This window comes from Micromys minutus, assembly GCF_963924665.1.
Source record: "Micromys minutus genome assembly, chromosome: 8".
NCBI lineage: Eukaryota > Metazoa > Chordata > Mammalia > Rodentia > Muridae > Micromys > Micromys minutus.
Window position 1 is genome coordinate 58204555 of NC_137977.1, and position 72089 is coordinate 58276643.

Here is a 72089-nt window from a genome sequence, read left to right on the forward strand (position 1 = left end):
AAGGAGCCCCAGGAGCTCAGACTGAATGCTAGGTCTCTAGTCTGCGGTGCTGTTTTGGGAAGTTGTGGGAACTTTAGTAGGTGGGAACTAGCTAGTGGCAAGAGGTCCCTGAAGACAGATTCTTAAGCATACAGTCCCTGGCCCTTCCTGTCTACCAGCAGCTAAACAGCCAGTCCCCACAACCACCAGTGTGGCTGGGCCCTCTCCCATCAGTTAATTAAGAACATGCTTCACGAGCTGGCCCACAGGCCTATCTTATGGAGGAATGTTCTCAGCTGAAGCTTCCTCAGTTAAAAGAATGACTGTAACATGTACCACATTGACACAAATCCAGCCCACACAGCAGGGTTGTATTAGCTTTCTGGACCAGATGACAAAAATCACTGACAACTTGAAAGAGAAAAGACTTGTGGTTTCGGAGTGTGTTCATGGTCAGCTGGCTTCACCTTCCAAGGCTGTGGTGAGGCAGAAAGTCAGCCCATTGTGGGTGGGGCCATCCCTGGGCTGCTGGTCCTGAGTTCTATAAGAAAGCAGGCTGAGCAAGCCATGAGGACCAAGCCAGTAAGCAGCATCCTCCAGGGCCTCAGCATCAGCTCCTGCTCCATGTCCATGTTCTGAGTTCCTGTCCTGACTTACTTCAGTGATGAAACAGTGAATTTGGTAAGGCAAATACCCCCTTTCCTCCCCAACTTGCTTTTTGGCCCTGGTGTTTCACCATAGCAATAGAAACCCTAAGACAAGTGTTTAGCCAGTCCCCACAACCACCAGTGTTTTCATTCCCGTTCTAATTTAGCTCAGTTTTTTTTTTTTAAATCCAGTTATTTTGAGATGCATTGGTTGAGTGTCTGAACAACCTCTTATGTTTGCTACTGCTACTTTAGTTAGTGTGCTCAGGGAACAACTTACATGGTCTCAAATCCACAAAATGTATCCACTTTAAACTCCCAGTGCATGCTGTTGCCACTGGGAAAGTATATGCATCTTAAAATGCTTTTTTTAAAGCATTTTGAGAATATTTTAATAGTTTTTTAAACCATGGATAGATTTTAAAAGCATTAGTAACCAAATATGTGTGCAACTTTGAATACTGGCAAATTCATTCTTTAAAAAAATTCATTTTTAGGAAATACCTCCCCCATGCTAATGAGTTCAAAGCTCTTTCCCACGTTCTCTTCTATTAGATTCAGTGTATCTGGTTTTATGTAGAGGTCCTTGATCCACTTGGACTTGAGCTTTGTGCAAGGTGACAAATATGGGTCTATTTTCATTTTTCCACATTACGGTTGCTAGTTAGACCAGTGCCATTTGTTAAAGATGCTTTCTTTTTTCCATTGTGTTTTTGGCTTCTTTGTCGAAGATCAAGTGTCCATAGGTGTGTGTGTGGCTCAGACCTCCCTGCACATATGTAGCAGATGTGCAGCTTGGTCTTCACGTGGGTCCTGAACAGTTGGTATGAGGGCTACCCCACAAGCTGTTGCCTGTCTATGTTGCCTAGCTGCACTGCCTTGTCTGGCCTCAGTGGGAGATGCATCTAGCCTCACAGACTTGATGTGTCAGGGTGTGGGGATACCTAGGAGGACCTCCACTCGCTCAGAGGAGAAGGGGAAGAGGATGGAGGAAGGATTGTGGGGGGAGGGTATAACTTATCTTGGAATAAGTCAGCATCGGAAATGTCCAAAGGCAGGAAATACTGAAGTTTCCAAACTCCAGTACCTTAGGCACCTCCTGTATGGCATCTTCAATTATCTTGCCTCTCAGAATATTAAATTTCTTTGGAGGGCAGAGAGATCATAATCTTGTTACCAGCCCAACTTGGTCTTTACTGTAGTATTAGGGAAAACCTACTGTTGACCCTCAGATATTCCATCTTGGTCTAATAAAACTATAAACCAAGGGAAAACATGCATTTTTCAGTTGTGAAGGGATCTAGCTATGTAGCCTGGCTTCAAACCAATGATCCTGAATGCTGGGATTACAAGCTCACATCACTGAGCCAACCTACTTTTTAGTGGTTGGCACTTTGGAGCGTGGCACCTTCGTGCAGGCCATTATACTGTTCTCCCTCCCCTGCTCTCCTAGCTCCTTTCCTCCCTCAGCCAATTCCCCCTCCTGCTCTCCTGTTACATGTACTCAATTTCTCACTTCCTTGACATCCTTTCCCTCCTCCTCCCTCTGTAGTTTCATGACCTACAAATGAACGCCTATTCCTGAATTTATGTAACTTTAAATGTAGTTTCTACACAAGAGAAAACACGGTGGTTGTTCTCTAAGGCACTTAACATTCTGATTTCCAGCTGTGCCCATTTCCTTGCAAACTTCATGATTTCAATTTCTTTACAGCTGCACAGAATCCAGCTGTGTGTCCGTGGCCATTTCTTTACCCATCATCTGTTGATCAGCACTGGTTCCATTTCCTGGCTGTTGTGAATCCCACAAGCATGATGCTCACGTACATCTGGAATGCTGATTTACTGTCCTACAGGTACATACCCCAGTACTGTGTCTGAGTCACATGGTAATTCTACTTTGGGGAACTGATTTCCCCACACAAGTTTACACTCCTACCAGCAGTAATTTGGGTTCTGACTCACTCCAACCTTACCAAGCATTTGTTACCATTGGCTTTTATTGACAGTACCCACTCTGGAAACTAAAGCAATTTATTTTTCCCTGATGGCTGAGGATCTTAAACACCTTTCTGAGTAACTGTAAGCCATTTATAACTCTTTTGAAATAGTCTATTAACTAGCTTATGTATTGATCCAATAATTTTGACTTTTTGGTGGGTTTAGTAGTTCTTTATATATATCTTTGCTACCAATTCCCTGTCTGATGTATAGTTTACAGACTTTTTCTCATTCTGTAGGTGATCTCTTCACTCTCGTGAATATTTTGTCATGCAAAAACCACAATTTCATAGAATCCCATTTGTCAGCTCTTAGTACTATTCTCTGCTGCTGGAGTTCTGCTCAGAAAATCCTTCTATGCCTGCCTCTTAAGGGATTTCTTTAGCCATTTCCAAGGTTTAAATCTTGAGTCTACAATCCATTTTAAATTCATTTTCAAGGGGAGAGATGTGGATCCAATTCCATTCTCCTATGAAAATGCAATTTTCTTAGCACAATTTGTCAAGAAGGTTGGTTTTACAACATATTGTTTTTGACATCTTTGCTAAAAACCACATAGCCAAAAACTATTCTGGGTCTTCAATCCCACTTCACAGGTCTCCACAATGTGCCAGTGTGTGTGGCTGTGTCACTACAGATCTGTAATAGATTAAATAATCAGTAGCTCTGCCACGGCTCTTTCAAGGATTGCTTCCACAGTCTGGAGCATTTTAGGACTGTTTTTTCATAACTCTATGAAGAACGTAAATAAAATCTTGAAGGAGACTGAAATGAACCTGCAGATGACTTTGGATAATATGGCCACTTTCTTTCATATTATATTTACCTCTTCCTTCCAACCTCTCCCATGCCCCCTGTCCTACTTGTATAATTGTATATATAATGTATAATTGTTTATGCTTAATTGTTCATACTATATAATTTATATAAGTGTATTATATAAACTAATTTTATATATAATCTGCTTATATAATATGTATAAAGTCTGTTGAGTCTGTTTAGTCTTGTGTGTGTGTGTCCAAGGTTACCCCTTGGTACTAGATAACCCATTAGGGGCCTTGTCCCGAGGAAGACTAATTCTTCCTTGCTCAGCAGTTAGTTATTGCCCAGAGCTCTCCATGAGACTGGCCTCACACTGGCATGCCAATTAGTGTCTTTGCTGACATCTTGCTGCCATATTGCGCTGAGATGTCATGGGTAGGACTTGCCTGTCACATCTAGAAAACAACTGATGTAGCAGACAATTGTTCCTCTGGCTCTTACAATCTTTGTTCCCTCTTCCTCCATGTCTTATGTATAAGGGCTGTGGATCAATTGGGCTTGTCCATTCTCTGAATTTTGACCAGTTGAGGATTTCTGCAATGGTCTTCTGCAAAAGCAGCTTCTCTGATACAGGGCGGAAGCTACACTTAACCATGGGTGCAACTATTCAGAAAACATAGGAATAGGAATTATACTGGTTTAGCAAAGTGGTAGAATACTCTAAAATATTGCACACTTCAGGCTAGCAAACAAGAACAAGTCTCTTGGTCTACAGCTCACATGGAGATGAGAGAACAGATGTTGTCATACAGCCAGCCATTGCTGTCCGCACACTTAGCTGACAGACAACCTTCTTTCCTAGAGCCTGAGAGGGCACAAGCTTTCCTCAGTCCTGTCTCCACTCCATGCCTCTCTTTTAAGCACCCCGGAGCTCCCACTCCTCCGTGCTCCCACTGTAACCAAGTCACCACCAGCCCGCCCCATCTTCAGAGACAAGACTGAGGACTGTTATCCCTGGGTTGTCTCTAGAATGTCATAATTTCCCATCTCAAAAGTCACTAAGAAACTGTTGATGTCAGGTGAAAGTTCTTTAAGCAATCAGAAACTTTTTCCAGATCCAAGACATCCATGAGCTTAAGAAAGCGAACAAGCACATAATGATTTAGTTGGCTTTCTCTTTTAATCAAAAACATACTTTGTTACAGAGTTCTCAAGAAAGATTCAACTATTTTTAAGCCACAGACTTCAACCAGGCAAAAGTCTATAGAGAGAAAGTGGGCCTTTAGCTGACCAGGTTTTCCTAAGAACACAAGCTAAGATTGGGCCCAGAGCAGGAGACAGAGCTGGGAGTATCACCACCAAATCTGTCCCCAACACCCAGTCCCCTCTTCCACACTGGATCTGTAGCACACTGGTTTTCATAACCTATAGGGAGTCATGCTTTTAAGTCATGTTAGATGCATTGAACAAACAAAAAAAAAAAAAAAAAAAAAAAAAAACCCTCCCATTTGGAGAGGTTTGCCAACTCTATATTAAGCCTTTAACTAATCCAAACCCGTGAGTCAGTCCTTCGACCAATGACAAGCAGCCTTAGCCAGAGCAGCTGGCTTCATCCCTTCTTCACAGCTGCCACAGATGTGGCCTCTACCAGGACCCACCCCCCACCCCCAGCCCACCCCACCCTCTAGAAAGGTTCCCAGGTCCTTAAAAATAACAAGGTCGGTTATTATACGTTTCCAAGCAGGCTGGAAGAAAATTCTCTGAAAGGCATGATCCAGCCAAAAGTTGTCTAATCAAAATGGCTATAAAAGAGGCAAAAATAAAGTGAACAGTCATTCACTGTTTTTCATAGCATCAATTAAAATATTGATAGAATTCTGAAGAACTTCCTGTTTGGAGCGTAGAAGAATTAAGCCACTAAAGACCCAAAGGAAGGACCTCTAATATTACTAGGCATCAACAACAGGATTTCAATCCATTTTAGGGAAGAATTGCCAGCACTTAGGAGGACAGTATCATACACATACCAACTTCAAAGTCAGAATGTCATGACAAAGGCCTTTGCAGAGGCTCTGAACACAGACAATAACACAGTGAAATGAAAGTGCCCCTTCCCCCGTGTTCTGTATTGTACTTACTGCAGCCCCTAAGGTGGTACTAGGCCTTTGGTTAAAGTAAGTCATAAGGACGTATGTAACTACTTGTCCACAGAAGAACGAGCACTGAAAGGTCAAGCCGAGTCTCACCGATCACAAAGAAAAAAGTAAGATTCCCCCTCAAACAGCAGAAAAAAAGGTAAAGAGTGAATCTCAAACTGCTGCAGGGTGGGCAAGGTCACTTAGAGGCCAGAGCTGGCAGAATAGTCCAATCCCTCATTTCACAGACGAGGCAGCTGAGGCCCAGAAAAGGGAATGACTTGCCAAGGACACATGACATCATGAACTACAAGTGCAACGGTCTGAGTGAGTCCAGAGCCAGCTTTAGACTGAATAACATCAACTCTGGAGCTACTGAGGAAAGCATCTTAAACTGCTGAAAAGCATTTACAGCAACAGAGAAATGATTGTCTTCACCGAAATTCTCCCCAGTCTTTCCTACATTAAAAAAGAGAGAAAGGATTTAAAAGCTTCATTCATTTATTTAATCTGAGGCTAAAATCCCTGAAAACATCACTCATTGCATCGGCTATTCCTTGGGACATGGTATCAGACCCTCAATTCTCGTAAAGGCACCTACAGGTCAGAAGTATCTACAGAGGAAGAAGGCCAGAGAGCAGGGTCAGGACACAAAACAAGCAAAGATGTTTTTTAAAGAGTGTGTGGTTTGCTGGTGCCTCTAGCAAACAGTACAGCTTTCTGAGTGGATTCGGTGGAAAGTAAATCTTCAAACACCAGGGAGAGGGGAGAAGCTACAGGCTACGAATATCACTCAATTCTCTCCACATCAACGGCATAAAACTCATCAAGAATCAGGAATCATGGCAGCAATCAGAACAATGCCAAGTAACAGTGTGCAGAGGTCTTTTCAGCCCAACAGAAGTGTCCTGGGAAGCACCAATAACCTCACTTGTCTGGTTCCCTCACCTACGAAGTCAGGACAGTCAACCACAAAACACTAAGGAGAGGCTCCCTAACCACTCAGGAAGTGTTAGCTGTCAAAAAGGAGGATGGGAGAGCCCAACACTGAAACATCTAAACCACAGTGGTCTTGGGCATTTAGGAATGGCTAGGCAGTACTGTCTATCTCGGAAACCCAGAGGTCCACAGAACAGTAAAGAGAAATACGAAATGGTATACCAGTACATTCTGATTTGTGTAAATAGCTCCTGCCAATAAATGGCTCATTTCTCAAAAGTTTTACTGCTTAATAAGGCAAGGTGATGAAAACTTTCATTCCCCAGGGCCTCCAGATGAACAGCCTCACTTCTCTGAGAAAAAGGCCCCGCCAAGAATGGATGATGCTAGGAATAAGGCCACTGGCTTTTTACACATTGCGTACTGCATCGTGAGAGAAGAAACTTATTTATTAGAAGAAAACCAGAAAGGCCAGAGCAGGAGTCTCACAGCCTTTTCTCTATGGCCATGCAAAGAAGGATTTAAGGGACTGTTGGCTCCATAGCTAGTCCCCCCCCCCGCCCCTCCCTGTGAGTAGTTCCCTGCTCCATTCATGGCAGTGACCTAATTCACACTTTACTACTCCACCATTAAATAAAACAGCGATGAAGATAGGAACCTACAGGAACTACCAAAAACATCTCTGGCCAGCTATAAAAGAAACTACTCCTTCCAAGGGGTCTCAGCTAATGGGATAACAAATTAAAATTTAAGAAAATCTCTAGAGTGACTATGAGCCAGTTACTAGCAGACTGGGAGCAAACACATTTCACGGCAACGGATACTTCCCAGCATTCCAGGAAGATTTTCTTCTCCAGACTGTACAACTTCTGAGTTATTTCACTTTCAAACTTGCTAATACAAGCCACATCACTCCCCACAAGACTGGATTTTTAACTGTGAAATACAGCACAGCTACACGTGTTTGCTGCTGGGCTCTGCAGGTATGTTCCCTTGGCCGGTTCACCCTGTCTGAGCCTGCACTGTCTATAGGAGCAATGGCCGGGCAGTACAAAAGGCTGTGAGAGAGAAGTCCACGGCAGGGGTTTATCATTTCTGTACAGCACGGGTGGGAAAGGAAAACAATGAGGGTAGACTCTATCCCAGAAAATAATCTACTTCCAAGCAAATAAAGGCAATACCATGAAGGATCTCTTTAATCATGCACAGAAAGGCACAAGACAAAAGTAGAATGGGGTTCAAACTGGGCGGGCCTACTTCACTTCTCACCCAGCAGCCACTGAAATTTAATCTTGGGAGACTTTTAAGCTATGACTTAGAAAAAGCCCACCCAGAACCATACCCACATCATAATCAGACTCTAAGAACTACAGAAACTATTTTATCCCAAAATGTTTAACTTTAGGGAAGATTTTTTAAAGTCTTATTCAAAGATAGCAATGTATAAGGAACAAAAACAGTTCATCTGAGCTGTCAGGAGTTCTAGGCTCCTTAAAAGCACAGATCAGGCAAACTACAAACATCACCAATAGCCAGGAATCATTTCTATGGCTCTTAGTAAGAAATCCAAGACAGGTGGCTTGGCTCTGAGAGGACCCTTCTTAGCAAGTATTTCCCACAGACTTTATGAAACTTCCCTTATGGACAAAGAGAAGCATCAAGTTACAGCACTGCGTGATCAGACACCCTGGGTCTTTGAACACGTTACACTGAAACGTACTCTTCTATTCTCCATTCAGAGTGAAATGGATCTAAAGACAAACATCTCTAGAGAAGGTATCTTTTATAATTCTGTCAATACAACATTTTTTTTAAAAAAAAATCACCGAACTTACACAATAAAATTAGGTCTGTAACAAAAGTATTTATAAGTACATAAGAGTAGAAACTGGTGAAACTCTTTACAAAACAAGATGTGTATGTTGGACTGAGATGTACAGTAGTCAGCAGCACTCTGGTTTCTAGGAGCCTCCGGAACCTTCTGAAGCAGGCCGCAGGACGCATTCCTTTCTGTTGGCACAAAGAGAACTGCTATGCACAAGCGTTTCCAGAGCCCAAATGCCTACTGCAATTTCAAATTCACAGAAAACTCTCAAGAGTGAAAACATCTCAGTGATGATCTTGATTTTATTCACACTATTTATCCAAGCCTATTTTCTTGCTATAGTAAAGTAAAAGTTCAAAAATAACCAACTCTACACATGATCTGTAAGTACATGGGCAGTTCCGGTAGAGTGTGAAGGAAACCAGAGCTGCACAACACAACTGGCCGTTGCCTGTCATTTAGTAGAAGGCGTCCTGCCACTGAGATTGGACTCAAAAGTGCAAAAAGAAAGTGTTTTAAAAACCAAACCTAGAATTCAACTTCGTATATGGACTGTTTATTTACTCTAATAACTAGGTAAAAAGTATACACGTGTCTGTGGTACAGTCAGTATGTCCCAACTCTACTTCAATCTACAAAGTCACCACCAAGTGATCAGTGACGACAAACAAAGGGCTTAGGACAACCAAAAGGTATAAAAAAGTTTGCAGTCTTGCCCCAAGATACAAAAACTGAATTTTAAACAATGTCAAAACATACATGATTTAAACAGTATATGAAAAAAAGTCACACATCAAATCAAGTACAAAAATATCCAAACTCCCTGTTACCAACTGCACTGTCCCGTTATTCTGCACAGTATTTAACATAGAATTTAGCAGTTTCCAAAATAGTCATTATTTTAGTTGAAGCACTGCCACCTTGCAGAACAGTGAAGCATCAGGCAGAGCAACACTGCTTTTAGTGTTTTTATAAATACAAAACCTTCTCCCTATGAATTAAGGGAAAAAAAAAAAAATCCTCCCCTAGGCTTTTTTTTTTTAATAACCAACCTTGTGCCTAGAAATATAGAAGAATTCATTTACTGTTTAACAGGGCAAAGTATACATCTTGATAATGATCATCCATTAGGGATAAAAAAATTGTAATTTTTAAATGGCATTTCTTTGATAATTTTAAGTAATTGTCAATATGCACACAGATTAGTGTTTTGTCTTGGGGAAAAAAACCCTGAAGTCTGCAAGACAGTATGAATTTAAATTCACCTTCACTGTTTAACTTGCAAACACCATTCTGAATAAAAGGTTGAGAAATGTTTTTAAAACAGAGTGAAGTTGCTCTTGGTAAACTGGCTCCCGACGTGCCACGTGAGCACAGTGTGTTCAACAGTAACTTGCCATTAAGTCACAGCTGACTTAACTTTGAGAACTTCTCAGCCTCAAAATCAGCAACACTGACTTTACTCTGCAGAGTAACACACGAGTGTCCTGCATGTAAGGAGCTCTCACACACTGGGAAGACTCCTTCACACAGAACCAGTGAAGATTTAGTAAGAATTGGATCTTCCTGATCTTCAAGCTCTGAGCCATGCCTGAAAGTTCTAAAGTAGAAAAAAAGTTTTAATTCAGTTTCTGTCTGCTAAGAGCAAGGCAGCAAACACATCTTTCAACCCTTTATGAAAAGACAGAGCAGAACAAAAATGCAATAGATCTTCAGATTATAAACATGAGTATATTTCATAGTCCACCATCCTGGAAAGGTCAGGGCATCCGTGGTGTGAGATCTCAGTCTAAAGGCTGTGGGTCCGCAATGGGCATGGTGTGCAGGACTTCGTCTAGGAGCTGAAGAGCTCGGTGGAGGTGGATCTCAATCCAGCACGGGGTTTCTTTGATGCTCTGTCTCGGGTAATCTGGGCCCCAGCCCTTCACAAAGCTCATCCTGAGTATGCACAAGCGCCGGAGGTCATCTACACCAATGCCAGCAGCAGCAGACAGACCTAACAGAAGCACAGTGTGGAGGTGTCAGGAAGAAGGGTCCTCTCTTCCCATCCTCCCCACAGCCTGCCTGCCTTTACTTATTTTCCTCTCGGCATACAACTTCTCTGTCAAAGTGTCAACAGTAACTGCAGACCTAAACCTTATAATAATAATCAAAACCTTATAAAGTTAACTGGTGAGTTAAAATTTGGTTAAGACAGTTTATATTCCTTATATGTATTTTAACTACCAGAAAGCAAGTATATTTCCACATACCACCAGTAATTCCCCCATTATCCTCTTCAGAAGTAGGGTATAGGAATGAAAATCAACTTCTCTGTAAAAAATGAGCATGTCCACAGTTCTAAGAACCCCAGCATCTAAACTGCCACATTAGATTAAGACAAGATTAATAGTCAGAGGGTCATGTACTTGGCCTCTTATACATCTCAGTTGACTTGTGTCTGTTTCTCAGTTTTGAGATAATATGGAAAGAAAGCATGGATAAAATTAAGAAATTTAATATTACTCTGAATTTTTAAGAAAAGATGTCTACAACATTAAAACTAGCAAATGGTTTAGATCCCCAATCTTGTTTAATTGAGTTAGTGATGTTTTGTGTAAGCTCTTGAACGTAGGTCACAACAGACTCTGCCTCATTTTCTAGTCAGAACACACAATACAATCAGTCCACATTTATCATTACTGCCAGCAAACTAAGGGGAAGATTTGCGTGTGCTGTGAGAAACCTGCAGGGTCACTGCAGTTTTCTGAGCCAGTGTGATTTGCTTACCACACTGCAGAAGTTAAGAACAGGGGTTGAATGAATCACTAGTTATGCCTTCAGACGTGAAAGATGGGTGCCACGTGTTTCCATCATAAAAGTCTATAGTCAGGAGTTTAACTCTGCAGTAAAAAATTCCCCATCAGTGTGAAACCTGGCACAGTTCAGTTTTACCCTAAAATTAAAAGTCTACACGTTGTAAACTGCCACCCTCACTTAGCTCTGTGTTCCAAATACTGTTTCTAAATCAAGGTGTCCAGTTTCGAACCTGCAATAGCTGTTCTCACCAGCACAAAGCCAAGCACTCACTGACTTAATCCCTGGCTGGTGAGACAGCAAGTGTAATAGGAGAGACTGAGGTATGACAACCCCCTTTACGCCCTGATGCAAATAGGCTCCTATCCCAGGAAAAGTGGGACTATAACAGAAAGGTTTACAAATTCAAATGTTATAACCCAGTAAAAAATTTAATTTCTATCACTGCTTAAAACAATTAATCAACAACATAAATAAAGATCAAGAGTCACCATTGTGCTTTGAACAGAAAAAGTCAAAGGCATACGTACTGATTGCTGGGGCTATTCCACCTACAGACCCAGGACCAGGGATGTTTCCTGCCACAGCTGCTGCCTGTGCAGCAGCTGCGGCTTGCGCAGTGGCCGCCTGTTGCTGCATCTGCCGGTGACACTGCCGCAAATCAAAGACCTTTTAAAAACAAAAGTGTAAGTTTACTATGAGTGCACCACCAAAGATTCCATCCATCAAAAGCCAACAAGCAATATATCAACAACCCAGAGTTCCATTCGCCTCTCACAAGAAAAGATCTAACTGGAAGCTTTTAGATTTCCAAAGTACCCATGTTTGCTCCTCAGCACCTACAGGACAGTGTGTAACTATGTATCTGCAGTTCCAGGGGATCTGATGCCCTCTTCTAGCCTCCAGGGGCTTTAGACACTCAGGTGGAGCACAGACATACATGAAGACAAACAAATAATTTTTCAAAGTAAGTTTTTAAAATTTTACAGTTTGGTATCAGCAAGTACATTTCAGTGTCTGGAACAGATCCATGTGAGCCAGCTGTCCCTTGTTTTGTGAAGAGCTACCTATCTGCCAAAAGAGTACATCCTTTCATAGTCAAACTATTACGCTGTCTTTTAAGCTACAAGGGATGGCTTTGATATATAGCCAACATCTTTGACAATGCTTAAAATTGTAAAAGTATAGCAAACTGCATTATCACTATATAAGAAAACATCTATAGTTATTACATTTAAAATTTTTACTGTGTGGGGGGGAGTGTGTGTGTGTGTGTGTGTGTATATACAGATGCCCAATAGCTGAAAGAGGGCAAGGGTGTCAAATTCCGTGGAGCCAGAATTGCAGGTACCTCAGAACCCAACTTGGGCCCTCTGGAAGATTTTAAAGCACTATAAACTGAGATCCTAAAGCTTGTGAAGAAAGTACTTTGCCAACTGAGCCATTTCTCTAATCTTTACCCTAGAACTTAGTTTTAATGAAGTCCAAATTACAAACTGTTTTTTTTATAAATCAAGCCTTTTATTTTTATCTAAAGTTATCAACAATCACCTAGGTTTAATTCTAATAGCTTATATTAAATTCATGTTTTGTGGTGTTTTACATTGCCTATATGCAATCACTTTTTAAAAACTCATCACTAATCAAGTATAATACATGTAATTGTTCTTTGGGAGTTGGCCTGTAACTCACTATGTAGATTAGAGTGACCTAGGACCCACAGAGATCTTCCTGCCTCTGCCTCCCAAGTACTAGACTACAAGTATGTACTACCATGCCTGGTCCATATGTAATCTTATATGCAAAAACAAAACAAAAACTCTCAACATTCTTCCCCACCTACCACAAATCATTAAAGTTAACCAAATAACCTTCACATATGGGCACAGTACAATTATGTTGTAAATGATCACATAAACAGCTGAACCAATAGTGCACCAGGTGTGTGTGTGCAGCTGTGGACTAAAACTGCATACAGGATCTACTAAGTCACTAACTAAAGGTAGAGATTACACTATGGGGCTGAGAAAATGGTGCAGGGCTAAGAGCACTTGTTCCTGCAGAGGACCCAAGTTTGAGTCCTAGAACCTACATGGTAGCTACAGCCATCTATAATCCCACTTCCAAAAGACCGCCAGCCACTTCTGACCTCTGCAAGTACTATGTACACATGAGACATACATACACACATGCTGGCAAAACACTCATACGTAGAAAAATAAAGAAATATAGCTTTAAAAAAAATCACAAAATACAGATGCTGGGAATAAATTAAACTTAATGGGTTCATAACACTTTTCAAACTAAACAAATTTCTTGTTTTTCTTTCCCCCAATATGTGTATGTTCAAAAACAAATCAGGTTCAATATTCAAGAAATGCTAATAAAAACTGCAATAAGATTCCATTAGTATTGATGAAAAATAGATAAACTGAAATACTAATGGGATTATGTGATTTTTGTAAAACAGTTTAGCAAATTGTTAGGGTTATCATTGCTTGACGAAACACCATGAACAGAAGTAACTGGGGAGGTCTTACTTCACTCAGTTTCCTATCAAAAGTTCACATTCACAGCAGTGAGGGCAACAACTCAACAAGCAGGGCAGGAACCTGGAGGCAGGAGCTGATGCAGAGGCCATGGAGGGGTGCTGCTTACTGCCTTGCACCTCATGGCTTGCTCAGCCTGATTTCTTAAGAGAACTCAGGACCATCTTCCCAGAGATGGCCCCACACACAATGGGCTGAGCCCTCCCATATCAATTACTAACTAGAAAAATGCCCTACAGGCTTGTCTACAGCCCCATCTTACAGAGAAATATAAGATTTTCTCAAGAGACTCCCTCAGTTGAGAAGGTAACTCCAGCTTGTACAGCACACTGATGAAAAAGTAAGCAGCACACAGACCTTCCAAAAGTAAAGGTTAGTTTAAAATCTGGGAGTTCACAGATTGTTAAGACTAACCTGAAGAAGGACAGAGAATCAATCAGGAACTGGGATAGAAGCTCTCAGATGATGCCTGGCAGGAAACTGGTAGAGAACTGTCACAACACTGTTACTCAGTTGTAGATTCTGGGTGCGACCAACTGATGTGTCTATTGGTGCACCCGTAGCAAGTCTGTACGAAACTAACCATCACTTCTCAGTGTGCTTCATGCAAATGTCTGGTCTATGAAACCTGACCAAAACCCAGTAGCTGTGGAAGGTCAGAGCCCCAAAAAGGAAACTACTGCTATTTTGCTAAATGGACATAATAGGCCCATCGAACTGCCTTCTAATGTCTACATTTATGCCCAGGGATTCGTGCTGCCATCAATTTTGTTTGGAAATAGTACTTGTTTGCAGCAGTCAGTGGTGACCACAGACAAAGTGCTGAAACGGTCTACTAAATGCTATTCATAAGTAAGGAATCTGTGTCACCTTCTCTAGTGCTCGGAGAACAATGCAGGAGTAAGAGAGAATATAAATACTGGAGGAGGAGTGATGTGGAATGCTACCTTTTGAGCACTGAAATGGTTGGCTCAAACTCACAAGAGTTTGTACAAGAGCTATACACAATTGGAACCATCAATATCCTGTTGTGGAAGAGGGAGAAAGGAGCTCATGGGAGCCTTACCCTTCTCTGAAGATTTATAGTTAATAAATTGTTGAGAAGACATGATGTACCCACTGTCTGAGAACCTATGCTTCTGCAATCAATCATAATGCAACACTAAGTCATACATTAAAAGATCAAAATAGGTTACCAAAGAAAATGTATGAAAATGTCAGCCAAATGTATTACTATGTATAATTAACATTACCTAAAAGATATGGGTCTTCTTTCTAGAATAAAGAAATATTCTAAAATTTGATGGTTGTATAATTCTGTGAACACTAAGAGTACTGAATACTTAAAATGATTTGTGTGACATGTAAATTGTGATTGCCTCAACAATGCTGTTGAAAACCAGAATTCCCAGGACTAACAGAACCTTACTTCAGGTGTAAAAGAACAAAGTGACTAGAGAGTTGGTTCCATGGCTACAAGCACACACTGCTTATCACAGAGCACCATGTGGCACATCACAACAACCGATAACTCCAGTTCCAGGGGATCTGATGTCTTCTTCTGACTGCAGATACCAGACACCCGAGCAATGCAATCCATACGTAGAGGCACTCACACGGCCATATTAAAAATTTTTTTAATTTATTTATGAAAACTTTTAAAAGTCAGGTATAGTGGGCATGCCTGTATACTTCATCAAGTGTCCATGATGAAGAAGCAGGAAGATGAGGAGTTCAAAGTCACCTAAGGCTACATAAAACCTTTTCTCAAAAACCAAAACCACTAATACATTTGTTCACCCTGTTTTAACCAACAGGGAAGCGTTTGTCTGTGAATATGTGCACTTCTCAGTCTGTAGACACTTTAGGGCTCACAGTATTTGCATACACTTCACTGGTTGAGAATATACCCAGGAACAGTAACTGAAATATATCCTTACTCACCACTGCCAAAAGAATCATCAAATTAGAAAATAAGATATATTCATACCAGTCTAATAACATTATTCTGAAGAACGTAAAAACAGTTGTTTAAAAAAAAAAGAATCCTTGCCAGGCATGGCGGTACACACACTCTTGTCACAGCACCTGGGAGAAAGAAGCAGGCAGATCTTTGAGTTCAGAGCCAGCCTGCTCTCTACACCCAGATATACAGTAAGACTCTGCCTCATAAAAGAGTGAGCAGCTGGACATGGTGGCACACCTCTAGTCCCAGCACTCAAGGCAGAGACAGGAGGATCTCTGTAGTTCAAAGCAAGCCAGGTAAATTCTGGAATAGCCAGCACTACAAAATAAATAAATGACTCTTTAAATCTTAGACAGTAGTAGGACAAATAGGACATTGTTTCAATACCAAATACTCTGTCCCACAGTCACTGCAAAAAAAAAAAAAAAAAAAGTCTATCCACACGGTGAGATATCAAAGACTTATGAAAAACACAAATGTTAAATGAATGATTCAGGCAAAAAAAAAATGACTAGAGACAAACAACTCTCCAAACTAAACTTATAATACAAAAAAAGAGGGGGAGAGGGAGAGAGGGAGGGAGGGAGGGAGGGAGGGAAGAGAGAAAGAGACCGACTCTCACAGCAGCCAACTGAAGACAGTCATTAGCACTCCAAGGCGATAAGAGGGTAAAAGCAGAAACCCAGTTTTTGTACTATAAAGAGATAACAGTCTAGTTTTCAGTACTACAAGTAGGCATCAGCCAATGAATCAAGTACCAGCAAATTAGTTTGACAGTCAGTTCAGATATGCCCCTAGGGTGACAGTCAGTTCAGATATGCCCCTAGGGTGACAGTGAGTTCAGATAGATATGCCCCTAGGGTGACAGTCAGTTCAGATATGCCCCTAGGGTGACAGTCAGTCAGTTCAGATATGCCCCTAGGGTGACAGTCAGTTCAGATATGCCCCTAGGGTGACAGTCAGTCAGTTCAGATATGCCCCTAGGGTGACAGTCAGTCAGTTCAGATATACCCCTAGAGTGACAGTCAGTTCAGATAGATATGCCCCTAGGGTGACAGTCAGTTCAGATATGCCCCTAGGGTGACAGTCAGTTCAGATATGCCCCTAGGGTGACAGTGAGTTCAGATAGATATGCCCCTAGGGTGACAGTCAGTTCAGATATGCCCCTAGGGTGCAAATACAGCCTGTGTCAGAGAAACTCAAGGGAATTCAATTCTGTGCATAGCCAGAGGTGGAAATTAACTCCCCAAAAGACTTATAAAAAGATTCTTTCAAAACATATTTTCCAACAAATCAAAGTGAAGCACAAGTCATAACTGCACTGTCAGCAGCAGATTAAACAAAGCTCTGGTGTGATTCTAGCATCCAACAAACTAGGTGTATTGTTTTATGCTTATAATCACAGGACTCAGAGGTGGAGGGAAGAGAATCGGCAGTTCAAGATAAACCTCAGCTACTAACAAGTGCAAGGCCAACCTGGGCTCCAGACAGCCTGCCTCAAAACAAAACCAAAACCAGTAATACAAATGACAAAACATAAAAACTCCTTTAGAAAAGTCATAACTGCAAATCCTTTCTAATGCAGTTCTATGAGCAAACCAAACAATGACACACTACTGTGTAATTGTTCCACAGGAAAACTAACAAAGGAAACTACAGAGAGAAAGAATATACTTGGTATGTTTCTAAGTTTCACAACAGAAGCCAGATGGTGGGTCATATAGGCATCAAGTATTCAAAGCCAGGCAGGGCTACAGAGTAAAGCACAGCCTCCAAGCCCTGCTGAGCCACAGGCATTCTTTCTAACCCAACGGAAAGGATGGAGCAAGAGGGTTAGCCACTGGAAGCATCTCCACTTTTGTGCACATTCTCTGTATCTGAAACATTTCCTACAAGAAAGTGGTTAAGACGCTCAGTCTTACCATGTATGACTGCTGGTAAGGAAGGTACTCAGGACGAAAAATCTGACACTGAAAATATATTTAATTCATTGCACCTATTTTTCTCTTCCTAAAAGAGTGAGTGTAAAAATAAAATCGAGGGTTGGAGAGATGGCTCAGTGGTTAAGAGCACTGGCTTCCAGAGGTCCTGAGTTCAATTCCTAGCAACCACATGGTGGCTCACAACCATCTGTAATGGGATCTGATGCTCTCTTCTGGTGTGTCTGAAGATAACTACAGTGCACTCATATATAATTTTAAAAAACTTTAAAAAAAAAATAAATAATAAAATAAATTGAACTGTGCTTAATATATAACAACAATAGAAGTTTGGAGATTTTAGTCAATGTTTTCAAGAATTTATGTATTATTCTAAATGACTTCAGAAATCTGAAACACTAGAACATAAAAGCAACTACAAAACTACACAGCTTCTTACAGCAAAGCACAGATCCCCAGAAAACGTGTTTCACACCCACAACACATGCACACTTGGCTGAGATGGAGTAGTAGTACGCAGCCGAGGCTGGCCCGAAACTCACAAAGCCCAGCATGCTTTGAACTCACAACTCTCCTGCCTTCTATTGAATGTACCCACAAGACAGTCTCTCCACCTCTGGCCAAAACGTATCAACCTAAGACAGCTTTCTACATCCCTCACCTCCATTTCCAGGCTTCAGCCTAAAATATTTACATGTAAACGCACTGACCTTTATATACGCACTTGGGTAGATCTTATGAACAGCGTCGCCAGGTGCTCGGCCAGCTTCTCTGTCCAGGTAGTAACTCTGCACAAAGACCGCGTGGTCACTAAGGCACCTGACCCAAACGTCACCTTCACCTTTACATTCCAACTGCACTCCTTTGCCTATGTGCAACCTCAGGAAGGAAAGACAGAACTACATTTCATCTTGTTATAACAGGTTTCAGTTCAGGTACATAGCAATAATAAAGAATAAAAAACAACACCTAAGAGACAGCTATTGTTAACAACTTTTATACTTTTATATTTCCTTCTTTTCTTTTTTTGAACATAACAAATATATTGATTTCTTTATAAACAGACGCAGTACTCTCAAATTTCATTTAACCCATATAACTCAGTGAGGTGAATTCTACACTTTAAGATTTTACTTTTATTTGTGTATGTGTTGGGGAAGTGCGAATGAAGGTCAGAAGCTGGCATCAGATCCTTTGGAGCTACAGGTACAGGAAGTTGTGGGTGCTGGGAACTGAACTCCACTCATGTAATAGCATAAGAAATGTTTGTAATGACTGAGCCATCTCTGCAGCCCTATATAATTTCTATTTTTATAATAAATTGAGATATATGCTGAACTACTCAAATCATCAGCCACTAAAAACATAAAGCTACCTAAAATACATGTAAAACTCAGCTATTCAGTCACATGAGCAATGTTTTCCATGTTCAAAAGCCACATATGATTAATGGCTACTGAATGGGATAGTGCAGACAGAAATCATAGTTCTAAAACAAAACTTGCCATTTTTTAACCCTATATTTAGCAAGTAACTACAATTAAAATGGAAGTCTACAAGTGCTAAGTATTAAAAATGACCTTAAGTCCTCTATATTTGAGTCATACTCATAGAAAAATAACAGTCTTGAATAAAAGTTAATGCACTAGTCAATTTCTCTAAACATACCTTGCTCTCTCGATAGCTTCTGTCCTGTGGACATTAGAGAGCTGACCCAAGCAAAAGCGATCTCCTCCAGAAGGATCCACGTATCCATCCACAGTTACAATAGGACAGCTTGAAGGAACCTTAAATGTCTCTCCTACCTGAACATCCATTTCAAAGTAAGCAATGGAACACCAATATTCAGGAGCTACAGAAAACAAATGAAAAGAACATATACCTTTATAACAGACATTAGGGAGGAAGGCGTTCACTACAGCAAACAATCCTAAACCAAGGTGAGTAGGTGATAGGATGGGAAGCAAACAAAAGAAGTCTACTAAAGAACACAGTACACTCAGAGCATAGTGATTTCCATATTATATTTATAGTACTTATACCTTGACACTCTAAGGACCAAGTCAATTGAGAATTTAAAGAACATCAGAAATCAGACTCCAGCCAGGGGGCAGTGGCACATGCCAGTACTTAAGAGGCAAAGGCAAAAATTGGCAGATTTCTGTGAAATAGGCCTGGTCTACAAAGCAAGTTCCAGGACAGGCAGGGCTACACAGTGAAACCCTGTTCTGAGAAACTAAATAACTAAATCAATCAGACTCTACAATAAACCGTTCTATTATGATGGTTCATTTAATTGCACATCTGCTCTGTGGTCTGAATTTTCAGTTTTAAAAACTACACTAAACCCTAATATATAGTCTCTGCTATGTTTTTACGGACTCCTAATTAGGAGAAAAGTCCCTAAGTCAACCAACATATTACTGCTTACACTTACAATTATGTAGTTATTTTACAGGGAAATTACTGTCTCTCAAAAATCAAAGGTCATTTGCCCAATGTACATACATTCCATGTACAGCAAGGTACAGTTTTAGTAATTGTTTTGGTGAAGTAGTACAATTTTAGCTCTGAACATACTTAGCTTATTCATTTGAAATGACTATGAGGGTGGGGTGGGGAGAAGAGACAAAGCTTAATTTGGAATGCAAATACAGTTAATTCTAATTTTGTTTGCATTATTAAAAAATTCATATATGTAATTTTTTGGTTTCCCTTTTATATTTATTTAACAGATATATACAGAATATCTGGAGAATCTTTTCTTTTGATGATATATGAAAAACAGCAAGTGAAAAGAGTTTCCAGTCCCTCACAGATACTCAATCAGGTACAGGGCCAATGAGCAAGTGAACATGAAATGTACTCCATGGGCAACACTGCAAAGAGAATCTGAATGAGAGGAGGAGGGCAGTGAAGGATGGGGAGGGGGAAGAGTGTCACAGAACAGATGATGACTGGAGGACACTTCAATCTACAAAGCTAAGCGACAGTCAGAAAACTCGAGACCTGAATAAAAATCTCTGCACTGGCTTGAGGAAGAATTAATGAGATTAGGAAGGGAGTAACAGGTAGGCCTGCAGGCTGATCTGTATCACAATATGTTATAGTTTATATAATCTGAATCAAAACTTTTAACAATCTAAAACAATACTTAGCATGACCAAAAGCGCCCCATGAAGTATTGACACTTAAAACTTAAAAAGAAATGATATAAATATAATCACCATATGAATTTCCCAAAAGAAAATTTTAATTGAGCCAAGAATGGTGGATGCGCACCTTTAATCTCAGCACTCCAGAGGCAGAGGCAAGTGAATCTTTGTTAGCTCAGGCCACCTTGGTCTACATAGTGAGTTCCAGGAAAAACAAAGATATGTAGAAAACTTTGTCTCCAAAAAGAAAAAGAATAATAATGAAAAAAAAAAAACTTTTAATTAAAAAACAAAACAAAAACTTAAAAACATCTTACAGGATGCTGGTTAATACTGGTAACAGGATCTACAATGACTTAAAAGACAAAGCTTTGAGAATGTCTGTGCTAGTTTCTCTATTAGGTTAGCTAAGGTAGAAAGACTGACTCTAAATGTGAATGGCACTAATCTAAAGAGGCTGCCACTCTGGGCTAAAACAGGAGAAGAGAGTAAGGCACAGGTTAGCATGGCACATCTTCCATACTGCAGATGTAATGTGCCCAACTTCTAACCCTCTTGCCACAATGACACCTCAACTATGATAAATTATACCCCTGAGCTGGAATTAAACCTTCCTTTCTTACATCACACATTTTCTCAAACAAGCACAACAGAAACAGTACTGAGAAATGGGGTCATTGCTGTGATCTGCTTGACCACGTGGTTCTTAAGCCTTGGGAACTAAAAGGAATGTGGAAGTTTGGAACTTTGATCTGGAAAAGCCCTAGAATGCTCTATACAGAGCTTAAGGGGTCACTGTGGTATGAGTTTGAATGTAGAATGCCAAGAGAAATACAGACAGTCTAGGCCAGGCACTAGTTAGAGGCCATTCTTATTACAGCCTGGCTAGACTCTGGCTGGAGCCTGCCTGTTTTCTGTGAACTTTAGTGAGAACACACTTAACAGTAATGGGCTCATGTGCTTGGTGGTTGAAATGAGTCTCAGCAGAATATTCAGTCTGTATCCTAGTTACTGCTCACAGCTCATATTCAGGTCTCACATATTCATATTCAGAGCAAAAAAATTGGTCAGTAAAACATGAAAAACACAGAATTGGCCAAAAACAACAAAATATGTGCTTAAGTCACACAGAAGTAACACCAGCAGTAAAGAGATCAGCTACCATTACACCTCAACTATGGTGAACTACATTCTCAAACTGTGAGCCAAAATAAATTCTTGAACTTGCTTTGTTCAAGTGTTGTCACAGCAGTAAAAAAAGTAGCTAATACACAAAGGCACCTAATTGCTTGGCAAATCTGTCAAGCAACAAAGAAAGAACTTTCCAGTGAGTGAGGAGTTATCAAGACACTTAAAGGCATGCTGGGGACACCAGCATCCAGGAAGCTAATTCTGGAAGAGTATGAATGACAACAGACTAGACTCTATAGGAATATACAGGAAGATTATGTGTTTAGAAAAAGAAAAAGAAAAAAGAGTAGACAACTAAAAAATGTTTGAATACTTTGTAACATCAATTTAATTAATTCACTGCAAATATAATTCTTTAAATATATTTTAGAATGTATAAAACACACCTTAATGATTGCTTAAACAGTTTTTTGAAACATTTCTGAAGTTATTTTTGATAGTAAAAATCTTTTAGATTTATTTATTTTCATCTCATTTCTTTGTCTACATATGTGTATGTGAATAACATGTGGGAAGAGCCCAGAGAAGCCAAAAGAGAGCACCAGATCTCCTAGAGCTGCTGTTATAAATGGTTGTGAGCAGCTACATGGGTACTGAGAAGCAAACCCAGATCCTTTGGAAGAGTAGCTACTGCTCAACTACATTTAATGAAGATTCCATATTATGTCATAAATAGTAATCTGCAAACAAGTAGGAATACTGACTGAAGCTAAAATTAAAACAATTTAAAAACTACCCACATTTTATGACAGTAATAAAAACTGATGCCACTTAGAAGATCTTTGAGCAGATAGAATAAAAACAAAAATTTTGTTATGAAATAAATGTAATGCTAAAGGTGAGGCTTCCAATCACACTGTATTTCCCAGTTTCTACTGAAGACTGAAGCTTCGTTATAGACTTTTGAGAATCAACTCAAAAAGAAAAAAAAGTAAGTTTTGTAGCCTCCATGCTTAAGCAAAGTAACCTTATATCATTATCAATTGAAATGTTGACAAATACATGAAACCTTTCATTACTTCCCTGCCGCTAAGATCCCATTTGCCTAATACTCCAGATACCACACAGTACAGCAATGCTTGTATAAGCTGCAGCCTTACACAGGGTCACGTGCACTGACCTGCTGATAGCTGACAAGAGTTTTAGGCCATTAAGAATCAAGAGGAAGGTGTATCAGGTCACAACATAGACCAACAATAGAAACCCAAGAGCGAACCTCTATCTATGAGGACACAAGGCTACAAGTAACCCAGTGGGAAAGAGCTTGGTACTGCTGACCTACAACCTACTTCACAAAAAGCTGTTTTACTCTCAGCAGTCAGAAGGGAAGGCTTTATTTTAAAAACAATGGAAAGCTAACAGAAAATACACATTAAGCTTTTTTTTGCATTATCTTTGCTATTTTGCCTCAAAGACAAATCACATTAAAAAAAACAAAAAAACAAAAAACAAAAACTTCTGTAGCTTCTCAGGAGTAGCAGGAAACAAGAAACCAGGGCTATTCAATCCAGAGAATACTTCATGAAATGTGCAGGCATATCCTGAGTGAAGGAACCCAGACCCACAAAAACACACCTGGTATGTACTCACTGATAAGTGAGCCATAAAGTACAGGATAACCATACTATACTCCACAGACCCAAAGAAGCTAAGTAACAAGGAAACTCAAGAGAAGATGCTTGAATGCCACTCAGAAAGGAAAATATAGACATCGGAGGTAGACGGAGGGAAGGAACTGAGAGGGGACGATCAGGTGTGGAGAAAAAAGGAATTGTAAAGGAAGACTGGGAGAAGGAAAATTGGGGGGCATCTCTGGGAAAAGCCAGAGACCTGAAATGGGGGAGGCTCCCAAGAATCTACAGAGGTAACCCTAGTTGAGACTCCTAGTAACTGGGGATAATGGCTACCTCCTGTGGCCAAGTGGGACTTCCAGTGGAGGGAGGGGGACACCAACTCACCCATAAAACCTGTGACCCCCAATGTGTCCTGCCTAAAAGATGTACAGGGATAAAGATGCAGTAAAGATTGAGGGAACAGCCAGCCAGTGACTGCCCAACTTGAGACTTATTCCATTGTCTCCTGACACTATTAATGATACTCTGATGTGCTTGTGGACAGCTTAACTTTCTCTTGAGAGGCTTCATCCAGCAGTGGATGAAAAAGATGCAGAGACCCTCAGCCAAACATTAGGTGGAGCTCAGGAAGAGTGGGGGCTTCCCTTTCCTTGAGGAAAAAAAGAGGGAATAGTGGAGGAGGGGCTTATGAAGAGAGGAGGGAGGAGGCTGCTATTGGGATGTTAAATTAAATAAATTAATTAATGAAAAAAATGAGACATCAATCACATGATTTGAGGTTCTTTTTGTAATAAGAACTCAGCTAAATACTGTGTGTAAAGGGGGTTTGGATTGTCAAGCACAGGTTTTACAAATACTGTACAGCTGTAATGGAAAATGTATCTCTCCAAAGTATTATCTTTAGTTTCTGAAAATAAAAATAAGGTAATTCAAAATCTGGATGGACTCACTGAGTTACTTGTTTTTATTACTCAGATCTGAATGTGATGCCTATAAATCTGTTATGAGCATATGAATATACTCCTCAGATACAAACAACCTCAAAGATACTGAAGAAAACATAACAGAGTGAAGAATATTTAGCAAGAGCTAAGAAATGCAGCCTTGTGGCAATCCTTGGTATTTAAAAATCATTATGTTTAATCTTTACATACCAAGAAAACTTCAACTATTTCCGTGTTACGTTTTATATGTACTTTATGCTCGTTGTAACTAGTAAGTTTTCAATGCACACTATCAAACTTAAAAAAAATTCAAAAGCACCAACAAAAATATATTTATATAATTTTAAGCAAAAATGCTTTTAAAATCTGTACATTTATCTGTTTTTTAAAATAAAGTTGTGTAATTAAAAAAAAAAGAAGAAGAAGAATATTTAGGTAAGGCATTGGTAATATACACCTTTAATCCAGTACTCCAGAGGCACAGATAGGTGGATCTCTGGTCTAAGTTTCCAGGACAGCCAAGGCTACATAGTAGGGAAAAGACTATTTCCCAATAAGAAAAGTAGATGTGTGCACTGACCTAAGTATGGCTAGCATTAGGGAGCAGTGGCGGCACAGACGGAAGGGGAGGGTCCATTCAAACGTTTCTTGCCTTGTGATACTAACATCGTTGTCTATCTGTCTTGGGGTTTCTACTGTTGTGAAAACACACCATGACCAAAAACAACTTGGGGAGAAAAGGGTCTATTTCATCTTACAAGTCTCAAGTCACAGTCCATTCCTGAGCAAAGTCAAAGCAGAGCTTAGGTCAGGAACTGAAGCAGAGCCCATGGAGGAACACTGCTTGCTAACTGTCGTGCTCCTCTTTTAGCAACCAGAACCACCAGCTTAGGAATGGCACTGCCCAGAGTGAGCTGGGCCCTCCCATATCAATCACCAAGCAAAACCTGAGGTCTAACCTACGGATGCTTCACTAGAAGCATAATTGCACATTCTTTCCTTTCCTGCAATTAGGTGGACAGACATTCCTTTCAGGCTAGACAGACGCCTTTCAGGGTGCATTCTGTGTTCTACTGAAAGATGGGGATCAATGTCAATACAGGCTGCTACGGAGGTGTCCTCATGTAGTCAGTATTACTCTCTACACAGAGGAGCTACTGTGAGAATCAAGTACATTTAAACTGCCATTACTTATGTCCACTACACATTCCATGCAGTATTATGTCTCTCTTCAGAACTAAACCATCCTTATTCCTGCAGACCATCTCCTACTGAGCTACAATAAAACAAGTCATCCTTTAATTTATAGGCAAAGGTCACTTATTAGAAACATACAGTTGTCCTGTGTCCAGAAAGAATTGTTCCTTAAGAGCTATCAGACACCAAAACCTGCATTTGCTTCAAGTCGCTTACGTAGAATAATGCTATGTTTGCAAATATACTAAAAGGCATGTGTAAATCATATGAGAATAAACACTACATGGTCTTCTATAAAGGACTTGAGTCATCTTAGAACTGGGTGTCTGAGGGGCATCCTAGGATCAGAATCCTATGAATTCTGAGAGCAACTAACTGAAAGTGTATCTTATGAAGTGAAGAAAACCAGTTAAAAAAAAACAGAATTAGAAAACCTCACTATTACTATTGTTTGTGCCTTTGAATCTCAAGTTTTCAGGGTTTTTCTGTTCTCAAAGTCTGTCTCTGCCACGTGGGTCCTTAGGATCACTCAGTCTCATCAGACTTGGCAGCAAGCCCATTCACCTACTAAACCACATCACTAGCCTCTTCCCTGGGTTTTTAAGCCACAATTCTGAAACCATTCTACTTAAGCTTAGTTTCCTCCTGCTACATATTTATGTATTCAATGCCAAAACCTGGCAATTCTATACTTAGTATCTAATTTAAAACATTTTTTTACTTTTCTTTTAGACAGTTAAAAATTAATTAAATATAGTCTACGTGTGACTATCAGCTACTCTTAAACTGCTGATTATATCAGTAAATATTACACTGTCTGAGTTTAGTTACCCGGCAATATAACTCACTGGCATATGCATACCAATTATCATAATAAATCTACATACTGGAAATCAATATTGAAATATACTTACCAGGATGATTGGAAATGGGAGGCTGGAATGCAAGTTCATTGTGAACTGGCCCTAGAGAAAACATAATACAAATCCCATTTTATTTATTAAAAGTTTTCCAGTGCTAAAAACTTTTAATAAACCTTAAATATAAATATCATAAGCCTTAAAATGGAATAAATAAAATGAAATAGTAGCAATCATAACTGAAAGCTCATTATTTGTTAACACACTATGCTAAAAAGTTCACAGAATTACTATATTCATTTTTACGACATTGTTTCAGGCAGATATAATTACAACTCTTGAGGTTTAATAAGTTTAAACAAGTGACCAGCAATCATAGAGGAAACCCAATAATTGTACACACTGGTCCAGGCAGCCATTAGAAATCACATTCTGTGAACACGTGGGACGATAGTAATATAACTGATATGTAACAATAAGCATATAGCATGACCCTCCCCTCATATATACATATCACACACACTCATTTGTATGACTGGAGGGATATTATACTAGAAGTATCCTGGGTTATAAGACTCTAGTGTTATTACTTATGCCTTTTGTACTTTCTAATATTTTTGTATTATTAATCTTAAAATGAAAGGAAGTGATATGAAAGATTTATATTCCTCACTTTTTCGTTGTCCCTATATTCGTGATTTTTAAAGTCAAACGAACAATGTTCCTATTCTGCCTGAAACTGGACTGTGTGTAGAATGTCATTCCCAATGATGCCTATAGAGATTCAACATCTAAGTATCTCTTGTATCTACTGCAATGATTCTGTGTGAAGGAAACCTTGAGATCATAGTACTCAAGGGTTTAAGTCAACTGTGGGTGGATACACATACAAGACCTGAAAACATAAAGCGAGCAAATGAATGGAAATCAATGTAGTGTTGATGAACCATCAGCAACAGTGAAATGAATGTACTTAGTGAACACCATGCAAAACAGAGGTATGGTAACTATTTAAAGGGTTACAAAAACCACTGGAAGAGTAAAAAGCACTAATCATTTAATAAAATCAAATGGAAAGATGAATTAAAGATGCAAAACCATTTTTAAGAAAATAGAAATCAAAGTCCTAGCTAGAAAAGAAAAAGGCCCTGCTTACAATGAAAACGAGAGCTTACAGTAATGTCCAGGATGGGGCGGCATAGGCGGGTGGTGCTGAAGATGGCCGTTTTGGTGGTGAGGCAAATTAGGTGTGTATGGTGCAGTCCTACTTCCAGTCCAGGTGGTAGTGCTGTCTAAAAATTAAGGCCCATATGCATTAATTTGCTTTTATAAAGGCTGCCTGTTTTTCTCAACTACTTAAAAGATTGTGAAAAGCATGTACATACTATGATGGTAAGTAGCTGGCTGAGCAGTAAATCCATTCTGCTGCTGTCCTGGCTGAGGCCCTGAAGCTATCTGCAACAGTCCTTCACTATGGCTGCCTGCCAGAATACTGGCCGGCTGACCTAGAGAAACAAGAAGACATTAACATGGCACATGTATAGATGCGGTCTTATACAAAAGTTATAAAAGTGGGCCAAAAGTATAAAACTCATCCATTGCCTATCAAATAAAAATCTAAAAGCATCTATAAAGGCAAACCTTCAGAAGGTATTCAAAATGTTCCTTTCTTAAGCCACGTCTTTCTAAACATTAGTGGCCGATTTCTTCGCTAATGTTCTCAAATGCTGAGAAGTGCAGCTGCATGTCTAGGTTATCATAATGGCTTTAGAAGCACATCAGCTCAACCCTGTGGCACTTCACCCAGACCGCGCTGGACTTTCCCGATTAGGATCTTCAAAACCCAAGCAAGAAAATGTTGCCAACATAAAGTTAATTATCATGGCACTGGTGCTGGTAATGGCAGGACAATGGCATTTAACAACAACAAGCACAGGAGGCGTGTGTTTTAGATGGAATAGGATGGCAAGGGTGAAAAAGTAACAAAAATAAAATAACTAGTTTCACATCAAACCAATACAGCATTTGTAAAACAACCAACAGAAGCCTATCAGTCAATTTCAAACATTTTCATGTCCTTTTTTTACAAAATCAGAATCATGCCAAGAATATTACTGTATACCTATATTTATATTAAATTAATTGTTCCCTCTGTAATAAACCAAGAAAATAAGTTTCTGTTCAAAATAAGTTTCATTATGTTTTATAATCTGGCATTTTAAGGTTTTATTTTGTAAGTGGAAAAAGCGTACTTCTTAAAACAAGCATTAAGTCACATTTAGCCCATTTGGAAAACACTGAAAGGTTCTTACTATTATTTGTCACTGACACTGTGAATGCAATCAGAAACTAAGTCACTGCAATCCAAAATATCAAGAAATAGGAATTTGCCAGGCATAGAGGCCGCAATCCCAGGCTGAAGAAAGCTAAGCAAGATGAATTTAAAGACAGCTGACCTATATATAATTGGTAACTCTCTTGTCTCAAAATAACAAAAACAAAAACAAGGATGTCTCCTCCCTAAACAGTATAACTCCCTTAAAACCAAGACCTGCAAAGCTCCTGAACTCATCTCTAGTGAGCACTGCTACCACAATGGACACAATGTCACAGTGTAAGCCCAGCTGTGCAAAGGCTCTCCCATCCCTGTTTGTCTAGTTTCTTTCCTTTAATTCTATCAATATATCTTTTTGGATATAAGGGGGGAAAAAATCTCACCACAAGTTCTAAAATCTACAATATTTCAATTACAAAAATCTACTTTTAAAGTACTAAGGCAGGGTTGGCTATGTTCCATTCACATCTTTTACTGGCCTGCAAACACAATTCTCCCTGCAGGAAGGGGAGGGGAGAGGAGGGAAGAGGCAAAAGGTCAAGATGAAGTCATTTGGAAATTCCTAAACAAAGTCTGATTTCCAGGGACTATAAAACAGTGCAGAGCTGCGACCCAGCAGTGATCTGCACATAAGAGGATGTCATCTACTTTATTTCCCATCTCCACCACTTCCGTCAACCACACTCCAGATGAGTAAATACAGACAGTAAGCCTGAAATGCAAGGTAGGTGACGTGTGACCATACATGTAATCCTAGCATTTCAAAGATGAAGACACCGAAATCAAGAGCCTGAAGTAGACCTGGCTTATAGAGTAAAATCTTGTCTTGATCCCTGCCCCTAAAAAGCTATATACATACACATGTCAAATGTGTACACAAATTATCTGTGCTAAGATTGTGACCACTGAAAAATACTGCTTCCAAGTAATGAAAATGGACTAATGAAAAACTGTGAAAATATGACAAGGGCTGGGCATACCCAGTGAGAAACTCCTTGCCTATCAAGAGTGACACACTAGTTTAGACCCCCAACCTGGGGGGAAGGGGTGGGGCAAAAAATTCAGAAACAAATCTACTTATCTCAAAGATTAAAAGTTCAATGTTGAGTCTAACATAGATAAAATAACTTACTCTGAGGTAGTAACAAAATATTAATCTTTATCAATCAAAATCTCTTGCCAATATAGGTTTTAAAACAGTGCTCTTAGCAACCAAATGCAATTATTCACATGCTCTATAAGTCATTTAAATTTTAAATTAACAATTAGGGGCTAAGATGTCTCAGTGCATAAAGGGCTTGTTCCCCATGCATGAGGACCTAAATTCTAATCCCCAGAATTCACATAAAGCTAGACACAATAGTATGTGTCTGTATTTCCTCCTAGTAGGTAAAGTGAAGAGTCATTGGCTCACCAGACAGCTAGCCTGGCAGATGCCAGCTCAAACAAAATGGAAAGAAAGGACCAATAACAGGCTGACGCCGACTTTTGCATGTATACCAACAACACACATACCATCATTCACATATGTATATACCATACACGTTAAAAAAAAAAAACATTTAAAAACTTAAACAAGTAAATGACTCGATGTTGCAAAGCAGGAAGCTGTCCAACCTTTGGTGTTGTAAAAGCAAGTAACAATATAAACAAAACCAGATCACACCATCTTTGTTAGGCTCCGAGAAAAGCTTAGCCTAGGCTGAAGGTGTAGCTCAGTGGACGTCTTAATCAAAGAAAGGAAAAGAAAGAAGAGAACAGAGACTAAGCTTCCTATGACATGCTGTAAAAGGTAACATTGTTACCACAATAATCCTTTTCAAAGATGTGGGTTTTAGCTTTGTACTGAAACTGGTCAAAACACTTGCATGTCTACCCAGGAAATAAATACTGAAAGCAAATCGGTCTTAATAACCTTTTCCCCCAAGTAGTCACAAAAGAAAATTGAGAAGACTATTATAAAGTTACCCTCCCAGATAAAATAATGGACTAAAAAAAGGCTTCAAATGCATTGACACATTTTATAAGTATCTTGGTGCAGTGAGATGGCTCAATAAGTAAAGGCTCTTGCTACACAAGCTTGGTAACCTGAGTCACAAAAACTCATGTAAAGATGGAAGGAAAGAAATGACTCCACAAAGTTGTCCTCTGATCTCCACAAACACTATGACTCAATGTGCTCATGCATGTACATGCACACACAATTACACATTTAAACACATACAGCAATAAAAAATTAAGTAAAAATTACTTGCTAACTACTTAAATATTTCTCTAAAATCTATCTGAAAAACACAAGAGACTTTATACTTATGCATGTTAACAACATATGTAAGATTTCAATTTAAAATCACAATAAAGGTCATTATTTTTGACTGTGTATCAGTATTAGAAACTTTAAATAAACTGCAAATATTACTTTCTCCCGAATGAACTCAAACACCAATTTAACATATGTTTACTTCCTGGCTGAGTGGTATGGCTAAGGATTAGAATCCACTGGCATGTATCAGGCTCCATACCATACCCAGAGCCAGAAAGATCACAACAGCTCCAAGTGACCACACATAAATATTCAACGGCTAGGAAAACTTACGACTACATCTGACTGTAACACTCACTTGTGGAAGCCACAGGAATGTTGGGGAAGTTGGTGGTACTGGTAGCATTGGACTCTGATGGGGCTAAGAGAGCTGGGGTGCTGTATGTCTCCGTGGATGCACGATTACTTGGTGGGTGTTGGATGGTTTGAATTGAATGTCCTTCAGTGGGTAAGGATGGCTGTCCTTCAAAGTCATGAACGTATTCATCCTTCACTAACATACTTGGTGGAGCTATGCATAAAAACAAAAAAACAACAACATAAAAGACATTTATATTTTTATACTCTTTCATTTTTACACACACACCAAAAATAAAAACAAAAAACAAAAAAACTATATACCAAGTAACTGACAGTATCTAAAACTTAACCATAGTATAAACAATTCAAATTCAGAAATTTTTTTCATAGTACAGAAAAGCATTTTATTAGCTTTAGCTACTTTAGAGGTTTTACCAATTTGACTCACTAAAATTTAAAGACATAGTCTTCAGTTTTCTGACAAACTCAGAAATAAATAGATTAAAAACCAAATGCCTAACAAAACATTTACTCTTAAGTCAAACTGAGAATGAATAATCAGTTCTGTCTTTCTGAACTTGACAATATGATGAAGTAGGATTTGAAAAGTATTCAAACCAGGACCAAGGACTATAATTAACCTATCATTTGGAGTTGCTGTATACTGAAAGTTCCTTTAAAAAGTCAAACTGAAACCAAATGTAGATGTTTGCTGTAATGAGGCAGGCTAAGAAAATCCCAAATCATCAAAGTGAAATTTGCTTTTCAGAATCCCAATCTACATAAAACTGGTAAGAACATTCAATTAAAATCTTTTGCATTTTAATGAGCAAATCTAGTGTCTAAGTCATAAAGAACAGTCTCTTTAATCAACTAGGGATTGATTTGCTTTGCTGTATTTTTTTAAAGTGAAACTGAACTATATTCCTATTGGTTAGTTCTCTGTTTAGAGCCTTCTCAAGTGGTCTTAGCCTTGCTGTCTATCCAGTAAAACCAGCCTTTAGTCTTTTTGAACTAATACTTGTACTGTGAAGTTTACAATCAACTAAATCCTAATATTAGATATCTTCTTAGAGCTGTTAAATAAATGCCAAAGACATTCTCTTCAACTAAAAAAATAGTGTTACTTTCCTCATCCGTTTATCTACTGAACTGAGATACTAACAGCACCATATCTGTTCAAGTTTCTGCACACAACTTCTTTTTTGACATTTGAAACATGAAAATGTTGATATTTGTTAAAGTCATACATTCCAGCAGGGACTGGAGAGGTAGCTTAGTAGTTAGAGCAGCTTGCTTATCCCTAGTTTGTTTCCCAGCACCCCAGGCCAAATAGCCTGTAACTTCCTATCACTCCAGTTCCTGATGCAACTCTAGCCTCAAGGGTACCTGCACACATGTGTACAACCTAGAGACACAAAATATACACACAATAAAAAATAGATCTTAAAGAAACCTCCATGGAAAACAATTCAATAATAATAAGATATTTACACATTATCCTGTATCAGTAAAAAAAGTCAAACCTACAAGAGTAACCTGCTTACAAGACTAACTGGTATAATAGTGGTACAAGTGGTTTAATAACCAGTCACTCTTTTTTATGGGATTTAAGGCCCACTTCATAAGATGGAACTTATACCTGACACTGTTAAGGTAGTCACTAACCTGAGACTGGGCTCATGGGCCCTAGAGAAAAATTTACTACTATGATTCTGCTAAAGGAACAAAGCAACAAAATGACTTAAGGGCACACTGCTACATTCATAGATCAGTGATCACTCATCCCTTATCAGAGAAGCTCCTCTTGCAGTAGGTGGAAATTAACACAGACTCACAACTAGACACTGTGCAGAGAGGGAGACTCTAGAACACCCAATCCTAAATGAAATGTCTTCATCAAGCCTGAACTGAAGAGGAGGCTGTAAGATTTTAAGATCCAGAGGTGGTAGATGACTCCAAGGAAACAGTGTCTTCAAGACACAACAGAACTAATATAAACATGAACTCAGACTGGAAACACATGCAAGACCTACGAAGGCTCTCAAAGCAAACAAAAACCCCAGCACTGAGATGGTGAAGCAGACAAAATTATCAACCACAATCCAGGGCAGGCCCATGGCCAAAGTATCTGGCCAACACAAAATCAGTTCTGTGGTTTTTGTTTTGTATTTTTTGCCTTGATGGTTATTTGGATCTCTGTTTTTGTTTAATGGGGTTTTGAGTGATTGCGGTGGGGCACACACAAGTATTCTGTAGGACATGAGAGGAGTTAGGAAAAAAATATTAACAAAATATACTCTATGTAAAAAAGAATTTTAAACTAAAAAGTTGACCCTAAATACTCACTAATGTTTAACAAATTATAATAATAAGCAAAATCTTGTTTAGAGCGTAAGTTGGGTATGATTAAGCTTTTCAGTTTTCTAATTATGCTCTTAGCAAAATTCTGGATTTTTCTTCATAAAGATCTTGGCATCTCTATTTAATTCCTGGATATTTAGGGTTTTGCTGAAGTGACTGAGATTTGTTTTTACCTACTGGCAATGCTAATACAAAAGGAACAGCTGTGAACTTGAAGGAACTGCTCTGAGAAGACTTCACAGACAACTGTGACATCCAGAAAAACCAGCTGCTGTCTCCTTTAAATAGCTAAGCCTCCTTTCCCAAATACAAGTTTGTAACTTGGACTTTTTGGCTTCCCAACTCCCCGACTGCTTTCCACAGATCTTTTTTATTGTCTGACTGCTGAGTGTTTTAGAGTTCAGAATCCACTGATTCTTTCTGCTGGTGTTTGAAGTGCTAAAAGATTTCTCCAATGCCACCCACTGCACTTCATTTTTCCTTTTAATTCGTTAACTGGCAGAGAAAAAGAACCTAATCATAGACTGTCTTCTTGAGACCTCATCTTGGAAATTCTTTTGAAGATCATCGACTCATGAAGAAAGAACATTAAGGGAAAGTCCACACTGTTGAGTTCAGTCTCTCCATCAGATACAGGATGTCTCTACCCCTTCACCTGGAGAAGAATTCTGCCTCCCTCGAAATCAAAGTGCCTGGGAAGACATCTATATGAGCAAACTTGAGTTCCCATGTTTAACCTCACCCCCAAGCCATTGCAGACAAGTGCTGCTGTCAAACCTGAGAAAATGCACCTACAATCACATACTTCAGGGGTCTCTCAAGATCCCCAATGTAAAGATACTGAGTCAGTCTACAAGCAGACACTCAGGCACCCAGTCTGATGCAGTTGACCCATGACTCTCCTCAATCTCCCACAGGCTTACCACACTTATCACACATGGAAAGACATCAGCAAGAAGAAACTGTCAGAATATGTTGACCAATGAGTCAGCTGAACTTAAGAGTCAACGTCCAGACAAGGGGCTCCATGTCCAAAATATCAAAACTCCTACAGAAAAACTAATCAACTTGTCTCTGATGCGGCCCAACTGCCCAACTGTTAGCCCAATATGAGCAGAGAAAGATCATCACAGCACTTGAGCAGCATAGAGTTATAAACTACCATATTCCTCTTTATTCTATTCCAGGCTATGAAGAGGCCACAGAGGTTGAAGGGGAAGCCATCAGGTGACAGAAAAACATTTTCCCCAATATAATCCTAATTCCCCAGCTCTTTCAGCAACTACTTGCAAGCCACTTGGTTGGGAATCACAAAGCTTCTGGTGAGTGCTTACACAACTCAGGCTTAGGAGATGGCTTGCCACCAAGGTTTGATACCTGAGTATGGCTCCAAAAACTCACAGTAAAAGAAATGATGCCAAGTAATCACATGCATGAGTGAACACACACATACACACACTCCACACACACACATACACACACACCACACACACACATGCATGCACACTAAACTCTTGCTTTTCAAAAAACGTGTCCATAGTTTGTGATTTTTATATATAAAAAAGAGAACAGTGCATGTATTTTCTGCATGAAGAATAAAGAAGCCCTGGAAGCAAACACTAGGACCCAATCCAAGTGACGACACAGGCAGGGATGGAAGCTCTGGGAACAGGCTTTCATTAGACACCTTTACCTTTCTGTACTGTTCCACTTATGGACCAACTATACTGCTTATTAAAAACTAATTAAAAAGCAGTCTATACTTTAAGTCCATTAAAAAAAAGATACAGTTCTCTAGAGGAATAGAACTGATAAAAAGGATTTACTAGAGTGGCTTACAAGCTAGTCCAAAATGGCTGTCTCCTGAAGGAAAGTCCAAGAATCCAGCAGGATTCATGAGACTCCATGTCTCAGTCAGTCTTCAGTTTTTATTAATCCTGGAGGAGGAGGCTCTGATACCAGTGAAGGAATACCTTAGCAGCAAGATCTACGAACTTGCCAGTCAGAGTGCGGGCAAGAAGGCAGAAAGCAAACACTTCTTTTTTTATGCCTTTATATAGGCTGCCATGAGGTACAGTCAGATTTAAAGTGGGTCTTCCAACTTCAAGCAATCTAGATTTAAAACAGGTCTTCCTATGATCCAATTAAGTAAAAAATCCCTCATAGGTATGCCTAGTCTATGTTTGCGTTTTTAATAAATCCAGATATAATCAAGTTGATAATCAAGAATAACTAACACAAGTCTTCTACTCCTTGTCAACATGATTGATATCCAATCACATCTTATTTCCAAATAAAACTAATAATAAGGTCAAAATTACACCTAACATGAAATACTATCCCACTTGCAATCAGAAGCACATTATGTACTTTACCAAAGGTGACAATGTTTTTTGAAAGACATTCTTTTAATACCTCAAGTACTATTACATAATGGTATTATCTCAATTGATGCTAGCCTTCAGGATAAAAAATTAACAGAAAACACAAATACCTGAACAAACACATTCTTAATAAAAAAGGACAGAAACATTTATATCAATTATAAGCTTCATTTTTTCAACTAGCCATTCTACATCCTCCACCCTCAACAAGCATCTCAGCAGGTCTTTGTTGTTCTGAGGGGAGTGAGCTATACGTTCAATCCTAAAGAGTCTGTGTCCCACAGAGAGTGAATTTACAGAGGGTACATGACGCCGTAGGGCAGTGTTTTTAGCCGAACTTTGTAGTATTTCCAGTTGTCCAAGGACTTTAAAATCCTGTTTCAGGAAGTCTATCTCCTGGGTTTTTAAAGGAGTTGAGTCCTATATGTACCTTGTAGTACTGCAATTCAAAAGTAAGTTATCTTTAGCTTAGGAAAGTTTTTTTAAAACAAAATGTTAGTAAGTAATTTTGTGCTAACATTAAAATTTTAATTTTTTAAAGGTACTAGATTTTTCAGAAGTAAAATCTGATGGTTCTAAACTAGTAAGTGTAATTGTAAATTCTAACTCTTAGAAAAAATTCAGAGAAAATAAAAAATCTTTAATTGATTTGTTAATCTTCACATTAAACATTGGTAACATTAAAAAAAAAGTCTGTGTCCTTTATCATCCTTCCTGAATTAGGCTGTTGTAGTTTAATTTAATCCCATGACATGGTAGCACCAAGAGACATCCTGAAGGATCCCCCTATACTCCAGACCAATCCTGCTTACCTCCACTGTGAAGAAGCAACATAATTCCCTTTTGTTAATCTGGATCAATCACCTTCCTAACACTGCAACTAATTTTCTTAGACTATAGGTTTAGGGTATTATAACCCAGAGTGGACAAGAGCTTACAGTTCAGTAGAATGTTTGCTATGTTTTCTGCAACCAAAATTCCTAGGCCCCAGGACAGAAAGGTGATAGTGAGTGGAATTAGTCCCTTTCCACCCCTTAAGTCCTGAAGCCATCAATCCTGATTGTGGGAGAAACCATAATATATAGTGGGTGCTTATTCCAAGCCTATGCTGGCTTCTGGAGAACCCTCCCCAGCTCTCCAGGCTGCTACCTAACTGATGCTATAGCTGACCTATAGTGAGAATTCTAAAATTGAGGCAAAACAAAACAAAACCAGAAGTGTGCTTTTGTTTTAATTCCAGGTGTAGAATATGGGGCTGCTTCAGATTGTCCATGGCAGCTGTGAGTTGCCTCATTCATTGGTGGGAGGATGGGGGGCCTTGATTTTGTCAGCTACAGATTCTGCAATTCTGAGACATCTGGAATTCTGGGGACTTTTCAGAGGGTATATAAATGCTAGGGCCCCAAGAGGCAGGGTAGGTTGTTGGTTATTGTTGGTTGCAGTTTGTTAAGCAGTTGTGCAAAGAAGAAACAAACAAGAAAAAAAAATCAGATATCCTAATGACAAAGACCAAACTTGCCTCAAAGAACTATATGCCCCTAATCAGTAGGAAGTCTAATGATAAGATATCCTTCTTTCAGGCCCCTGACTTTATTCAGGGATCTCTTTCCTTTCCCCTCTATCCTTTTCTCTCTTATCTGGTGTTAGAGACTGAAAGTGTGGAAGAAAAAAGGGGAAGAGAGAAGAACCCACAAAACAGCAAAAGACAGCTAATACTGATCTATTCTTCTATCATGACAGTTACAATGGATGGAATTCCTGTCACATTTCTCTGACTGTGAAGTGAATTTCTTGGTCAGAAGCAATGCTGTATGGAATACCATGACGGTGGAGAAGGCATTCAGTAAGTCCATGGATAGTAATGTTGGCAGAAGTATTACATGCTGGAGACAGAAATTCATAACCAGAACACGTACCCATTCTAGCAAGGACAAAGTGTTACCCTCTCTCTGAAGGAAATGGTCCAACTGGCCACCAGGTTTTGCTGGCTGGTCACCCCAGGGAATGGTGCCATATCTGAGGATCAGCAATGGTCTCTGTTGTTAGCAGATCAGCGCTGAGCTCTGAGCAACAGTGATAGCCAGTGATGCCCATCTTGATGAGTGGAAACCCCCATCTGTGCCACTATGGCCACTTTGTTCATGGACCTATTGGGCAATGCCAGGGATGGCTGGAGAAAGGCTGTCCACAGAACAGAATAGTTCATCCTATCTTCTCGATTACTGAACACCTCTGCTGGTCACCTTTAGATGTGCATGTACATAGGACACAAGCATCTTTGCATCCTTAGCCATTCAAAGAGATCAATTCACATACCTCTTTCGCAAATGTCTTTCCAATTTTCTAATCACATTCTTTCCAATTCAACTATCCCATCAAACCACTGGCTACAACCAAAAAAATCAGTAGTAAACAATTTTGTATCTGACAATTTCTCATTCAAAGCAAAAGTACAACCACGTGTACTATTATCTTAAGCTCTGCCCACAATGAGGATTTTCTTTCACTGGTGTCTTATGAAGTTACCCTCGGTGGTGCCTGCTTAACATGCAGAACCAAAAGGGAACTAGGCTCTAGTCTTCTCTTTCTCAGTCAACCAATTATAAGGGACACCCCCATGAGTCTATGAGAAGATACTTAGACCTGTTGAAGAACTCCTATTCCTCACCTTATTCTAAGCTGGCAGAGTTCCAAATCACTTGGTTTATTAGCCGGAATAACACAACCAATGGAGAAATGTGCTGTCTCTAGAATACAAATAGGCCCACTAAACACTGTTCTTTTTTGGTGGTAGAAGGAGCCAGGTACAATAATTTATCCTTTCTTTTAGAAGAATCTCTCTGCATGACCCACACTACTAAACTAAAAATTTCACCAAGGTAGAAGGCTTTATACTGCCTATCCTTTGATGTTACCAATGTGCCTCAGTCCAAAGTGGTAGGTGGCTACCTCCTGCTCACTTGGTCCACTCACCATAATGACATCAATGTAACAGATCAGTATGATATTTTGTGGAAGAAACAGAAGATCATGATTCCTTCATGTATCACTAAGGTAAAACTGTCAAGGTATACTGCTGGCCTTCCCAACTGAAAGCAAATTGCTTCTGATGGGCCTTACAGATAGGTACTTGGAAAGGGTATTTGCTAGGTCAAAAACTAAAAACCATATACCAGGAGATGTCTTAATCTCTTCAATTAAGGACACCACATCTGGTACAGCAGCTGCAATCAGAGTAAATTAAGTTTCCAACAATCAACTGTCATTCTCCATGATCTAGGATCTTCTGCATAAGACAAATAGAGTTAAAGGTAAATGTAGTGTGAACACTACCTGTGTATCTTATAAGTCTAATCTTATTATAATGAGAGCTTTGGTTTGATTTTCTGCAACTTAAGCTCTATGACTGCTAGAGAAGAAATTCTCTCCCAGGGGACACTTAGAAATCTTTAAGCTGTTTATATACATCTGGAGCTGGTCAAGATTTCCACTAAGTTCTATTCTTTTTCCTTTGCTTCTACATCTTGAAATACTAGAAGTTGGTTAATTTTATCCATAAACTTATTTTTGTCGATTGTAAATTTATGCAGAAAACTAGAAGCAACCAACCAGCACCATTATTTCCTTATTCCACATATTATCAAAAGTTTTATATACAGAATCATTAAATTCCCTATTCCAAACAGCAAACCTTTAAATATTTCTAACAGTGGGCTTTGAGTATTCTCCATACTTTCGGGGAAGTCTTCGGTAATTGTAGGCATTGGCAAATTTCCAAGCCTGCTCCAGATACTTGAATTTATTCTTACAATTCTGTTTCCCTATAACCACAACCCTTTATAAGTCCGAGTTCTCTAGAGAAAGAGAACTGATAGAATGAATGAAAACTACATGGGTTCATCAGAGTGGCTCACAGGTCCAAATCCAGCTTGTCTAATGACAGCTGCCTTCCTAACGTAGATCCAAGAACCCAGTAGTCACCCAGTCCACAAGGTTCAGTGAGTTAGCTGTCTTCAGCATACACTGGAATCCCAAAGACGTGTGCTTTAGTATCAGGGAACAAATGAACTTGCCAGCAAGAATGTGGGTAAGCAAGCAAATAACAAAAGCTTCCTCCTTCCATGTATTTTAAAAAATCTGTAGCTCAGATTTAAGGTAAGTCTTCCAACCTCCAGTGATACGGATTTTCTAATTATCTAAAAGTCCCTCACAGGTGTACCCAGCTACTTGGGTTTTTTGTTTGTTTGTCTTTGTTTGTTTTTGTCAATTACATATATAGTCAATTTAACAAGTAAGAATAGCCATGACAGATTCAAAATTGTAAAATATTTCCCTTTCTGGATTTATATTCAATAAGTTTATTTACTTAAAAAACATGGACTGAGTATCCATGTTCCACATACTCTTGTAACAAATGAGATAGACATATCAATAAAAACAAATATGACTCTCTAACTTCATCACGCCTGACTTCATGACACTTTTCTGTAGTTTAGTATTTCAGAGCAAACCCACATTATTGAGACTCCTAGCTGAGCAAGTTCCTTGATCTCTAGGTCCATGTGTCCTAATCAGTAAGAGTGAAAATAATCTCACCTAGCACAGAAAAGCATCAAATGGACAATGGCACAATATTCACTGTGGTGGTTTGAATAAGAATGGTTCCCAGAGCCTCCTATATTTGAATGCTTGGTCGTTAGGGAGTGCTGCTACTTGAGAAGGATTAGGAGGTGTGGCCTTGTTGGACAAAGTGTGGGCTAAATATCTTTCTTTCTTCCTGCTGCCTCTGGAATCAAATGTAGAACTCTGAGCTACTATGTATATGTACTATGCGTACATGGGACCATGCTCCTCACCATGAGGACAATGGACTACACCTCTGAAAGTATAAGCAAGCCCCAATTAAATGTTTTCTTTGATAAGAGTTTCTGTGGTCATGGTGAGCAACAGAACATGACTGAGACAATCATAAATCATTTAGCTCAGTACCTTACATACAATAATCATTTAATAACTGTAAGCTATTTTAAAGCATATTTTTAGAGTAGTCATAAAATTGTAAAGTTTTGTATGAGAGAAAAATGAATTCTCCATAGATGACAAAGAAAGCCTAAGTCACTAGGCATTCTGTTACTGCCACAGGCAAACCACACACCCCACAGCATCCTATGTCTTGTTAACTTTTTCTTTCCTCCAAAGGACTCTGAACTTCAAATAAAAGAAACATGCCACATTTTTCTTAATATCCTTTAGCACAGTAGCAAGCAATAATAAACTTGGCATTTGCAAAAAGAATACATGGGTCAATATGGTCAGTTTCAGCAAAGAGAGGAGAAGCCTTACTAGAATGGACACACAATCCCAGGACAAGGAAGAAAATGTTTCGTTTCTCAGCTTTTCATTACCCAGCCTACTATTATTTCTTTGTTCAGTTCAAAAGTGAAATGTGTGAACAATCTGTTTTCTAAGCAAATTAAAGCAGGTATGACTGTCTACAGACCTACCACTAGGGGGATCCACAGGCTGATGTGGAACTCTCACAACCACTCCATATTTAAAGTCTGAAATTATCACTAGTTCCTAAACCCTAACTCCAAAACCATGGATAGAAAATAGTGACACACTGAAGACTGCTTATTACAGAGTTGGCAGAGGCAGAGATTTCAGCAACCTTAAAGCTACCATCCCCAGACCTTCAGGGCTCCTACTACCACCAACCACAGTTCTAGAAACCCATAAGCCAAAATAACAACATGCCTCTATTACCAGGCACGTGGAAGAAAGGAGACTACAGCTAAACAGCCTTTTCCAGAATTGTAAAGCTGAGTGAAAAGAGCGCCACATTACTCCCTGGTGGAGAGCATGAGCTCACTGCTTTAAGACGACAGTGCAAGCATCTCCACAAATTAGATTTTTAAAGAGATTTCAGTTGTTAATAAGCTGAGTTTTAAAATTCCATTTTCATATACACCAAAACATCCAAATTAAAACCAAGTGGATTTTCTCATTTCAAAATACTTTAGCCTTTTGTTTCACTGCGCTTTGATGCCCCTTCCAGCTTCCACAGGCAGCAGACACACAAAAATATGCAAGCAAAACACTCACATACATAAAGAAATGTAATAAATCCAATTTTCAATGTTCAGTGTAGCAATTTTTTTCTTATTAGTGATACTAGCTCCTACACAAAGCACTTGTGTATGAACAAAAAAATAAACAAGACATGTTAAAAGAAAATAGGAAAAGTTACAAGAATCCAGTTACTTACCATTACTCTGCAGTGTTAATCCTGAGAGATCTTTTTTTAAGGGGGAAAAAAAAAAGAAACATAAATCAATATTACCGTGAACACATCTTCCATTACATTTTAAGTTATAGAACATCAATTTAAGCCAGAAATTATAAATTTTCATGAGCCATTCAATTTAAAAGTGGGGCAAATGCTGATTATATGTATAGTTTAAATTTCTAAGGCTTCCCATCTTATTTACAACAATGTACAAAGTACATAAAGGATCAATTTTATATACTCAGTTTTAGAAGTAAGAAATCCCACAAATTTGTTCTGATTTAAGTATTTACATTCATTTAAAATGTCTGACTTGAGCCAGGCATGGTGGTGTGGACCTCTAATGCCAGCACTCAAGTGCTGGACAGAGGAAGACCAAGAATCATCCTTGGCTACACAGCCAGCTCTTGGCCAGCCTGGGACATGAGACCTGGTCTTAAATCAAACTTTAATTCTGATTCTTTAAGTTCACTTAAAGTCTTGAGTAGTCCTCAAATACAAGCTTTAACTTAAGGAGTAAACCATGTGAAGGTCCTTTCCCTTCACACATCTATGAAGGTTCTGCAGTGACAGTGCACTTACCAATTCCAGGCGAGACAACCCTCTCATAGTGATATGGATTCACACAGACACTATCACATTTTAAGTCAAATGCATACTGACAATATTTAACATGCTTTAGTTCATTCTTGTGTAGATCAGGCCACCTCCACAGACGGGCATAAATCACATGAGGAAATCCTTTCCGACCAGCCACCTAGGAAAACAAACAATCACTTATTAAGTATAAGTTATACAGAGTGAGCATCTGACACTACAAAGCAAACACATGGCTCTACTCCAATCTCCTTGTGTACAACTAAGATCTTCGGCATCTAAAAGCAGTCTCTCTCTTTTCTCTGGGGACTAACTAAGCCAACTGAAGGCTCCCAAGTATCCTCAGAAGGGGACAATCACAGGAAAGACAATGGCAGAACTTTAGCCCCAACTCCCCAACCTCTGTTGAAGGGAAAGGTTATAATATAATGTAGAGTTGATTACAATGAATTAAATTATGTCTAGGTAATTAAACCTGCAAGAGAAAGAAAAAAAAAAAAAGAAACAAAAGAACAGGGTTTGAGAGCTTGGGATAGCTGACCATGTGGTGGCTAAAGGCTGGTCTTCCTGGAGAGGCTATGGAGGTTTACCTTGCCTCTGCATCTCACAATCTGTAGCCTTTGCAATAATACCCTTCATAATGGTAAATAGGGTTTCCTCAGTTATAGCAGATGCTTGAGTAAATTACTTGAGCTTGTGGGTGGGACTGTGGGAACTCTTGACAGCAGACAGAAGCACAGGCAGAACAACCAGATGATTATGATTGGCATCTCCAAGTAGACTAGGTCCAGAACTGAACTGAATTAGAGGATGCTCAGGTATGTTACCTGAAGACCTGCTTATTTGCCAAGATAAAAGAAATCTTCACACCTTTTAAAGTCACAGAAGAGATATGTCTTCAACATACACTAAGAAAAACAGGTTTGAGAATCCCACACACAATTCCACCCCCACAGGCCCCATAGCCAATTTCAGACTGCAACTATCCCTTCATAGATGAGAAATCCAAAGTTCAAAATAATTAAAGCACAGGAGTACATACCTGTAATCTCAACACTCAGGAGGCTGAGGTGGAAAAAATAAATCTCTAGTTCTAGACTAGGCTGAGCTACAAAGAATATATAAAAAAACCTATCCAGGATCACACATTACTGCCAGAATTTGACCAGAGTTCGATTTCAAGACCCGCACTCAGATTTTTAAAATGATAAAAGTATAAATTTGTCAAAAATTATGTCTAAAATCTAGTGTCAAAAATTATGTCTAAAATCCAGAAACAAAATTCTAAAACCTACCATCACATTTCCAAACTTCTTCACACATAAGATATCGCTTTAAATGAAAAAAGTGACCACTGAATGCTTCATTCCAATGAAGGTAGTGTAACATACCCTAAATTACAAGAGTCCAATGTATCAGTCAGGATACTTACAATACCAAATCGTGCTGGCAGGAGAAATGTGAATTATAAGATGAATGCCAATGTGCTATACAGGGAGTGAGCTCTCAATATAGGGCTTCTCATTTATTTTTCAATTTTTCCTCATTGCATGATTTTTGAATGACATAAAAAAGATAACATCCATCTTTTTTGCATTCTTCCACATACTCTCATCATGCACATAGGCAAAAAAAGATGCACAGTATCAAGAGACAGAGCTATAGAGTTTGAGAGATGGCCCAGCACTGAGAACACCCAATGTTCTACTATGACGAGGAGCTTGATGGCAGCATCTGGAATGTTCTCTTCTGCCTCTTTCAGTATCTGTACACACATTGTGCACATATACACACATAAGTAACAAAAGTAAATCTCTAAATATATGAAATAAACATGTGGAAATGGAGCTCACATTAAATTGGTAGTAACTTAAGAGGAAATTTACTATCACAAAAGATATTCAAAACTCTAAGACTAACCTGAAGTCGTCCGTCCAGTGTTCTCTGTATGGTGACACATTTGCTAGGATGAGCTCCATTTGTAGTTATAGCTGTTATTAAAGAATCCAATTCATCTTTTTTCTCTTTCAGCTTCTTCACCAAACTCTCAATTGCTCTTTTTGCAAACGTTTCACTTTCACCACCTTGTCTATGACACATCAAACTATGTACAATGCTCAGACAGGCATCATTACTTGTTGGTGTATTTGTAATAGACATATTGTCCATTTGTTCAAGTTTTTTCTTTTAAATCAAACTCTCCAATTTCTGGAGTAATTTTGATCTTTTGAAGGCAGTGAAAACCAATAGCCAATGTTGTAAAACAATTTTCAAGACATCTGGTTAGCAGGATAATCTAAGAGAGAAGAGAAATGAAAATACATTTCAGAAGGTAGATACTATTATTTTGGGAAGAAAAACTGTTCCATGTAAAAGACTCAATGCCCATAGTTTGAAAAATGTTTAAAGTTTGAAACGACTTAATTATAAAATCTAGCCTGCTTTGATACTCTAAAATCATTAACAACTCAGGCCTTGTCATTACTGCAAAGGCACGCTAAATCAAGTCTTACCACATGTGCCAACCCCAAACTTCCCACCATATTGTCTATGTCATTGCTACTATTCTGACCCTTAGAATTCTTACTCATCATTGGTAATCAACATTTGCTTCCTCAAAAGTAGTGCTTCTCAACCCTCCTAATGCGACCCTTTAACACACTTCCTCATGCTGTGGTAATCCCCAACCATGAAATTACTTTGTTACTTCTTAACTGTCATGTTGATACTGTTGTGAATTGTAATGTAAATACCTGATATGCAGGGTAAAGAAATACAACCCCTGTGAAAGGGCTGTTCAACCATCAAAGGAATCACAACCCACAGGTTGAAACTGCTGCTCTAAAATTATTTTTAAAATGCTTTTCAACTCATTATACTCCCACATAAAGAGACAACGTTTCACGTCTGTCAATAGTTACCACTTACTCATATGTATAAATATAAGTAAAAGGATGAAACAAGGTAGCCCATGCTGGCCTGGGCCCACCACAATACCCCTGCATTAGCCTCCTAAATGCTAAGATTACATCCAGCTATAAACAGTGAGTGAAGAGACACTTTCCAGATAAAAACTATTTGCATGAGGATGGGGAGAATCAGAGATCAGGAATAGGAGTCCAGTTATACTAAGCAGCTAGACAACAAGTTACTTAACTATTAACTACATGCTATTCAGTACAAAGTACTTACTGTCTGAATTCTAAGATACTTGTTTTTAAAGGATATTATCCAAAACACATAATGCATTCATTTATCTTCTCCTAATAAAGCATGCCATAGAAAATGTAAGAAGACAATGACAGACTAGCAACCCACAGTTCAAAGGCATGTAAAAGGTTATATAAAAGGACAGCCATGTGCGCAGTGTCCAAAGTTTTACTTTTAAGAAATGATGATTAATTCATGGGAAAATGGAAGAGAGAAGTATAAAAAAATCACTGTATAGTCAAAAAAGAAAAGGGAAACAGAGAGAAAACATCAATCCTGGCGAGGCATATTAGTATGCTCCTGCAATTCCACCACCTTCAGACTATGCAACTCAGTAAGAGATACCTGCCACCCACCCACACACACACACACACACACACACACACACACACACACACACACACACAGAGTTTAATTTTCCTAACGCCAGGATATGGCTGAGTAATAACATTCCTGCTTAGCATACCGACAACTTGAGATTCAGTCTTCAGACTAGAAGAAAAACCTCCGGTCAAACCTGAGAACTACTAGTCTGATCCCTCTCACTGCCAGACTCACTAGTTTAATTTCTATACTAACCACCTGTTGTGGTGGTTTGAATAAATATGCCCCCTTATAGGCTCAAATATTTGAATGTTTCGTCTCCAGGGAGTGGCACTATTTGAAAGGATTAGGAGGATCAGGAGATGCAGCCTTGAAGGAGGAAGTGTGTCACTGAAGTCTCCAAAGCCCTCCCCATACCCTCTGCCTACAGAACAGCTAATGTTCCAACTCTTCAAGTGCTGCCATGTTCCCACTGAGACAATGAACTAACCTCTGAAACTGTAAGCTGGCCCCCAACTAGCCTTGGTCTTGGTGTCTCTTGTCTCACTCTTCAGCAAATGAACAGTAAGTATGACTAAACACCCACGGGCAGAAACTGGAACTGTCATCCTCATCATTACACACCCATTTCTAGGACAGATAAGTCCAACATATTGTCCAATAAACACATTGCTGTGTTTCACATGCTTAACTCACAGCATTCTTTGGCTTAAAATATTCACCCCCATTTTAACCACTCAGTAATTAAGCCCTAGCTAGCTTCTTTCCAAATTACAGCCAAAATATTAATTGCTCCCCCAAGGGTTCCCCCTACTAAGCTGTTGCCTTGCTCTCAATCTCAGAATTACTTCTCTAATGTTTCTTATTTTATTACTTGATCCCCTCCCTCAAATTTAAGATACATCTTCCTTGTCTTTTATTATGTTACAGATCATATTTGTCTCTCAGTCCTAAGAGTTTAAAAAAAAAAAAAAAACTACAAATTTAGAAGGTCAAGAAAACAGTCTCAGCTTTCAAATTCCCAACACCATCCAGTTCCTGACTAGACTGGTTTGAATAAAAATAGCCCCACATGCTCCTGTGTTTAAATACTTGGTCACAAGTTGGTAGGGACCAGGAGACTTGACCTTGTTGAAAGAGGTGTGTCACTAGGGGCGGGAGGTGGGTCAGGTTCTCATCACTGTCTTTGTGCCCTGCCATGTCGTAGTTCTCAACACATAAAAGCTCTCACACTCACTACCATGACCAAGGACTTACCCTCCTTAACTGGAAGCAAGCCCCAACTACACACTTTCTTTTCTAAGTTGCCTAAGTCATGGTGTTTTGTTGCAGCAGTAAAAAAAAAAAAAAAAAAAAAAAAAAAAAAAAAAAAAAGACTGCCTATTCCATTTTTATTCTGTGATACTGTCTTAGGACCATCTTAAGTTCACAAAAAAGCTCATTTGCATTCCATAATTCTTATAAATGTGTACCGATGTACAAGCATATGCATTTAACCATTTGTCCAGTGTCAATACTAAAGGTTATTCTTTATTAAACTTGGGCTGTCTGGGGCCTGGCAATATTGCAAGAGCTATATCAATTTTAAGTTTCTTTAAACACAAAAATAATTTAGTTTTCATAAAAACAGCTTTCTCATACCTTAGATTTTATTGTATTCCTTGGATCATAAAAATCTTAAATATAATTTATAAGTTTCTTACAAGAAAATAGTATCAGCGGGAATATATAAGTGCATTCCTACATTATATGGCTTTAGACAATAAAAATATGATGGACATGGCAAATACTGACATAAAATAAAGCTGTATGTCCCAACTAAAGTTCTAACAACATAAATGACTCCTTATATCTCTCAGTGGTCTCATCTATGAAATGGGTACAGTATTTATCAGGCCTGCCCATCCTACAGACTATCTGAGTAAAAAAATGCAAGAGTGTATACAAAGCCATGTAGGAGCCATAACTGAGTCAAACAACAAATCCACCACCCTGCAAACACTCTAGAAATACACATCAGTAGGCATGTATCAAGAAAGTGTTTTCTCAGACCAACAGCCCACTTCTGTAACAACCTAGAGCACTTCCTTTGTTGTCTTGAAATTAAAATGCAGTCTGACTATTAAAGGCTTATCAAATCAAATGTAAACAAAGAAGTTAAAGTCCCAGAATGTAGCTCAGAATATATATTTAGCATGGGTTAAACTCTGGAACCCATTTTAAAAAATGTTTCTATTTTATGTGGCCTCATAAACATGAAAGTTACACAGTCAGACTTTTTAAGTTACATATAAACATGTTGGTGACACTGATTTTTCTCAAATGGTGAATAAGTAAAGCAAGCGCGCGCGCGCGCACGCACGCACACACACACACACAAAGCTTCAAGGAAGAAAAAGCTGAACTGGACTATAGTTTTATTTTCCTCCTATGTGAGTTTGTAGGATATTTTCAAGTCTTGTGAAATGCCAAGATAATTCTTCACTGCGTCTTCCAGAATGCTTATCACTTAGACCCCACCACAAGGCCCTCTCACAAAAATGTCTACAATACTCCCTAAAGAGCACTTCGTACTCAGTAAGAACTGACTCTGGCCGGTGCACATCAGTGACCCCAGCTAAACAGGGAGGCTAAGACAGGAAACCACCTCGGCCAGTTTCTTAAACTGTAATTCATGATCCCATCTGGGGTTCTTGAAATTAAATGTGGAGGTCACACACACACACACACACACACACACACACACACACACACACACACACAAAGTAACAGCTGTAAGAGGTTTGTGAACCCACAAAAAACAAGTAATAAAGCCAAGGCATTTCTGGCAGTGCTTCCACACACTCAACATGTGACTTCACTGCAGCCAGACTCCAGACTTCACAAACTGCAGTGTTCTTACTGCAGAGGACAAACACAGTATTTTCCTACCAGCATATTTGACGTGTATCAAGTTAGTGTACTTCTGGATTCTGTTGTATTAGAATGTTTAATTTTAAAAGCTGTCATTTGAGTGGCTGACCTGAGTTTCATTTTCTTTTACTTGTTTAATGAATTTGGGTTTGAGATTGGAACTAAATTTCCAATTGTGAAATGGCCCTAAACATCTTTCTTCACTTTGTACAGTGGGTGTATACGAAGCAGTATTCTCAGCACTGATATTCATAAAATCAAAATGCTGATTAATTCCAAAAATTATTTTTTGAAATTAATATTCTGAAAATATTCTCTATCTGGCAGCTTCAAATATTTAGCAAAGACATAATTCTTTATGTAAAAATCAACATGCATATTTATCCTATTGGTATACAAATTTACTCTGATCTTCAATAAATTTAAAAATTTTATACAGCAAAAAAATTGTTAAATTATTCTTTACCAGTAAATGTTTGAGTTGTATACCTATTTTTAGATGCTATATATCCAAGTCAAATAAAACTGTTTTGAATACAAAGGTTTAAAAAGCTGGGCAACACAGCAAGATTTCAAATCATAAAAAAATAAATAAAATACTTTTTTTTTTTTTTGGTGGGGTGTGGGGTCTCAAGACAGGGTTTCTCTGTGTGGCCTTGGCTGTTCTCGGTTTGCCTGCTTCTGCCTCCCAAGTACAGGAATCTAGGGTCTGAAGGTAGTGGTGAAACATGTACCTATGTAGTATGAAGTACTGGATTCAATCCCTAGCTCATGCGTGTGTGCACAACACATCTAGAAAACCCAAGCATATTACCAAATACATAAGAACTAAAGAGTTATGAAAGCAAATGGGACAACATAAAATGCTCCCATCTTGATATACTGCATTAGTCAAGTCAGAATGGACTATGCTACAGTTATAACCAAGTCCCCAAACACCTAACATTTACAAATGCATTGTTTAAGCTCTTCATTTATCACAGATCCGCATGGTGGTACTACCCACTGCCCCATCTTAGAGACTGACAGAGCAGTCTTTCCATGCTAGACAGAAGGAAAGGAACAGTCATGCATTACCTTTTAAAGGTTATTACTTATCCTTTACTTTGATTGGCCATAGTCATATGGCAATACCAGTGATTCTCAACTGGGCAAATTAGTCTCTTAAGGGACATCTGGCAATGTCTAGAGAGACATTTTTGCTCTCTGGTCACAACACTCTGAATGTGCCTGTTCTCTGATATTCGAAGTGGAGTAGGGTCAGGCCTGGTTAGTACTTAGTTGGGCATAATTTTTGATGGTCACTGAAGGGAAGGAAAACTGAGAAGCAGACTGGTTGTCTAATGGTAAAGAATAGACTAGTACCAAACAACCTTCAAATGGCAAACAGACTATCCTTCAGAACAAAATAAAACTACCCAAAATGACAACAGTTCCTGGGTTATCACAAATCTCAAGGAGAGGAAGTGGGGGAGGGGGGAAATTCTACCACATGCCAGGAGAGCCACCAGAATACTTGGTAAAATAATACTATCTACACACATGAAAATGAACTGCCAGGCTTGGGGGAGGGAGGTAATGTGAAAAGGAACACAGGGAAAAAGGCAGAGAAACAAGAGTTACATATCCTGTCAGAGTATGTATCTGGTTATGATAAAGAGACCTCAGCACCAGGTGAGAAGGACAAAGAACTGTACTGCATGTACCAAGCATATAATTTCCTAGAAGTTACATGTTTTGGCAAGTGATAATAAAACTTAGCGTGGAGATATTTTTTTAAAAGATCAAGGTTTGCTCTTTTGCAGGTGCTAGCTTAGTGAAATATGACTGGGAATAAATTCTAAACATAAGCAAGAAAGGCAATTGTTGAGACCTAACTCCCTGTGACAAGTTACAGATTAGATGCTATGCTGACAGCTGAGTAGCTAGATAACATCTAAAAGCATAATGTGTAAGAATACAACCAATCAACAGAGTATTTGTACAGTAGCTCCTAGGATGAACAATGAGACAACTAGAAGTGCTTTTGCTCACTCATGAGTCTTAGATTTAAATGTTTTTTATGACACCAGCTTTAAATGAAATAAACGTTAGAATTAACAGGTTCTGAAGGAAGGCATGGTGGATCATACATATATGTAATCTCAGCACTTGGGAGGCTGAGGCAGGAGGATTGCCATAAATTAAAAGTCAAAGAGTACCTATTATACTGTTTAAAAAGAATCAATAAATATATATGGCACCTATTTCATCTGCCAGCATATACTTCCCCTTTTAGCAAAGACAGTCTGATTTCCCAGGGAAAATCTCACTGAGGCAGGTGAGACAACTCCCAGCCAGAGTCTACTGGACCAAAGCCTGGCCACACTGTACTCCCAGGGATGGAAAGAACCCAAACCAGTGATATCAACTTCTGATGGAAAATGGGGAAGGGATGTTAGAAAAAAAATGAGCCCTTTGAAGGCTGGGAATAAGCTTGGTTGGTAGACTGCTGGCCTAGCATCAACACTATGCATTGATCCCAAGCCTACATAAACTAGGTACTGTAGCACATGCCTAAAGTCCTAACACTGGAGAGCTGGAGGCAGCTATAAACCTGAAGTCCATGAGACCTCTGCAAGAAGAGGAGGTCCCTTTTATACTAGACCTAATACTGGAGTTGACCTGAGTTAACCTGAGAATTTGACAGAAAATCAAATCCAAAAGGTAATTTTGATAGTAATGGTTGAGATCATCTAAATTCAAGCCAACAAAATCCCTTACATGTTTGTGAATGCATAACTGAACAAAATTTACATCATTTACATCTCAGAAATATCATCAAGATAAGCCAAAACATATGAATAATACATCCTATTAGCAATGTAGTTTAAAAAAAAAAAAAAAGCCTAACTAGTTACCTTAAAACTACACCTGGGGCTGAAAAGATGGCCCAGCAGTTAAGAGCACAGACTGCCCTTCCAGAGGTCTTGAGTTCAAGTCTCAGTAACCATATATGATGGCTCACAACCATCTGTAATGGAATCTGATGCCCTCTTCTGGTGTGTCTGAAGACAGCGAGTGTACACATATACATAAAATAAGTAAATAAATCTTTAAAAAAACTACACCTGCCAAACTGTTTTCTGATTCTCTGTATTTACATATTTGTCTATTTTCAGACCCTAATTAGTTTTTAAAATTATAAATTATATCAACATGTATCTTATTACAAATTAAAACAAATAAAATTAAGTAAATTTTAATTCATTTTCAAAAGGCCCACTAATGATAGCCTAAATTACTTTTATAAAAAAATAATCTTTTCCAGAACACAAAATTTAGTAATAAGAATGACACTATTTGGGCTGGAGAGATGGCTCAGTGGTCAAAAGCACTGACTGCCCTTCCAGAAGTCAAGTTCAATTCCCAGCAACTACATGGTGACTCACATCTGTAATGGAATTCGATGCTCTTCTGGTATGTCTGAAGAAGGTATAGCGAATTAAACATACACTGAGTAAATAAATCTTTTTTAAAAATTACATTATTTTACATCTGTGCAAATTTCTTTACTGTGTAGATTAATAGACGACAGCTGGATTCTACCTTCTTTAGCATTCAACTGGCTGTAGATTTCAAGGTGCTGGAAGAAAATGTGACACTGAGATATATGTATAATTGGAAAGAAAATTTTAACATCCCTCTCAAATAATAATGGATATTCATCTTTTATTCAATGACAAAACGTAAGCAAATGGAGATCAGTTAAGGTTATTAATAAGTGGAGTCTGAATTCTGAGGCTCTTGGCTTGTATAGAAACCCACTGGGTTGAGACTAGGGAAGTAGCTCAGTCAGGGAACAAGCATGAGATCTGAGTTTGAGTCCCTAAATCTACTCCAGAAAAAGAAAAAGAAAAAGCAGAGCATGGGGGCCATGCTTTTAATCCCAGTGCTGGGAAGTAAAAACAGACAGATCTCTGGAGCTGAGAACTAAAACAAAACAAAGTCAAGAAAACAAAAGCAAAGTAGACACTCCCAACAGCACCCAGGATAGCCCTCTGGTTCCAAATGAGGCTGCAAGCAGTATACAAAGCACTTCCCATACAAAAATGAATCTCTCCACATCTTACTCTGGACATTTTTATAACTTTAGGAACTGGTAGCCCAGAAAAACACTGGTTCACTGAGTTACTCAGATTCCCAAGTGCTGAACCTTTTCCTTACAGAATACTTTGCTTGTTCATTTGTTGTTGCTTTGACACTGTAGCCCGGGCTGTCTCAGAAGTCACTATGTAGTCAGGTGAACAACTCCTGGCTTCAGCTGGCTAATTAAGCACTAGTTCTGTCATCCTTCCATCAAATGATTCAACCGACACAAAGACTGTCCAACTATTAACTAACTTCTCTGCGATTAGTCAGTAGTTGCCACTAATAAATACCCTCAGCTCAGCTCTGCACTTACGAATATATTTTGAAGGCAGGTGTGGGCACAAATGTGCAATCCATTACTCAAGAGGCTGAGGGAATATGATCTGAAATTCAAGGCTTTGTGGCAAAACATACATGCACCCACATAAACACACACAGGCAAAGCACACATATATACAAAGCTCAAGCTGTATACACATATCCCATATTTACAAAAATCATACCTTACTAGGAGAGCAATTATTTACCAGAAGTCCTTTCTGTTTAATAAAAGATGCATTCAAAACATGTAAATTAGAAATTGGTAAGTTCTGAACAAAACACTCAAAGTATTGATTATCAAAAGGTATAAACAAATAACAGAAAGAAGAATAAGTAGTATAAATAACTAAATCCTTCACAATCAAGGGGCTTTGTTTCCTAATGTGATAGCCATGCTTCTTCCGTTCCACTCCCATTCTGAAGTGTGTGTGTGTGTGTGTGTGTGTGTGTGTGTGTGTGTATGTGTGTGATGAAGTTAAGGACAAAACAGTTACATTTTTATAAATAGTTCTCCCAAAGCCAAGATATGCAGATAACTTACAGATGAGCACCCTGCCACAACTTCAGGTTGAGCAACTAGGAGAGGGGTGAGGAGTAGCTCAGTGGCATAACACTAGTCTAACCACGTGTAAGGCCCTACCTTTAATCACTTCCAAAACTTTAAAAAAAAGAACATACACCCAGAGGATCTCCCTACAGAACTGCCAACTAGTTGGGCTAGTTGAGCAAGTTTCTCAATGCATAAATTAAACCCCCAACTGTACAGGTTTAACCAATACAACTTTCTTCTAAAGGGCCAGGGAAGTCATGGTTAGAAAACTTTATCACTTCCAAGCAGACTAATCCCTTAACACAACCAAATTCCAGAATTGAAGAACTGACTAAACAGTTAAGAGCTCACATTGTTTCTTCTATAGAGACTGGAGTTTGGTTTCCAGAACCCACCTTGGGCATGTAACCTCCTTAGTCACCTACAAAGACACACACATACATACACACACACACATAACACATACACACACACATACACACATACACACACATACACACACACACACACACACACACACGTAGCTAAAAATTAATAAGGGGCTGGAGATATGGCTGGCTCACCACCATCTGTAACTCCATCACTCTCCTTGGCCCTCCAAACACCAGGTACACAAGTGATGGAGTCATACAAGCAGCCAAAACACCCATATACACTGGATTTTTTTAATGAATAGAAATAAATCTTTAAAAATAAAGAAACCAAATTCCATTGGGAGTTTAGATGTTAATTTAGAGGCCAATTTGATGATCATAAGAAATGGAGCTTCCAAAAAAATTGTTACTAAACAATACAAATGATTTAAAAATAAATGAGTGGGCCAGGAAGAGGAGGATGGGAAGAGAGGAAGAAGAACCCACTAAATCAGAGTTGCAATGGTTACCTTCTGCATTTATTTATCACTGCTTTAACAAGGATGTAAGACTGAACTGAGCAAGGTTTCACAGGCCTGTAATCACATTTTTCAGAAGGCAGAGACAGAAGGATGGTCCAAAGTTCAAGGCCAGCCAAATCCACATCCTAAGACTCTGTCTCCCAAACAAATAAAAAAGAGAGAGAGAGAGAGAATGTAAAACAACCATCTTGAAAGACGAGGATGCTAAAGCTCGACCACTGTGGTTTCTAAGCTGGCTGCCCGGTCCAACAAAGTCACAATTTCTGTGGGAAGGAGTCTGGCATCAGTGTTTTGTAAACCTTTCCAACAAACCTCAATGTTAAACAAGATTGAAATCATTGCCCTTAAACCCTGGGATTGAAAAAGCAGCAGAAAGAGCTGGGAGGGCACAGCTCTGTGGCAAAACTTGCCTAGCATACATGAGGACCTCAATTCTAGCCCTAGTAACAGTGGGGAGCTAGCACCAGTAAAAATAAATACACAAATCCCATATGGTAACAAGTTTTCTAAACTGGGAATACAAATCTTATTTAAGATATAAATAATAAAATGCAGTTGTGTTGAAAAAGACAATCAACATCTAACTGATTAATAAAAGTAAATACAGTTGTCTCTAGTTAAGTGTCTGACCTATGAACTTTAGCAATCTATGAACCTGAGCACCTACCAGTCTAGTTTTATGTAAGTACCATCCTGCCCTTAGCTATCCTAGTCCTCATTCACTCTCATATTCAAAATAAATGTTCCTGGATGCCAACTACATCATGTAGTAGTGTCAAGGTGACACAATCTAAAATATCTTGTTTCTGAGAAGCTGGTATTCAGCCAAATTTTCCATTACCAAAATTACAATTTTAAAATAAAGGGGGGAAAAATCCAACAACTGTAAATATGACTCATTTGCCTGAGCTATGGACTTGATGATGCTTACAGGACCATAACAAAGTTGCTCACATACACACTGCGTATGCATATTCAATATGAATGTCTACCCTAAGTGAATCTTAATCAACAGATGGGGGGAAAGAACTAAATAATTTGAGAAACTGTACTAAATGTGACATTCTGCTCTAACTTTAGCTTTTACTTAGCACAGAAAACAATGAAAGCATTCAGTCAGGTTAGTTTTATACATAATTAAGGATCACCTGCGTCAGTCTTCCTCATGACTTTAGCAAAACACAGTGGAGGGTGGGGGTATCCAGCCATACAAGGAAGCACTGAAAAAGCTATTACAGGATGTTTATAAAGACATTCATTCTGGGTGAATGAAAAGTGAAAAAAAAACAAAAGCTAGGCATCAACTAGATGGGGGACAAAATAGAACTGAAATAGGTAATAAATACTTCATCAAAAAAAAAAAAAAAAGATGTTCTTATCAAAGGATCAAATTTTAAAGAAGCCCAAATATGCATGCACTATAGATTTAACCGACTCTTGCAGACTCTGCAGTTAACTGCCCTGGTAGAGGCCTCAGTCCTGCATAGCTCAATTAGAATAGTGTATGCCAATGTTACTTAACTCTGGCTCAGTCAGAAAAAAAAACAGGCTCTAATTGAGAGTGGTGTGTGTGTGTGTGTAAGAGAGAGAAAGAGAGAGAGACAGAGAGAGAGACAGAAAGAGAGACTGGTCTGAATAAATTAGTTTAATGCTCCACTACTACTACCTCCCCCCTACCCCCCCCCCCCCCCCGTTTGTGTGAAGCAGAGAATCCAGAGACAAACTCACAAACGGAAATACTTCAATTAACATGTAGCCTAAATGAAAAGTGACCTTAAAGAAAGCCAGATCTGTACACCTCATATAAGCAAAACTACTTCAGGAGAAAGGTCACCAGGAAAGTTCAGGTCCATATAAAACATTCCAAATTACTTCACTGACTTACTTAGCACAAACTTTCCTTAATTCTGTAAACACAATTTTTATTCTTCCCAATTTAAGATTTACAGCGGAAGCATTTAAAACAAAGAATCAACTACTTTTTTAAAAACAAAAATATGTAATACCTCTTTAATGCACACTCATTCAAAAGCCTAGAAAGAAAAGAAAAAAGCCACCTGTCTTATGATACTCAAATTAAAAAAAAAGTGATGTCAATTCTCTTTAGAAAATACTTGTTTTAATCCCAGCAATTTAAGCCCACATAATTCATCACATCGAGTTCTGAAGCTGCTTCAGGTTATGAGTATTAATGTGCCTCTGTGCATGTTTGTAACATGCTCATTTGAAGAAAACAAAATCCTGAGTATATGAGCATCATGTCCAATTTTGTATTCTAGTACCTGAAGAGCTGGGTAGGATGTTCAGGATGGTCAGGAGTTCAAAAGAGAGGCCCAGGAAGCCCTGCACACTCCTGACAGTATACTGAATGAAGCACTGGGGAGAAACTGTGTTTTTAAGATTACAGCAATCATTTACACTTTAAAATAACACACACGATTCCTATCAGATAGATCCAAGAGACAGAGTCTATAGAAAGGAAAAGTTACTTCTGAACATCCTATGCTGCATTTCAATGTTTAGTGCTTCATGTTCTAAAAGTAAGGTAAATTTGTGAAATCTATAATAAAAACTACTCAAATGCAAAGCTTGAAATCTAACTGCTTTGTGGAATATAAATGTATGTACTTACAGTTAAGATTCTACGTGGTTTTTGTCAGCAGAAAGTCCTGAACCTGATTCTTGAAACGTTCAAAGAATCAAGCTGCTACTGAGAGGAAAAGGATGCTAAATCTGGGGAAATTCAACGAATGCTAAAAAAAATTAGGCGAGATTACAAGCCTGCAGAACATACTTAAAATAACTCCCTCTTTTTCTTGTTATTTTATTTCTAAGTAAGTGACAATCCCACCTTAAGTTATCAAAAACTGAAGGAACTAATAATTTTAACATGAATTACCTGAAAACCAACTTTAAAAATTAAGTTTACTCCAGGTTTTGTGGGGTGGTGGTAGGGCAGTGGGGAGGAGCTACCAATAAACAGGGCTTTTTTGAAACCTCTGGCAAAGGAACCTTTCAAGTTAACTAAACACGCCCTTGTCTTTGAAAATCTGGCTAGAGAAATCATAACAGCAGTTTGGGGTGCTGAAGCCAACGCCCTCCACCCTCCACCAATTTCACGCTCCGTGCATGTAGCCCTAACAATAAAATAAACTACGCCTTTTATTAGGAGACACGTTTTAATAGGGGAGGGAGGTGGTTCAGTTAGGCGCTAAGAATGTTTCCCGCATGCCGCCATCACCCACAATACCCAAAAAAGTAAACAAATCAAAGCTGCAAACGTAAACTCTGAGCACACAACCAGGAAGAGAAAGTGGGGACAAAGAGAAAACAAACACTTGCTGGGGGGTGGGGGGTGGCACGAGAACCGACCCGGGGCACACCGGTCACAACGCACTCGGACGGCCCGACGCGACGGCCCGGGCCGCGGCCAAACTCCTCCCGAACAACAAAGAGCGGCGGCGCGGACGGGACTGGCGCCCGAGTTCCCGGGACGGCGGGCGCGCCTAAGTGCGAGCGGAGTTGGAGCCCGGGACCCACGCGCGGGCACGCGGAACCGGGGCGCGCGGGGGCGACCCACCCGAGCCCCGCCGGGCCCGCGCTCGCGCCGGCCGCCGCGGGAGCCCGCCGCGGGGCGGGGAAGCGCGGGCGCCTAGGCCCGGGGAGGGGAGGACCGCGCGTTACCTGGGGCTCCGCGCCGCGCCTCGCCGTCGCTTCCCGGGCCCCGCCCGCGGCGTCCGGCCCAGGCGGCCCCTCTCTCTCCGCGCCGGGCCGCGGATCGCGCCGGCCGGGCCGCTAGAGCTCCGGAGCCGCCCGGCCGCGGGGGGCCTCGCTCGCGGGCGCCGGCTCTGGTCTCGCGCTCCGGCCCCGGGGACGGCCGCGGAGTGCAGTGCGGGAAGGGCCTCGGGAGGACGGCGGGCGGGCGGGCGCGAACACGGGCTCCGCCACCCGAGCCGCTCCGTTACCGCAGCGGCGACGACGACCAGGGCCGTGTTGTTGCTGCCAACTTGTCGGAAGGACACTGAGCATGCGCGCGCGGAGACCACATCCGGGTAATTTCAGGGTTTGGCCCTGTCCCCCCCCACCCCCCCGCGGCGCTCCTTTCTCCCTGCTGCCCCCGCCTCCCGCCCAGAGCAGGGAGGATCCCAGTGCGCAGGCGCCCGCGGGCAGCAGCGCCGGCCCAGAGTGCGAACCGCGGCGAGTCGCCTTTTCGCTAGGACCGTTTTCAGAAACAGAGTGCAGTTCAAAGAATACCCAAGCAGCGAGGGACAGCGAGGGATGAGCAATGGGCAGGCTTGCCGGGTTGGATTGGGTTGGGTTTTGAAGACCTTGATGGACACAGACGCACCGAGTGCGGGTGTTTGTAGCAGTTTACTTTGGAGCGAGGTTGGGGTAAGGAGGAAGCCTCTGTCCCTTTCATCACCCCGGCCTGGAAACCAGCTCCAAAGGTTAAGCTCGAGGCGCAGGCGACAGTCAAGGAGTCACACATTCCAGAGCCTTGCCCTGTTGTGACCAAAGAGAGCTGTTGGAAAAGAGGCGGGAATTTCAAGTTGGAGGCGACTTTCAAGACTTGCTTACTGTACACCTGCTAAATAGCTTTGTGCAGGCTAGGATGTAAAGCTCAGTTTAAGAACTTCACACCTTACAAAACAAATCAAAACTATCTCCCATCACTTAGGTGACCTGATATCTAAGACTTTCAGGGCAACCTAAAGGGACAATTCAAAATTTGTTGTTCATATACAAAGCCTTGGATCCATCCCAGTACCACAAAAGTCAAAGCGTGGTGCATTTGGTGGCAAAAGGCTCGTCTCTGATTTTTGACTTGGTACTTAACTTTCTTTTATAAATTTATGAAGTTTGTACGTAGTAACTAGAACACAAGCCTACTGTCTGGTCCCTGGCTTTGAATCACAGCCGGCACATGTAATCTCAGCCCTTGGGAAGCAGAGGCAGAAGGACCTCCAACCTGGTGGATTTACATGGCAAATTTCAGAACAGGACTAAATAGTAAGACCCTAGCTTTAGAATTATCTATACATCTAGAAAACTTAAATTATATGGTGTCTTTTTCACCTTTCGTCAGGATTCCTTCAAGTCCAGCTATTAGACTAAGTCATTTCTTAAGTGTGTTGGAGAAACTTGTACACACACAAATGTGTAAAACCCCCAGGGTAAGCCAAAGGGACAATTCAAAAGTTGATGTCAGTGTTGAGAAAATTAATTACTTAAATGAATTAATACTAAATTCCTTCGAAAATCCAATTCTTCATTGTCATCAAAATCGATGGGTGCAGCACACATTGGGCTATAGAAAAAGGATAGATGAAGTTAGGAAAAGGATATTCGGGGTTGGGGGAGTTCAGGAGCTGCTGTAAAGAAGTCTGGGGGTGGATAAGTTCTATATACAATGTATCTATGTATGAAACTCCTAAAGAATACAATTTAAAGACTGAAAAAAGATCTGTCAACTTGCAGATCATTAAAACGGATGCGGTTGTAGATCAACTCATGATTCTTGGGATGCTCCTTAAAGACGTATATTAAAATTAAGTAGTATTTAAAAAAAATTAAGTATTGCTGTCACCAAACTTCTACCCCATCTATGTCAAGTATCTATGTCTATATAATAAATTACATGTCAGAAGGTTAAAGCAGTACACACTGTCTGATCCTGTGTTGTCCAGGCACCGGTCCTCAACAAGAGCAAGACTCCCTGAGAACAGAAGAGTTCATCCCCTCACACAGGTGTTGTCAGCATCCAGTGCCTGTACAGCACAGGGCCAGAGGTCTGGATCTCTTGTTGCCTGTCTGCTAGAGGCCCTCTCATGTACTCCACAGCAGCAGTTCTCAATCTGTGGACCACAACTCCTTTGAGGGTCAGCCCTCCTTTTCACAGGGGGTCACATATCAGATGTAATGCATATTAGAGATTTGCATAACGAATCATAACAGCAAAATTACAGTTATGAAATAGCAACAAAAATAGTTGTATGGTTGGGGTCATTGCAACATGAGAAACATCATTAAAGATGTGCAGCAGTAGGAAGGTTGAGAACCTCTGCACCAGAAGTTTTGAATATGGTAGCTTGCTCCTTCAGAGCCAGCTAAGAGAGAAGTTGTGTCAAGGTTATATCATTATGTTTTTCTCTCTCCCCCTAGGAACTCCTGTGTGTGTGTGTGTGTGTGTGTGTGTGTTCCTGTTCCTACTGGGGGTGTTGTCTTAGTTAGGGTTTTATTGCTGTGAACAGACACCATGACCAGGGCAACTCTTATATGGACAACATTTAATTGGGGCTGGCTTACAGGTTCAGAGGTTCAGTCCATTATCATCAAGGCATGGCAGCATCCAGGCAGACTGAGATCCAGGAGGAACTGAGAGTTATGTATCTTCATCTGAAGGAAGCCAGGAATAGACTGGTATCATCAGGTAGCTAGGAGGAAGGTCTCCAAGCCTACCCCTACAGTGACACACTTCCTCCAACAAGGCCACACCTAATAGTGTCACTCCCTGGGCCAAGCATATGCAACCCATCACAGGTGTGCATGTGTGTATATCAGTGCATGGATATTCGGAGGTCAGAAACCATCAGGTGCCTTTCTCTGTCAAACTCCACATCATTATTGTTTTGAGATAGGGTCTCTCTCTGAACCTGGAGCTTAGAGATTTGTTTAGAAGAATTGTCTAGTGAGCTCTAGGGATCCTCTTATCTCTCTGCCTCCCTGGTGCTAGGATTACAGACATGCGCCAGCACATGTGAAGTTTTAACTCAGTGCTGGGCACTGAACCCAGATCCTCATGCTGAGTGATAAGCACATTACCAACTGAGCCACCGCCACAGACCCATCATTATTTCTCTTTCAAAGAGATGTTACCAAGGCTGACCCATTTCCTGACATCGAGTGATCCTCCCACCTCAGCCTCCTTAGAGTGGGGACCACTAATACCTGGCTTGGCTATGGTTCTCATGTGACATAAGCACACACAGAGAATCATACAGGACCTAAAACAAAACACTGATTGCATTTATAAAGGGGAAAGGACCACAGGGCATGAACACTGGTAGGTACAAGCCATATTGGATGAGGACCTGGTGGATCTAGGAATACCTAGTCTCTTCTTCACAGTCCCCTTCAGGTGCCCTTTGCATTCTTGCTTAAGGGGAACTTAACTGTTCCCTGGGACACTGCTTCTCTCCATCTCTCAAGCAGTGGGAAATGTGTTTTCTGCTATGAGCTCCTTATACTGTATCTTGCCCAGGGATGAGTCTCTTAAGTGGTTATTCAATAATAAGTGATCCTAAAATCATATACATTCAAGTAATTCTAAATGATCAAGTTGTATTTACTTATTTATTTAAGTATATATTATATATTTCATATTATTTTTAGTATATAACATACACATATGTGTGTAATGTATATGTGTATGTATAATATATATTATATGTATGCTATGTGTGTGTGTATATATATGTGCAGCACATATAGCTGCATACACATGCATCTGCAGACACATACACACATGTGACTGCACACATGAAGTCACAGATTACCATCAGCTTACGTGGTAGGTCCTCCACCCTCTCCTCAGCTCCTCCCATCATCCTTTACAATTCAATACTCTGTATGACTTTTGAGGACATTAATAACGAGCTTCATTTTGCCTAAATGCAATGGTTAGGTCCCATCCTGATAGATATTCATATGACAGCTGACACAGCTAATCACTGGGTAGATGTTCTGGGTTGTTTTGCTTGCTTGAGCCTGTTGATCTCCCTGGTGTCTTTATCCCTATCATTTTGCTGACTTCGCCTCTTCTCTCAAACCTTTTAACCTTGCACTGGTGGCCTCAGGCTCTTTCTGTAAACCTCCTCTTTCTTTTCAATCTATACATATTTTCTCAGTGATCTCATCCAGTCTCTTGACTTTCAGTATCATCAGAGACATAATGATATCATCACACGATGACAACCATCAAGTCATATCACCAACTCAGCCCTTTGATCTGAATCCCGGATTGTGGTTATCTGCCACATCTCAAACTTCCCAGGTCACAAGCGGAGCATGATTCTCTCCCACACCGTGACCTCAGACCTGAGTCAGGCTGCATTCTGTGCTTTCCCATTTCCAACAACAGCTAGTAACACATCACTGCCAGTGGCGGCACACCCCATCATTGCACCAATCAGAAGGCTGGAGAGCCTACATCCAGCCTGAGCTAGTGAGAGTCTGTCACAAAGGTAGTAATGGCTGCTTCTGCCTGTGCAGCTCTGTGGTGAAGCACACCAGACACAAAGGGAGCCCTTAAGTTTGATCCTCAGTACCAAAATAAATAAATAAGTAACAAAGCCTCAAACCATTTCTTTATTAATGTCCCTCATTTTGTTCGGAGTGAGGGTCTTCGTAGTCATCAGAGTTCCAAGAGTTCTGTCCTCCGACCATCGCCTCTCTCCCTGCACTCACCTGTCCGTCTCCTCCAGCCTTCCTGGTAGAAGACACCACACTTGTTCCCACTGAACAGGCTGTGTCCTCTGCCTGGTACCCTTTTCCCCAGAGACCTACTTTCGAACTCCTTACTTCCCTTACTTGGACAAATGTTATCTTTTCGATGAGGTCCACCGTGACCTTTCTAAAACCACAACCCCATTCTTTTCCCGTCTTTGTTCCGGCCAGCTGGGGTCCAGACCCAGGGCTTTGTAAATGCTAGTGAGCACTTAATCACTATGCTGTGCCCCCAACCTTAACCCTGCTGTCTCGTCACCTTGATTTCCTTTTCCCACAACACCTATAAAGAATGTAAGGTAAATGACATCATTTATTGGTATAAACAAGAGCATCAGGCCCATAAGACAGATGCTTACTTAGCTGTAGCACTTGCTAATACATACAAGTGCCATGTGTGTCCCAGGGGCCTGCATGTTCACACCGGTGCATGAGTGTAGAGGTCAAGGTCAGCTCAGGCTTTCAGGCTTGGTGGCAAGCATCCTTACTCACAGAGCAACCTTTGCTGCAGCAGCTCACAGTGGGCAAGCTATGAGAGTTTGTAGCTCACCCCAGTTCCTGTTTACTCTGCTTCCTCTGTGGGGCTGAAGATGTGATCTCTAAGCTTCCTGCTCTGGCACCTGCTGCCATGCCTACCCCACCTCCAGGGCCTCACTTTCTGGAACTATCAGCCCAAAAGATCATCTTTCTTCTGTAAGTTGCTTTTCATCATGGTGTTTTGTCACAGTAACAGAAAAGTGACCGATATACACTGTACTCACTACACAATCAAGATGGAGTTCCTTGCTGGGCGAGGTGGCTCATGTCTTTTATCCCAGCATTTGGAAGCCAGAGGTAGGTGGGTCTCTATGAGTTCGAGGCCATCCTGATCTACATGAGTTCCATGACAGCCTGGGTTACACATAAAGACCCTGTCTCAAGAAAGAAACAGCAACAGTAACGATGACAATGATGGTTTTTTTTTTAACCTTAAAAGACTCTGGGACTCCAGTTTATAAAGATTTTTTTTTTTAATCAAAGAGAAATATTATAGGTGGATCAATAAAAAAAGCCTTTCCAACCTAAAACATTACACTAAAATTTTCAGAAACAAGTGTTAATGGAAATACAAGATCAGAGACCGGAGAATGATATAAAATTTCTTTTAAAGAAAAGCTTGTTCGTGCTTTTTTAATGGATGATAGATGGGTTGATCTATTTAGATTCCCCTAGATATACTTAAGGAATGATGTAACAATCTTATTTTAAATGCCAATACTTACAATGTGATAGAAATAATAAGGCTTACCATCATTTAAAGTTAAAATGAAACATTTTAGATATGACCTTTGAAAGTACAAGGAACATCGTTTCTCAAATTTCTTTTATGAGGCAAGTAAGGAAGTCATTTTGAAGACCACTGTCCCAAAGCACTCAGAGCCAAGCCACCACTTTGTGAGACTTTCCCGGGTGAGCACCTCTATTTCTACCCACATCTCTGACCTGTGCAGACTGAGGCTTCAAAGTGTGTCCCTGCTGTCCCTTCAGGGTCCTTCACCCGTGAGAGAGAACCACAGACTCCAGCCCCTCTATGAAGACAGAGACAGCCCCAATAGTGTCAGCAGACAGGAAGGAGCAAAAGTGAACTCCGCCATGGAAACAGCCTAACAACTGGCAGCTTCAGACACTTCACTGACACCGTGCTAGCCCACTGTGTTTTTGAGGCAGGGTCTGGATATGTATCCCAGGCTGGCACTGAGCTTGAGATCCTCCATCCCCCCGCCCCCACCTCACATGTGTTGGGATGATGGGTACACACTACCATGTCCAGTCGTTTAGCCCTATGTCTTTTCAAAGAAGAACCCCGGGTTGCTCTTCTGTGACTTAACAGTGATTCGCCTAGATAGGAAGTGTTTTAGTAATCTTTAGCTTCATGTCCAGGGCAGTAATTTCGAGGGTGACTCAGATATACATTTGACTGCCAAGTCTTTTGTTCCTAGTCTAAGAGGAGGAAAAAAAAAAGCTGAGATGTCGGCAGAGCAGTCTCCATCTTTACGTTTCCTTCTAAAATCTGTAATAGCTCCTGTCCAAGCTGAATCAAGCAGGACCATCATAGGCAGCTGTGGACAGAGTCCCAAGTAGGGAAAGAGGTGGGACAGAAAGGAAGGAATTAGGAGGGGAAGGGAAAACCCACAGTCCATCTTTGTCCTGTCAGCAACTCTCAAAATCCACAAGAGGCCACTGGCATCACTGACAGGGAGAGACGGCAACACAGCATTGCTTTAGGGTCTCCGGTTTTCTCTTCAGTGCACTGGATATCGCACTGGCCCCTACCATGTGCCAAATATTGAGAGATTTGGAGATGAATCTACCAACCAAACATTCTGGAACAGCTCCTAATCTTGTGGGTGACTGTGGAATGCTGGGATAATTCTGAAGGTGTGGGAGTGAATGCTAAGAGGAGAGGTGGGGAGAGGGGGGAAATCTAGAAGGCCTCAGAAAAAACAATTCTCCAGCTGAGTTTTGTGAAGCAGTCTTTGGCTGGGAGAAAAGAGAGGATTTTTTTTTTCCCCCGGGCAAAAGGAACAGACTTAGAAACATGAAACTGCTTGGTGTGTTTGTGAAATGGTTTTTTAAAAAATCAATATGTAGCCACAGATGAACTTGCCCACGTAAAAACAGCCAAAAAACTACTCATAAAAGATTATACAATGGATTATCTGCTAAGGTAAGTTGAGACTGACGTTTATCTTTAAATAAGTTACGGAACATCCTTGCTACAGAAAATGTCAGACCTTGTATCCCTGAGGTGTGGCCTGTGAAGCAGAGGGGGGACAGGGAGACTAGCGTGCTGGCATTTAGGCTGTGTAGAGGAGAAATCAGTTTGTCATACGGTGGTGGTACCACACAGGGTAAGAACAGAACGTGTGTGAGGCAGATGGGAGGACATTGTTCACTCTATAGTTTCTTTTGAAACCACATAAATACATCACCAGTTCAAAAACGTAGATGTAAACTTGACCCAAACTTGAGATTCAACACGACCCGAACCTACACTCTGTGGGACTCTCTGCCTCAACCCTGTTCTTTGGTGAGTCCCTGGGATCATTCTGCACCGTCTCTGCTGCAGACAGACCAAGCTGCAGGTTCCCCGAGGCTCTAGCTTCTCAAGTTCTAACATCAGCTTGAATACAGCCGGTGTCCCACAGGATTTGAGCACAGAGACAAACAAATGGGAGATGCACCTGAGAAAACAGATTTGGAGCAGAACATGAGAAAAGACACGCTCAGTAACCAAACTCTTCGGGCCACATACATGTGTTTGACTGTTTATAGTTTTATTGAGATATATGTTAGATATTGAAAACTCCTTTTCAGTCGACAGTTTAATGTGTTTCTGTAAATGCATTCAGCTCAATCAAGTTTTAGAACACTGTGTCCCTCTAAACGGTCCCTCATGCCATCCTTACCCCTGGGCTCTTTTGATAAGTTATGCGTTTTTCTAGAAGTCCACACAAGTAGAATCTCATGCATGCAGCCTTTTATATCTAGACTCTTTCAAGTGTTACTGTGTGTATGAACGATCAATCGTATCCTTTAATTGTCCAGTGTACGCCACTGGACACAAATCCAGAGATGCCAGAGTAGGTTAGGAAGTTCGTGGTCATCAGGTAATAGGAAGGAGCTGAGGGATATAGGGTCTCTTGTGGGGATGGTAGAAATGTTCTAGAATTAGATAAGGCTGGTGATTATACACTGAATTAATTACACCAAAAGGTAAAAATGGTCAATTCTGGGTTATATAAATTTTATCTAAAAATTACATCTTAAGAAGCACTGCAAGAGTACTTACTAAGTAAACCATCTTTGAAGGCCAGCCAGCCTGGGTTCAAGTAAGAATTTCACTCCAGACTAGCCTCAAGAACTTGGACAAAGGAGTCTGTCCCAGTTCCTCCTCCGATTCATCTCGCAGAGCTGTGGTAAAACCGGAGTGATAGACTTGAGGTAAAGCACCTCACTCGGGATTAACATAGGCCTAATCAGTGTTGGCTCCTGTTCAGCTACCCACACCTGCCATGTGCTAGGCTGTAACTTAATTCAACAGGAAGCACTGTAATCCTTCCGCAAGAAACGATGCTGAACCATTAAAAACTTAAGAAGTAGGCCAGGCCCGGAGATACAGGCTTTTAATCCCTGCTACTTGGAAAGCTGAGGCAGGAAGACCACAGGTTTGAGGCAGGCATTGGCTACAGAGTAAGTCTAAAGCCAGCCTGTAATTTCTTGAGACATTGTATCAGAGTGGTAAAGGGCAGGGTCAGGCCTGGGGGTGCTGCTTATAATGACAGCACGTAGAGGAAACAGAGATGGGAGGTTTACTGTGAATTTGAAGCTAGCCTGGTGTACATATTGTTTATGAACTTTCAGCAAGTTCTAGGTCAGACAGGGCTACATAGTCCTGCCTCAAAGACAAACCTAAAATGGATAAGGTCCTCCTCACTTCAATCCTCAGTACTGGGGGGGGGGGGGAATAAACCTTGTCTCCCTACTGTGGACATTCTATAAAATTAGCTGATTTAAAAAATATATATTATATATATATATATATATATATATATATATATATATATATATATATATATATATATATATATATATCTCATAAAAGACAAAGACTTTAAAAAGCTCCTCTACTTCCAGATAAAGAAGACTAAAAGACATGCATTTTTATTTTTTGCTACAAAAGATATTATGGAATAGAGATTAAATAGTGATACTGAACAGATTTTTATTTTGTTTGTGTGTGTGTAGCCGAGGATTGGACTCAGGACTCCAGTATATACTGAGCTCATTCAGAACCACTGAAATCACACACCCAGCCCCAGCTATAGGATCTGAACCCTCTATAGCCTCAACATTTCTCTCTGTCTCTCTCTGTCTCTCTCTGTCTGTCTCTCTCTGTCTCTGTCTCTGTCTCTCTCTCTCTCTCTCTCTCTCTCTCTGTGTGTGTGTGTGTGTGTGTGTGTGTGTGTGTGTGTGTGTGTGTTGGAAGTACTACCCTTTGCCCCAAATAGCTGGAGCCTGAAGCCAGAGCCTCAGATGACCCAAAGGGGGTCTTAAGGAATCTTTCTGCATCCTTAACCTGTACACACAGAGTTTGAGAACCTTAAGGAAGGGTTTGATTCAATGACTGGAGGGCAGACTAGATGAAGACCTTGCCAACAAACTCTCTAGTGAGGCTGACATTGCTGCCCCTAGACCATGGATGTCAAGAAGCCAAACTCCCACACTGCATGGCCCAGACTTTCAAAGATCCAAACACTGACTTCATAAGGGAAATGCAGAGTAAAGAAATCACAAGATTTGGGAGTCATCAACCTGCCCACTCCAAATGCTTCTGGCGAGTTGAGCTGCCTTTCAAACATGCTTTCATTCACAGAATGTGCAGCGTGTACCCCTGGGGGCTACACTTTAGAATTCAGAGCAGGACAGTATGAACATTCACTGAAACAGTTACCCTCATCCGGTCCATTCCTTCTCCCAGGAGACTCTGAGTCAGCCTTAAATCTAAGCAGTGTTGAGTCCAACAGGTAAACTTAGCATCCAAGTCTCAATGTCACAGGCACAGAGAGGATATTGCAGGGAGGGAGTGCCAGAAATGTCAAGTTTATCAAAAGCAGGAAAAAACAAAAAAACCAAAGCAAGAGCTGGCAGGCTTACTGTGGTGTTTTGGTGCTAAAAGTCTCTTCTAATTAATATTTCTGTTGTATATTTTTAGTTCTCAACCTTAAACCACACTACCTAAGCAATGCCAGATTCTTCTCATGTTTAACATTTTCATTTTTAATTAGCTGTTTGGGGTGTGCATGTGTGAGCACACATGCTAGAGACACTGACTACCACTGGACCTGGAGTTCCAGTGGTTATGAACCCTGACATCGGTACTGGGATTCCAACCTGGGTCCCCTCCAAGAGCAGCACACATTCTTATCCAGTTTACCATCTTTCCAGCCCTGTTCTCTTCATATTATTCTTGGAATAGATGCTTGAGGAAAATAATCGGTTTTACATAGGGCTAACATCACCTACTGTTTTTAAAGCCCCTGGGTTAGTGTAATGTCACTTTGAGAGGTGGGAATTCAGCTCAGCAGATAGATGCTGGGGAGTAGGATCTAAGTGCATTTGAGAAAATGGTTCCTTCTATTTCCTCATGAAAGATCTGGAAAAATGATGAATGGGTCTACTTGCAAAACACTCACCTCCTTGAGGCCTCCTGGACACACCCACCCGTCTCTTTATTTTTGCAAGTGTCAGCTGTTACCTGTCTGCCTTTGTCTTCTCCTCCTTTCCCAGGTCTAACTTTGGTTTCACTGGTACTTCTGAGTAGTTTCAGCCAGCTGCTGCCTGGGAACTGCCCCTTTACCTCTTTTGCTCTGGTGGCTACTGCCCTCACCATCCAGGCAGCTTCCTGGGCAAGGCACACATCTCCAATAAAGAAGAGGACACCTCTAGGCAGGCAACCCCTCCTGCAGCAGGCTACCAGCCGGAACTATTTACTTCCTTTCAGAAAAGCTGGTTCCTGGGTCACCTACACAAATCAACAGTACCACTGATCATCTTTTGAAGAGATGCCCTTGGAGTCTGGGGAGATGGTTTAGAGGGCAAAGCACTCGATCCCAAGGACCTGAAACCCATGTAAAGCTGGACACAATCCCAGTGTCCCACAGACAGATGGAAGGGGGAGATAGAAGAATCTCCAGGGAAACTCGTGGCCATTTAGACTAATTATAAAGTGATAATAAACAGGTGATCCTGTCTCAAATGACGTAGAAGGCAAGACACCTGCAATCACTGTGATCCACGTGCACCAACTCACACATGTGAAAACACACATACAACACACACACATGAAAACACACACAGCATACATGAAAACACAACATACATGAAAACACACACAGCATACATGAAAACACAACACACATGAAAACACACAACATATGAAAGCACACATACAACACACATGAAAACACATACAACATACATGAAAGAACACATGAAACACACATAAAAACATATAACACACTTTAAAGCACACATACAACACACATGAAAACACATACAGCATACATGAAAACACAACACACATGAAAACACACAACATATATGAAAGCACACATACAACACACATGAAAACACACAACACACATTAAAATACAACACATGAAAACACATACAACATACATGAAAGAACACATGAAACACACATAAAAACATATAACACACTTTAAAGCACACATACAACACACATGAAAACACAACACACATTAAAATACATACAACACATGAAAACACACACAACACACATGAAAACACAACACACATTAAAATACAACACATGAAAACACATACAACATACATGAAAGAACATATGAAACACACATAAAAACATATAACACACTTTAAAGCACACATACAACACATGAAAACACACACAACATACATGAAAACACAATACAACACATGTACCCCCCGCTTTTTTTTTAAGGAAGAAAGAAGCTCTGGACAAAGTCTTCTCTGAGGCTCACTCTCCTTGTTTAGCAGTCAGGTAAGTAGCTCTTTGCCTGAGAGTTGTGAAGTTCATCTGAACCTGCTTGAACTTGTCCAAAGCTATACCTGTTAGTTAGAATGTGGTCAAGACTCCAGTTGGCCAGGGTCTACTGCAGCTCTTTGGAAAATGTTCTCTCCTTACTGCTGTCCTGAAAAGGGGAAATCCAAACAAGCTTCTTCAGCCAAGACCAAGAACACAGTGGACAGTCAGTAGCCTACAAGGTCTGAGACGAAGGCGAGTGCCTCCTCCCTTCCCCGTCTTCCCATGTATCATCTGTCTGAAAGGCCTAGCTTGCCTCCTCCCAGTGACTCCATCTGCACTGATTTCATCCAGGCAGACACAAGCCACGTCTCCGCTCTTGACTTTTACTGTCCTGTGTGTTTACATTCTACTTAATTAGGAGCCAGTAGCACAGCATCTTGGGTTACAAATGAGCTTTGAAGTCAAATGGACAAGGCATTAAAAATCCTGGGTAAGTTACTAGACATCGGAGCCTCCGTTAAACCCTCTACATTAAAAGAGCTTAAAGGGAGAGAAAAGCTTATGTGTGGGTATTTGTATGTGAGAAGGAGGTATGTTGTTTTGTGTTTACAGACCTGC

At 40.1% G+C, this 72089-nt stretch overlaps 1 protein-coding gene across 1 annotated transcript; it reads right to left on the reverse strand.

Annotated features, from left to right (window-relative positions):
* Positions 1 to 7632: 7632 nt before the first annotated feature.
* SMAD4 (SMAD family member 4) lies at positions 7633 to 59391 on the reverse strand. Its single transcript, XM_080920162.1, has 12 exons — positions 59081 to 59391; positions 44973 to 45348; positions 43038 to 43212; positions 42435 to 42464; positions 31417 to 31629; positions 27846 to 27965; positions 27636 to 27752; positions 26515 to 26565; positions 19208 to 19391; positions 18250 to 18418; positions 11615 to 11753; positions 7633 to 10284 (listed from the first exon to the last, which is right to left on the reverse strand). Exons 2-12 carry the CDS (start codon positions 45219 to 45221, stop codon positions 10073 to 10075), a joined length of 1659 nt encoding a protein of 552 aa, XP_080776288.1. The 5' UTR covers positions 45222 to 45348; positions 59081 to 59391; the 3' UTR covers positions 7633 to 10072.
* Between the last annotated feature and the right edge of the window lie 12698 nt (positions 59392 to 72089).

Bases quoted from the DNA above. Each gene is read 5' to 3' on its own strand.
- SMAD4 (XM_080920162.1), bottom strand. From the start codon at position 45,221: ATGGACAATATGTCTATTACAAATACACCAACAAGTAATGATGCCTGT. The intron at 11,754-18,249 runs GTCAGTGCGTTT...TGTTTTTAAAAG, and splicing joins ACCCAAGTGCGTATATAAAG to GTCTTTGATTTGCGGCAGTG. The intron at 10,285-11,614 runs GTACGTATGCCT...TGCTTCTGTTAG, and splicing joins TGGAATAGCCCCAGCAATCA to GTCTGTCTGCTGCTGCTGGC.